This window comes from Brugia malayi, assembly GCF_000002995.4.
Source record: "Brugia malayi strain FR3 genome assembly, contig: Bm_v4_ChrX_scaffold_001, whole genome shotgun sequence".
In the NCBI taxonomy this organism is placed as follows: Eukaryota; Metazoa; Nematoda; class Chromadorea; order Rhabditida; family Onchocercidae; genus Brugia; species Brugia malayi.
This window is the reverse complement of record NW_025062479.1, coordinates 7,395,007-7,455,954: the sequence shown is the minus strand read 5'-3', so window position 1 is coordinate 7,455,954 and position 60,948 is coordinate 7,395,007. Positions and strand designations below refer to the sequence as shown.

The following is a 60,948-nucleotide window of genomic DNA, read 5'->3' as shown; positions in this document are numbered from 1 at the left end:
CAAACATTCAGCTAAATCTCCGAGCATTCTTAACACTACATTATATCTCTCATTTTACTGATTGCTTCTTTTATCTTACACGTGGTACTTTTTTTGATCTTTTTTTTTTGACCTTAGTACATTATATTTAATCCTGTAATTTTTATAAAAATGTTCACCCTCATAACTGTCAAAAGTCCGTTCTAAGTTATTTATACTTTCTTGGTACTATTTGCTTTTCATCTTTGGTTTTCATTTTGAAAGAAAGTGGGACGGCTTGCTATCATTATATAAGATATAGAATTATGCGAAATAGGAACCATATCAGGTGTGAAGAAGGCGAGATAATTTGCATATTCTATAATTTGTTTTACGATTTTATGACTGAGGAAAAAAATTTGTATTGAAGAAAGATTTTAATTGAGTCCGCAACTTGGCGCTTTTTAATTTTATATTAGAAGACTCATGATGTGCTCTTTCCATTTATTGCTTCAGTTTTTAGATATGTAATTTCAAACTTAATAGTTTTTAAATTGTCAGTCACTGTTGTTAGTTGATCGATGACAATTCTAGCATTTCATTTCAAGGTCGTTTTTGAGCATTATCGAAAATCAAAAACACATAGTAAGTCAAGAGAGCAGTTGTATTTTCACAAACCATATAAACAACATAACATCACTTTGTATTCAATTTAAGTGAGGAAGAAAATAAAGAGCATTAAGAACAATAAGGATATTATTATTATTATTATTATTACTGTTATTATTATCATTATTATTACTATGATAATAATAATTATTATTCAGTTGTTATTATTATTCTCCAATTATTATTATTATTATTATTATTGATAATTAACAAATTAATATAACTATGTTGATCTAATTTTTTGTTCCCTAGTAATGCTTGACTGTCGGCCTTGTGAGTTCTGTTGATTTTACTGTCCATCTTTGATTCTCTTGTTTGATCTAATTGAAGTATTTAATTTATACTAAAGCACTGTATTTATTATTTTATTATTATTATTATTTTATTAGAATAATTTTAGGACCTATAAATATATTTAAATATTATACAAAGACATCAATTTCCTTGTATTTAGCAGTGCATCTTGTTTGCTGTTGTGTTCGTAATATGATACTTTTATAGATTTATTATTTTTTGCTATATACTGCATGGATTGGAAAACTGTTGTACCTCATCAGTTTTAAGTCCTTCTTCAAATATTCAAGTTATTTTTGTACGATAATGCGCATGTTAATTCAGTGAAATTCATTTCATCAGTAACTACACAGCTTTCTTAATAGAGTTCCCAACATCAGACGTTTTATCAAATCCTAATAGCATCTTTTCATAATTGCTAATAATTATGATAATGTGTAAATAAGTTGAGTAACTGACATTCCCAAAAGAAGAACTGGACGTTTCGATCACTAAATGAAAGAACCATACAGCTCGTGTCTGAAAGAAACAGCAGAGATAAGCAGCGACGAAAGCATTAAAAATAGGATAGACTAGTGCTGTGTTTGATTTTTAAGAACAATAATATGATATGGTAATTTTGTTTATAATGTGCATTAGTTCTTTTGATTCTATAGTTTCAGCCCGACTGGTACGTGATATGTTTTATTTTGTATTTCATTATTTTATTTTATATTTCGTTTTATATTTCTATTTTGTACCTCATTTATATTTAATTTTACATTTCGTTTATACAAACTACGGTTTCTTTTAGTTTTTAATTCGATAATTTAATAATTCACTGGTGAAAATTCTTGCAAATTAAATATATTTTGAAGTGAAAAATGTTACCAGTGTTGTTGATATTCTCAAAAAATGGTTCACGAAGCAATTGGTCGGATATTAACTGTGATGAATTTGATGAAATTTATAATATCCAGGTAAATTTGTTTTCATTTATTGGATTTTAATCCAAAATTTATTTGCAATGCTTTCAGAATGTTGGAAATTTAGAATCTGAAACAAGAAATGAACAAGGAAGTATTTAGTACCAAAATAAATGAGACATCAGTGCGTTGTCCTCCGTTATAACTTTATGCATCGATGTGTTCAAATTTATAATGTCACTGAAAAAATCAGACAAATATATGTTGAACCGATATTATTTGCTTAAAAATTTCAAATTTTTGTAAGCTTAGACTTGAAAATCAGAACATAAATAATTCATAGGGCACATCAATAAAACTAATAGTTTCCGTTTTTTTTTTTTTTGTCCTATTTTTTTTTATAATTCTCAAATTTCCAAAACTATGCAGATTTATAACTTAATAGTTCACATAGCAGATATATTTAAATTTATCTGTTCTGATGAAGTTCGCTTGTTATTCATTCATTTATTCATTCTTGACAAATTGCATACAAATTTTAGAATAATTTTTTATGGCAGCATCGAGGTGGCAGCTATGTTTTACTGTTGTACGGCCTGGTATGCATTTTTGGAACACTGGCCAACTTATTCGTTCTGATTGCATTCTTACGAACTTCACACATACGTAACTTACGCAACTATTTTATTGCAAATTTAGCTATGTCAGATTTTTTATTATGCGTTGTCACCGCACCTGTCACACTTTATCTTACGAGAAATTTGTTTTGGCCATTTGGCAGTTTGGCTTGTCAAACGGTTAGTTTCTAACAGATTACTGAAAAGTAATGAGAATGAAACAACTAAACAATATAGTTTGAGAATTGAAATAAGTGGAAAACAAAAAATCGATAAAGTATTTTTGTTTGAGCTTTTGTTCGACACAAAACCCTTTGCCGGTTAAAGAAAGGTGGTTTTTGAGCAATAATAATAGTAGAATTATATCGCATAAAGCGCCTGTAAACAGATGTAATGAAGTGTATAATTAGTTTATGTCCAATTAATTTTTCTACTTGCCAAAGAACAATTTCAGCTCACTGCACTCACTTATTTCCATCACTGGAATTTAAATATGCTAAATTAATTCCTTCACTATTTTAGTTAGCTTCGGTGCAAGCTGTAAATATGTTCGTATCGTGCATGACACTTGTGCTAATTGCTATGGATCGGGTCTTATTGACTTTCTGTCCAATTAAATGGCAAGTGTCAACTCTTATTGACATGACGCGTATTCATTATTAAGAAATATTTGCTTATACATACAATACAATAACACTTAATTGAAGATAAAGCTACAAAATCAAGCTGTTGAGACTTTTGAAATTAGCTTACATATTTACAGGAAGCTTGCTGCAGTAGCTCCAGTTATGTGTTACTGTACTGTTTGGCTGGCATCGATTGTGATTGCAGCGCCGTACTTTTTTGCAGTTAATGCTGAAGATGTCATGCTTGAACCGTGGAATCAACCCTACATTGATGTTACGGTATGTTCAAAGGAAAGGAATGAAATATTTGCTTACGGAAGTATCAATAGTAACTGTCTTACGCCCTTTTTAGTTGTTGAGCATAAGATTTAATTAAGTTTATTCAGTAAACTCGAAAATCTTGAGTTGATTGCTTTGGTGATTGCTAAAATCTGATCCAGACTACTCAGACTACTGCAAGTCTTTTTTTTTTTCTTCAATAATCATAATGAGCAAAAATGATGAAGCTATCTGTGGGAATGCCAACAGGAAATAAAAAAGTGTTGGAAAAGAGAGAATGGGAAAAATAAATGGAACCCTTTATTTTGATTCCTTCTCCAATAATTAAACTACAACTTCGAAGTTCGTGTTTAAAATTGATTATCTTTAGCTTCATATATGTGGTCGTAGGCGACCGCAAACATGTGTCGAAAAAGCCTGGCATCGTTTGCCTTTTTCAAGACGTACGTACACGCTTTCAATGCTAGCCATCCAATACTTGCTTCCACTTGCAGCTTTAGCATTCAGTTATTCACAAATTGGTTCTGCAATCTACAAACGTGTCAAAGCGAGCACAACGATAGGTCAGAAGCGTCGACAAGTTATGATGCAAAGAAATAGGTTAGAATCTTTTCCAGAAAATTGAAGTGTACTTGTTAATTCCGGTTGATTAAATGAATTCTATTTTCATCAAGAAGAGAAAAAAATTTAATTTATTATGGTGATTTAGTTAAAGGAGTTATAAAAATGTTGAAGTACTTTTTGAAATAGAGATTTTCAGAAAAGCGCTGTTGTTGCTGTCATTATTAGTATTGATTTATGCAACAGCATGGTTTCCAATGAATGCTTACAATGTTCTAAATGTTCTCGAAGTAATCGAATTCTCTCAGTACAGGTTATTTTATTGGTCAAGAACTATTAAGCTTATGATCCTTCACCTTAGCTTCATTACAACAACCATCGTGTTCCCTCACAGCATCTCGATTTTATTTTCAGATATTTGTTTTGTCATTTGGTTGGAATGACATCTGCATGCATAAATCCCATCTTGTATGCACTGATAAATGATAGTTTTCGAGCGGCTTTCATTTCTATTCTTCGCCCAGTTATTCGTCCGTGTGCAAGATATACTACTGTCTCAACAAATCATCAAAGCACTTTTACTTTTTCTTTTAACGAACGTGAGCTAGTCAACCATAACAAAGCACAAATATCAATTTAAATTATCTTCCAAATCAGAATACCGTCATACTTTTCTACCAAAATTCCTTTTTTCTCCAGATCTAAATCGTTTAATAATTTTGAATGAGTAACTTTGTTGCTTGAAGTTTGAATGTTGAAAAATTAAATTTTAGCAGGATATTCTACCACCATTCGCCATGCTGAATGAAACGAGTGAGAATATTTTTTAGCTTACCGACTGACTACTGACAATGACCGGAATTCCAATGCATAATTTTAACATCACTTATAACACATCATTCTGCTACTAGTAACTTCGGTAATCACATTTCACGTGTATGTTGGTGAGATGGCCGATCAGTTAGTTGTAGGTATTAGTTTCAGTTTAAGTATCTGATTTCCATGTTCCATAAATTCTTGTATATGACGAACGAAAGAAATTTCTGTAAATAAGTTTTTATCAGTTTGGGATAAACAATCTCAAATAGTAAAATGCATTCATATGTGAAGGAATGGGGTCGGCAAATGCTTGAACAATTTCCGTTCATAAAACTGGATAACTTCAAATAGAGACAAATTATAACAAAGCTTTTTTTTAATGCTTCCAAATAAATTATTTTGAAACAATGTTTTCTGATACTGGAGAAGAGTAGCATTAGTACAACAGCTCCACAAGTGTTGGAAGAAATTTTCAGTATGGAAAAACATGGAAGCTTGAGACACAATGGACAGTGCCCGAGTCAGACATCGCATCCTTGGTTCACAAAAGGAGTGCTCTCCGTTCAAAAATCTCCATGCCTATATACTAATTCCATATCTTTTTTCATCCTCCGAATTTGGTTTCATCATTTATTTACCATCTTGTCCGTTGTCCTATTCACCGGTTACTTTATGCCAATCACTGTCTATTCTAGCAGAAGTTACCTAATAGCCATTGCTTTACAAAGCTTGTCTCACAATTGCTCGAAACCGAGTTCTGGTTCTTTTGTAAATTCATTACTCCATACTGCATAATAAACTGTAAAGTGATTTAAAGATTCAGTTCATTCAAGTGAATTATGCCACAATCAACAAAATCACAGCACTCATCTCTAATCTTCATTAATTGACAAGCTACCTTTTTTTTAAATGTTCGCTTCAGTCAACTTGTAACTGCGTTTTAAAAACTACTGTGCAATCAGATACGTGTACAAAACCTCAACAATATAAAGGACATCTGATGCCGCCACACTCGAAATAGCACGCAAATTATCTATGCGCTTGCCAATTTTAGGATGTAAATAACTCATATGACTCAAAATCCTCAAAACTTGTTGAAATGAAAGTGGTCTCTCGACGGGAAAGCTCTGTTCGGGACGTTTTCAACAATGGTCGACGTGGAGGGCCATTGGAAGACGTAGGTTGAACCACTTTAGGTGTCAGTCACCTTCACTTGAAGGATAACGACTGCTCCTATATACGTGATCTATTAAGTCAGAGAATTCATTGTTGTAACAGTGCTGTAGCCAAATGTGCCTTCTGAAAATGGTATATGAAGCGTTTCCCCAGCTTACTTTTCGAATTGTTTTTACATATGATAGTAACTTCGCAAGTATGTTATTACATCGAAATAACAAGAGATAAATTAAGGCATAAATACAAATAAAATATAAAATTGCAGCTAATCACAGAAGGCCGAACATGAGAGCTTACTTCTTTTTTATCCCAGTGAAGGTCTTGACTCCTAAAGTGTGCAACCGGAATTCGACACTGTGGTACAATCAGAAATATAAATTACGAAGTACATTTGAAAACATAGAATAAATAATCCTATGCCAATGTAATGAAACTACTGATGACCAGACAACAAAATGAACACTATTCACAGCGGTGAATAGAGGAATGGTCGCCAAAGATATGTATGTATGCAATGATCATTAAATGAACACAACAAGAAAAAATCACAGAATCAATGTGGTAATTTATCAACTGAAATGCAGTATCTCCTTTTAAGCAATACAACAACTTTTATAAAAATTATGTTTTACAATAACTTCGTAATCTTCATTAATGTAATTCACGATTCTTATTTTTATTGTTCATTGCATCTTTTAACTGATTACATAAAAGGAGCACGAGTATAAAGCGAGCATGTTTAAAACAAGATCAATGAGCAGAAGAATCATCATTTTAGAACTTCAATAATTATTCATGGTTTTTGAGTGGCTCTACTGATGACATTTCCTTCACATTCGGCGTATAATCACGTGCCATCAAACACGCAAAGACGGTCATCACCATTCTCGGTTTAATATGAACACGGAACTGCAAGACATAAAATTATTTCGGATATACATCAAATTTACTGGTCTCATGATTTATTTTACCTTATAATTTTCTAGTCGCTTATCTAAAATATTTTTACTTGTTCAGTAAATATAGCCCATCTAGCTTCTTTATTGGCTATAGTTCCACTGTTCCAATTTTTTGTTATATGCTTCAGAAAAATTACGCTTGAAATTACCCTCACATCTGGGATGGAATTATTCGTCGAAATTTGTGAAAAAATAATCCCAAATTTTTGGTAGTTATTTTCACTTTCTCTACTATATCCCACACATCTTTTCTTGCATATTGATTCTCTATGGAAAATGTGAGAGAAAAGCTAGGAATTCTTGCATTAACTATTCGGTTCTTACATTAATACAGCACAAAAAGTTCTTGTTGACATATTGTAAGTGCATTTTTATCTCGTCTGTTATCTTACACCTCTAAAGATGTTGTTAATGTTCTATGTTGGTACAGACCAAGCCTATGTAGAAAGACGATACAGACCACTTTAATGAAAACATTAGCATGAAATTACTGCTAGGCTTTCTTTAAAAAAAATTAAAAAAACAAATTTTAAAAAAAAAAAAAAAATTCTTAAATATTTTTTTTTCTTAAAAAAAATTACTGCTAGGCTTTTTCTTAAAAAAAAAAAAAAAATGTAATATTTGTAGTGATAATGTGATATTTTGATTATGAAAGCAAAGTCGTTGGCGTCGGATACGCTTCGTTATGGTGAAATCGCAGTAAGATTATAGAATCTTTATTAATACATTACAAATTTAAGATGAAGAATACTATTATACACAGTAGCAAATAAGAGAAAGTATAATCTCACGTTGTTATAGTTGACTTTTAATCGAAGAAGAGATTAACAGTGAAACCTCTATTTGTCCCAGAAGTTAACAGACCTTCAAGAAGGTGAATATGATTTTGTCCTTCAAAAGAAAACCCAGATTCTCATTTAGTGTTAGATTTGTATATGTTAAGAGCTGGGAGTGGTTTACAACAGATTTACAATGGATTACCATAGACATTACACTAGATGTTTATTTGCATACTGTATAGAGGTTATAATAAAATCAAAGCGGGAGATTAAGATGTGAATTCTTGTTAAATCAAAATAACGAAAGGAAACGCAATACAGCTAAGGAATCTAAAATTCCTTAAATGATTCATAGTAAGTGATTCATAACATTGTTAACAATTATTTACAACTTCAACGATTAAATTTTATATAAATTAATTTTATTATCTTATTTGAAGTTTCGCGATATTGAAATTCGCGACAAAACTCACCATAAAAATCTAAATTTCTTCTCGCTAACACTATTTGATCATTTCGATTACAAGGATGTGGTTGTTTAACTTGCTATTTTTTCCTGCTTTTGCGTTTTTAATCTCATTTTCATCAGGTTGGTTTTCATTTGATTGAAAAATGGATAGATTCATCAGGAAAATTTGAGCGCCTCCTGAAATTCTTAAAAACTTTGGTTTGTAATGAAACACCCTTAAAAAGGTAGTGGTCGATCCAACGTTTTTACAAAAATTTAGGTTGCGAAATTATCGCGTTTTTATATTCAGCACATCCAACAAGGCGTGTAGGAAGGAATCATTCTAGAAATATCATTCAGTATGAACAAGCAAAGTAAGCATTCTCAAGTTTAGGAAAAAAACATTTTTTCTGACCTTCTGATACTTAGTATTTTCTTTTTTACTCAAACAAAGTAATCTAAACCATGGTCATAAGTTACATTTACATAATAGGGTTGGAATGAATAAATTACCATGAATAATTTATGTGAAAAGTAATTACAAAAACATAATTTCAACTGGAACAAGTCAATATATACATGTTTTGTTGAAACTCAAATCCTTCTTGATGAAACTGAAGTAAACTTAATTAATTGCTCCTTGCTAAATCAAAATTAGTGTTGATATCCAAAAAAATCAGAAGCATGATTAATGGATAAAATATCTAAAACGTTGTGTAGATTAAACGAAGAGTACAAACAAGTGTATGAAAATGAAAAGAAGGAAGCAGAAAGTGAGCGCTTCGTTGTCGAAAATTTCATGTTGCAAGAACGAGTATCATTCCTACCCATGACCAGTTCAGCAATGGTATCTATATATAAGCGTACTGAATTCATGGGTTTGTTGATATACTTCTACTTATTATCTGATCATATTGAATTGAACTATGTCTAATGCAAATTTTATTTTAAAATTAGTGAATATATGTCATATATAGGGCGCTCCAAAAAAATTTGTGGACTAAAGATTAAAAGTAATACGTTGTAGTCTTATCGGCTGGTATTGTGCTGTACTGGGTTGTGATGGTATTCATCGGAACGATGTTAATAATGTGCTGCATATGTACAAGGTCCCGAACAAATCGGGATGAAGATGGAGAGCTTCGAAAAAACAGAAGAGAGGATATAGCAGAAGATGCATAGCATTAATCCTTTTATGACTTTCATTTTCTGCATCTTAGTTTCACCTTACGTTTAACATTTATGGCATGAAATGTTTAGTACGTATATATATGTAGCAGTACTTCATTTCATACTTCTATTCAATGTGAGAATTTATGCAATTAAGTACGCTATTTCTTAGTTTCAGTTTTTAATTGATGACCTTTTAAATGTTACTGACATCTGATTACTTTCAAAACGATTTTCTAATGATTTTTTTCTTTTTTTTTTTTTTTTTTTGAAACTCAGAGTTTGATTTCATGGTACCTTTAAAAATATTTGTTTCTTCAGTTATGAAATGCTACCACTTTTGGCACCTGAAATTCTTGCACTACACCTATGATGTTTCAGAAAACTTTATCTCCGGTGCAAACACCTTTTAGTTTCACCACAAAGTATTTATAAAGATAGTAATATGGAAAAGATGGTATTTGTGTTACAATTTCAAAGTAATAAATTTAATATTCACCATGTTCTTTTTCTTGTATATACGTATATCATTGCCGGTTTAAGCAGATCTCATTGTTTTAGAAAAAGTTTTGCACTGGGAATCTTGTTGCTGTGAATGCACAATTCCTGGAATAAGTAACGTATTAAAACACGAAGTAAGTTTTATCATTGGGTCATTCTTCATCAAGGAGCAATCAGTGTCGATAAGATGAATTTCTGTCGTGACTAGAGCATTTTGATATGCTCAATTCATTTCACAGAGTTGTTGCAAAATTAGCTGAAACAGTTACGTTAAGAACCTGCTCTTCAAAATGCTGCCGTTGTCAACAAATATAATGCCATGATATCAAAAACTTACTCTAATGAAATAGTAAACAGATGTAATTTCTTTTTTCTGAAGCGGCCGATTTTAGATCTAATCACCAGTTGAGAAATAAAAATCATGGATAACAAGAAATGAATACCAAAATAAATCAGCGAGTCTCAAAATCATTCAGAAACCTGGCCGAATATGAGAAATGAGAAAATCAAATAGTTACACTTACTAACAAACACTTTTTTTTTGATCCATAGGATAATCTGGAGTAGGTATCGCTATTGCCTGTATCTTCCTGAGAAAAAAAAAAAAAAAAAAAAACTTTTAATGAAATTCTATTCATAACTGCTGATTTTCTAATGTGCCCAGCAATCATTTTGTTTTAGGATCACTGCATAACTTTTAGAAAAGTTGTACGAAGTCGAAAAGTTTAGGTACGTAATTTTACAGGAATTCATCTGAGTGAATCTCAGATTAAACTAATAATTGATTAAAATCCAATGTACTTGTTCTTTTGCGGATGTAGCCCGCTTCGTTCACTGACCGAAAACATTTTTTCTTCAACGAAAATTTTTTTATCAGACAATGCGTTTTGAGCATAATTCTGATAACTCTGCTTTAGATCCAAATCGTAGCTGTTGGAACCGTATGCAGCAGCGGATATTCCGTTTATCTTTCCTACTGGTTTGAGCATACTGTTTTCCTCTCCCATTGGCATTTCGAGCATCTGATAATGAAATCTCTTTGATGCTGGATAGAAGTGTGGTGTTTTGAAGTAGAAAACTTTCTTTATTGATTCTGCGAATATTTATTCATTTCTTGGATAACGTTATATGTCATTCAAAAAATATTCGTGTTCTTACAGATTTTATAAAAAATTTCTCTGGTGGGAACCGAAATGGCATACTTGAGATTCATAAAGCATATCATGGGTGTTTCCGGTTGGTGGATTGGGTAGAAATATGGCATCAAATTTTGGAATTTGATTAATGTTTGGATATTCATGTTTTGAATGTCGTTTCACCCGATGACGCATGTAGTACAAACATATTACGCATATCCCAAGGAGTGCTCCAACTGTTATGGCCACTGCTAGTACAATTATTGCTGCAAGCATTCTAATAGGAATTCCCAATATCCAAAACAATCAAATTTTTAAAAACACACTTTCCTTAAAAGCTAGCGATAAGCGACATTATTAAACTCAAAACCACTGCAAAATGAAACGGTATGAGAAATTCATAGTAAAACACCAACCAGCAGAAACCGTTTTGAAATTTGTTAAAAACAACGCATTTTCGCTAAACACATTTTTTAAGTTAATACGGATTTCACCAATAATAAGTCGTTGTTTTAGTTTTTCAGCAACCATTCTTATCGTTGAATTATCGAAAAGTTTGCTGAAATACATATCAAACTTCTTTCTTCATTTCTCGATGACTTGTCAGGATTACGCTCTCACCTGTACTCATCAAATTCGCAACTCCTTTTTGTTGTTGGATTTATAGCATACCAGCGCATGTCGACGTGTTTCTGCTTCTTTATATTAGTTCGGCCTTCTATACTTTCCAAGAGAAGTAGTTTACAAGGACCAGTGAATTCTCGCAATATTTTTGCAATCTCCTAAAAGCAGTCTGGTATATCCTTGTCGTTTTTGTTCTATCAAGCATACATTTTGAAGGAATTCAGTTAGTATATTAACAGTACCTAGGAATAAACCAACAATGAAGCAAAATAACTTACCCTTTTAGCAATTATGAGATGATGTGGTTCGGTATTGAGAACTGATAGAATGAATCGGTTTGAATTACTGATTATATTCACGAATATCTCCGCTTTGGAACACAGTTTCTTTACAGTATAAGAAGAGTCACAAGCGATCACCTCAAAGTATATTCACTACTCTAAATGGTCATTTGGAAAAATTTACCAAAAGGTATTGTCGTTCTTTTTTTTCTTCTAATAACTCGTTATTGTCTATAGAAATGATTTTTTTATTTGAATTCAAGGCGGATGATTATAAAGCGGAAGCAATCTGGAAACATCAGTAATTCGTGTGGCCTAGGAACTGCTGATAAACATTTAGTCTGGTCGTGGTTCATTTTCTGTTAAGAAAAGACCAGAGCCTTGAAAATGAATTGCATAGTGACTGAAAAACTACAGAATGAAGAAAACTCGAAGTTACTCTGCGATAGTTCGACATTTCAAGAAGATTAAAAAAATGAAAAAGCTCAATAGGTGGGTATTTATTTCTGAATAATCAAAAAAATCATCACTTTAATCTTTTGTCTAGATTGTGATTGAAAGTCGGTTATAGAATCTACTATAAGTTGAATGAGTAACTGGAAGGAGAGAAAGCACTACTTATTAATATGCACTAAAAAAAATGCTATAATATCAGACTTTAATATTTACTGAATCGCAGTGAGATACGTCGAAAATTGCAATAGCTCTAACCTGCACTAGTCAACAGAACGGAGTCTGTTCTTTTCTTTTTTTTTTGACAATAAACTCCTAATTATACGTTAGATAATTTGAATAAAAACAACTAACTCGGAAATTAAAATAATTTTTCTGACTATCTTTCATCATTTGTGATGCACTCATTTTTGTCTGGATTTTTCCGCTCAAATCAACCATAAAGTATTTCGAGTCCATTGAAAACGAATCCAACGAATATACAATAACACTGTTGTTTTTTAAACCGACATTCTTAGTCTGAATTAAAAATTTAAGTAAAAATCCACGTACTTTGATAATTAAGTAGCAGTCAGCGTCAGTTAATCATTTATCACTAACAGTTGGAATGCATAAGTTAGAAATTTGGTAACTGTCTGAAGGAAAAGATCTGATGCTGCCCGTCATACCAGAAAGATTACCTGCACGGTGGTGAGAAATGCAAATGAAGAGGCATCAGTGGACAAAGCTGCAAAATATCCATTGTATTCATCGTTATTATAAATGAATTTCGGACCATTATCGTATGTATCAAGAACAGTTACATGGACAATTGCATGGTCTACTTGTTGTTCTGTTTTTACGCTTACGTTTAATTGATAGGAGTCCACTGTTTCTCGGTCCAGTAACGCATGCATTCGAAGGTCGCAGTTACCTTCGGAGTTAGTCGAAATGCTAAAGATTCCTAAATTTGCTAACTTTATAATTTAAAACGGGTGAAAATTCTCGTATGACTAGTTTTAAATCTTTTCCAAAAAAGGCATCTTACCTCCGTAATCACCAGAAATGATTGAACAAGTTGTGAAACGCTCATTTGCTGACTTGTTCAGTACTGGTAAAACAAGTAACAGATGTGGCGAACGAATCGATTCCGATATAGAAGTGCTGAAATAAGTTTCAGAAACATGAACTTATCTTTAAACTTGGAGGAAGTTAGGATTCTTCCCACATAATGGCAGCTTTCTTACTATTTAATTACACATCATATTAAACTCACAAGTAATTCCGTTGCGAGAACTGCAATTTATTGTTAGAAAACATTGCATCAGACGTTGATGGCATTCTTGTTAAAATGGTAGTGATAGTTTCTACAGGTTCAACATCAATTGAAACAAGCGTTTCGTTAGACCGTTTCGGCGTACCGTCATCTGCTGCTTCTATATTTAACTGAAATGGTAGGTTCTGCAAATCATATTTATTAACACAGTTATGGGAATAGGTATATATGGTTTACAATTTTGTAAACTATGTATGACAAATTACCGAAATTTTTTTATTTGCAAGTAGACGAAGGTTTTTCTCGACAGTTAGTAAACCGCTTTTGGGATCTACATTGACGTATGATTCATTAGTGTCCCTTTCTTTGATCCGATAACGAATCTCGTTATTCGGTGCCTAAAACAATGTAATTATATAGGCATGCATTACGTTTCACTTTAAAATTTCCGATTAACTCTTTTTTTTTTAAAGTTTTGGCATACATTATTTAAAAATTTAGTTTTTTCAGAATACATCGACGCTCACAACCAGCTACTGAAATTAAGGTAATGATTTGAACAAAAGGCCCTCAGATTTTTTTACAAGAAAATTGATACAGAAATAAACCTATAATAATTTAGCAAATCACGACAGAAATGATTCATTTAAAAAACTTACGGTTCTATCTTGATCGTATGCCACAATCTGGCCAATAGCTGTGCCGAGTTTGGCATCTGCATTCACTTTAAATTGGTAGCTATCAAGCTCAAAGTTTGGTATCCAGTCATTGACATCTACAACATTCACATGAACCAAGGCCGTATATGGGAAATTTTGCTCGGTGAACAAAACAGTCGCCTGAAATATGCTTTTCTAGAATTAAACAAAATATTTCCCAGATTAACCAAATTCAAATACAATATTAAAGGTCTGTTTACAGGAAGGAAAAGCGAACCTCGGCAGTACCAACTTGAATTTCATAAGACATTTCTTTTTCCACATCTAACGGGCGCAGCAAAAGGAGCGATCCGGTGAAACTGTTTACACTGCAATGACTTCTTTGCTGAACAATGGTGACGGTGACTTATCAAGACTTCAGGTTAAATGAGGAATATTCAAGTTAAGCATTGAAGTTGTTGTCCAAGTTTTGATTTGAAATTTAAATATTTGTATTATGATGAAACGAACGCTTTTTATATGTAAAATTTCATCCTTAAATTTGACATATATAAATTGTTTGTAAATACTCAGACTGTAACAACTCGATTTTCATAGGACGCTTATTAGCAGTATCACATGATGTGTGACATATATAATGCTTCCAGACTTATTACTTATGTAATATAGAAGAAATTAAGAATCGTCGTCATATTTACACAGAAAGAATCATGAATGACTAAGCGCTTACTTAAAAAGAGATGAATCTCCTGCAAGCATGATATATGTGATGCTTCCAGGTTTACCATCCATATAATAAGCATGAAGCTTGACGAGTTCAATGTCTGCTTGATTTTCTTCTACAATAACTTCAATCTCAGACAGCTCGAACACAGGCGCAAGTCGCAGTGTTGGATTTTCTGCTGCTGTTTGCATGGTTGCTGCAACAACTGTTTGTGGTTATGTGTCGCGAATTTTAATACCACGAAATTCTAAAATATTAAATGAGAGTACAGAATAAGGGTAAGAAGTATGTTCTATGAACTCTTCTCAAAATAATTTTTATACCTTAAACTCTTTCTTTCCAATTTTATGTTTAGGCTGTAAACCTTTCATATATTGTTTACACGGTATCAGTTCTTCATTTAGTTGACCTCATTGTTGTCTTTATTTAACTGACGTCTTTTGCGCTTGTCAACTAGTAATTCGATTTGCTTGTAAACGAGGTCAACAGCTCATTGTTAGATCGATTACTCTTTCGGCAGGTGAACTTCTTATTGTAAATCATGTATTTTGTTTATGTATATTGCCTGCTATGTAAAGAGGCTACTCATATTTACAGCAGAGTGTGTGTTAAACGAGCAGAGTTCAACCAGGACGCAATTCGACTAAAAAAAGGATTTTCGCTACTTGGACTTCAATTCTTCTCCATCAAATTTATTGTACTACTTCCTCTGCTGGTAAATATTATATTCCTATGTTACGTCACACATTAATATCTACATCCAACGAATCTCCCAGAGATCAGTAAACCTATCCCAAAACAATAGTTTTTAAATCTTCAATTACAATGTGTTAATTACTAAATCTATAATTTCCTTTATTTCTCTTCCGTTGCTTATGGTTAGATTTGTATAACTTTTGATTTGGAAATAGTTTAAATCTGGAATTGCTTTTTTCAAACTATTCTAACCGCACTATACAAATTTTTCTGTAGTACCTGGTATAAAGGAATCGAATGTGAATTGTACATTTTGCACAGAACCAGTACTATTCAGCATCAAATTCGTACGTTCCAAACTATTCGATTCTTTTGATAACTGAATCTGGAAAGGTTCTCATTACATTTTGATCCATTTCAAAAGTTTGTAACTAAACATTTCTATTTATATTTGTACGTGTAATTTCTTTTTATTTTTTTAACTAAACTAAGAAGATCTTGTACATCTCACTTTTGCCCAATAAGATAGCATAAAAAATTTTTATTGATAATCAAGATCGCAATTTCCTAGGCTAAGATCGAAAAATGAGATCACAAAGTCTTAGTCATAATCTAATTTAATCTCCTCTAAGATTCTTTAGAATTCTTATAATTGCTACTTTTGTAGTATATGTATATGATTAGTTGGATATTGGATTGCAAATAATAAAACTAACGGAATTTGATAGCACACTTTGTGCGGTATTTTCAATATTGATGATTAGATTGACTCGAGTTTCAAGAGGTGGATCACCGTGATCAGTGGCAATAACAGTCATTCGATGCTCACCAAAATGTCCACTTAACATATCACCATTTACCATAACAGCACCGCTGTCATTTATTGAAAACAATCTGAAATATAATATTATTTTTTATCACTGATTGGATATTAATCATGTTTTCACCTGGTAATACCAACAACAGGGGCCAATAATCTTGTCAAAAATGGCGTATTAGTGGAAACATAATAGAACTGAATCTGAGTTGTGTAAATACCGTAAATTTCTATAAAACCTGGAAGGTTTGACAGGTTCTAACTATAGATGCTGTTATCTAAACACATACTTATTCATAGGAGATGCTATTCTGAGTCCCACATGTCCGTTATCACCGTCATCTGGATCTTCTACGTTCACTTGCCCCAAATACGTATTTGGGGCAAAATTGACTACACCACTTTTATTAACACGCAACCTCACTGGCTGCGGATCAGTGAATATTGGTGCATTATCGTTGATATCCTGAACAGAATTTCATCAAATTCACATGAAACTGAACTTGAACACTATTCAAATTATTTTGAATTAATATAAAAAATGAGAATTAAACTAAAAATAAAAAAGCCACAATTCACTTATCTTCACTGTTTTTTTAGTTTTAAAGAATATATGGTTTCCACCAATGTGCACGAATTTCTAATGAACATACCGCTATAACAACCTGGACAATCGTCCAATGCAAGTGTTGATTTAGCTTTAAAGAGCGTGTTTCGATTTCTAAAGTGTAAAGTGACGTTTCTTCTCTATCAAACGACTTCACCGTAATTAAAGCCCCACTACAATAAAATAAGTTCAAGTTTCATTTCTTTATAGAGAAATAATAGGTCTATATTGATTTACAGAAATGACATGAAATGCAAGTTCATAAGGTATTTCACTTTTCAGTTGAAACACCTTTTTTTTTATAATTATACAAAACTACATTTCGTTTCTGACAGCAAATTTGTTATCTTCGTTACCACCGGTGATCGTGTGATATACTTGTTCCTTCGTTGAATCATCCTGTAAAATTTCAAATATACTGTTTCAAAAGTTTCAGAAAAAAAATGCCTTGCAACAAAGGAAATCTTCTGGAATAATTTTTCTTAGAAACTTACCCCAAGTGTAATGATAATGGAGTAAGGTGGAATTGCTTCGCTTATTTCAATAACGTAAGTTTGGATCATTTCAGGTGAATCAATACTTTCTACAAAAACTGTGTAAAGTAAATAAATTTGCACCATTTCTCAGATTATCAGAGCGAATTGATGGTGTACTTGAAACAACAGAACATTTAAAATGTAATATATCATTTCGTTCGTCACTGATAATCTGTTTTAAATATCAACTAGTTATCTTCGTGCGAATTTCCAAATTTCCCGTTTTTGTGAATCATTCACCATCGATACTTATTGCTTCATATTAACAATATTTTCAACTATGGAAAGTTTCTCTACCCGAAAGATAAACTACTATAAAGAGCGCGATTCGTCCACAACGGACCAAGAAAAATCTAACGACTACATTTATTTTCTTTAGTTCGACCTCAGAATAAGACGAAGCTTTTGATGTGACATTCTGTGATTGTTTGAAACACATATAGAAACAATTCTTATGTAATTATGTTTGGCAATTACCAGATGTAGATGTAATCGATGACTTGGCCACTAAAAAATTAGATAGACCGGCTATCTGGTTCCGTCCGAATGATTCCTTTTTCTGGTCAAGCATTGTTACTTTTGGAAAATTATCAGGTACAGAATAAACAATTATTAATGCTTGATTTGAGAGGCCGCCACCATCAGTTGCTCTCAGTATAACCTGAAAATTATAGACTTAGTTTTTCAATTAATCAGGTGAAGCTTTAGAAGATGAACTATGAAAGATGTGAGTCGTCTGCATTCCTACCGTCATGAACATATTTTTACTGCATTGTTCAAGTAACAGTTAAAGTCATAATTTCGAAGTCATTCCAAGACCAAACTAAACGGGGCTTCAATGATCTACCATCGATGAACTACTGGTTTAAATTCAAATTATGAAAAAGCTGTTTATAAATTTATTAAACTTATGATGTTATCTGTGCTAACTTCATATCGTTCACCAGCTTTCAAGTTTCCAACAGCATTTAATTGATGCGCTTTACTGTCATACCAAAAATTATTGTACGCTCCATCACTTATTGACACCAAATGGTAACTTATTTGTGCATTTTTGCCAGTATCATTGTCCGTTGCATGAATCTAAATTCAACAAGAATATTTTAACTTCTTGTTTCTTATTTTTAAAAGTTAGAATGATTAGAAAGAAATCCGTATAAACCTTTATGACAGGGCGATCAATAGTACCATTAGCACTGACATTGGCAGTATAAATAGAGGAACTGAAGCGGGGTGGATTATCGTTGATATCCATAACGTGTATTATTACTGATATTGGTTCACTACTACGAGTTGGGGTCGTGTTTACTTCTCGAGCTTCTATCTTTAAATGTTTCGTTATTTTAGTAGCCCTTCAGAAGTAATTTTTCATTAGCTTTGCTCTTCTTCGTGAATAAAAGATTATTAAAGAAAACTTGCTCACATGAAGCTGATATGTTGATGGATTCGGAGGATCAGCATCAATATATGGTACATTTAAGTAGACATAACCTCTCTGGTCAACAGCAAATATGGACGAGCCTAGTCCTGTTAATATATATTCATAACTGACTGGAGACATTCCAGGTTTCTACAAAATAATAAAGTATGAAATGTCGTAAAATATTTTTTCATTTAAGAAAAAAACAAAACAAAACGAAAAGTATCAATTATGAGCAAAAAACCAAGGTATAAGAACTCTAATTAAAAGAATCTACATAAATAGTTGTTGAAATAATTCTACCAGGTCATCATCATAAATGTCTATTTGAAGTGAATCTGAAAATGCAGAAGGAGAAACTCGAACCGCGGTACCCATTTGTGCTGACTCCGGTATATAACCTTCATGCGATGAAGCCTGCAATTTTTGCAAAACTGGTTAAAGAATTGTAAGTGAAGTGAAATCGTACGTAGATTTTCAACAGTAATGAAGTTGATTGCATTGTGATAGCTGGAAGAAGTAAAATAGTTAAAGTTTTTAGATCTTTAAAATGTTTTTCGTTTCGGTCTTATGGTAGTAACAAACAACCAGGATTTTGGCAAAAAAAACGTTACCTTTAATGTTGGCGAATGTAAAGAAGAGATTTTGATATTGTTTTGAATCGTTTGTAGCGCAAATGTTGTTATCATCATCTGTGAAACGGTGTCGAAAAGTAGTGAACAAATTTGTAAGAGAAGGAAAACATTGAAACCGTACACCATTTTTCATTAATGCAAATTTTGCGACTCTTCTAGGATATAAAAAACATAAATCTTCGGAGCACAGAATCAGAAAATAATCTTAAGATGCCGGAAAGTTCATGGATACGAGACAGTTAAAGAAAAAATCATGATTAAGTTTCCGATATTAATAAAATCGTTCAACAGTAAATAGAAAATAGTAATAAGTAGCAAACGAATATTTGATCAGAAATTCCCATCTTTTTTCAGCTTAGATCATTGTAATTTGTCAAGAATGATAACAAAAGAACAATACTGAAGTCAACAACTGATATTTCAGTAATCTGAATCAGAGAAGAATAAGAATGCTTTATATGATTTTAATGGATCTCTAATTAAGGATTCGCACAATAGCGTAATAAATGTGAATTCTTTCTAGTATTCACGCCTATTTTTGTATGCTTAAGTTGAGAAATCACTGCGAGATATTTCTACGATTTAGAGGCAATCATTTTTGCGCTAAGCTGAACGAAAGATGCTGAGTTTTCTTAAAGGAAATCTATCAAAATTTTTCAAAAGCTTATAATATAGAGAAGCAAACCACATCCAACATACGTGCTGAATAAGACGGACAGTAGCATTCGTCAAAACTACAGAAGGTATTTTCGTTCTCTCACGAAAAGTAGCGAAAGATGTAAACTACAAAAATTGGTAAATATTGCCGATTGCAGGGAAAGATTGATATTTCCGGAACAGTAATTTTCCTTAACAAATGAGTTAATATTTGTATAAGGGAAAGATTCTTCTTTAAAAGAGAGAAAGATAAATAACAGTAATTGAAGTGGTAAGAACTATTGGTCACTTCTTTCATGGGATACATACAGACATAGCTGAACTCATCACCTCATCAAACAGGGAAAGTAAGCAGGACATAATCAATAAATCTTACCAGCCATACATATTTACAAAGCTAGATATATTTTTATACTGATCTGGGTAGCACATAAAAATTCTTTGGAAGATCTACAATATATTCTTGAATCCCCTTGTTACTATGAATTGCGGTATTTACATTACAGGGAAAGATTACATTAATATTTTTTCCACTAATATTCTAAAATTTTTCCCTGAATGAATTGATCGATGAGGACCATTCAGCAAACTCAATATTTCACCTAAGGAAAATTTTGTCAGAAAAGCTGAAAGTTCCAGTTTAAATAGGTCAATTTTTCTGATTTTTCGTTTGGATTATTGCCATATAATAAATAATAATATTACAAGATAATTAGGAATCACACATATAAATGCTCAAATATGTATGAAAAAGTCGGGATCACGGTAAAATAGGTGAAAAAAGAGATGAAAGTGAACTAGGATGCAAAGAATTTCAATTAGTTATTTTTTATTTGTTGTTAAGCAAAAAGCGCCGATTTCAATAGATTGCAAAACATCGAATTGTAGCAAAAAATTGAAGTGAAATTTAAAAAATATAGTCTTCATTTGCGATCAAGAAAAAAAAGAATTGTAAATCAATGAAGCGGCTCAAATTTCCTGCTACCAGAAATTCTTACATAACTTTTTGTTCATTCATTTTTTTATGAAGTCAGCAGTAACTAAGATTTCATATGAATTTTATGATTTATTTTAATTTACTTGGCCCATGTAACCTGCATTTTCAGTTCTCATTTTTCAATTCAACTTATCATTAAATTCCAAGTCTCAGTTTTATTTTCATTAAAAAAAAATCTAAATCTTAAGAACCAAAACTTTCAAAAATTATTAGAATTTCACATAAAGGTCGACTTCCACTCGTTTCAAGCTGTAAAACTGACAATGTTTATTGCAGTTGAAATTTCTTCAAACTAGAAAGCAAGAAGCAAGATAATCTGATTTAGCATTTTAGCCTCCCTCCTTCTTTTCGATTTATAGGAATATCACTGTAACTTTTTCAGAAGATAGAAATCAAGTTTTTTCACCTAAACATAACTTGGAAATAATTACAAGTCGTTAATCATCAAAAAAAATCTAAAATAATTTTGAAGCAATGTTTGACGAATTTTATAGTAAATTTGTTGGCGCTTACTGTCTTCTTTAAATGATGTAAAAGTGAGTATTTAGTTCGCTATCACGAAAAGAACGAGTACTTTGGAAAAAAAGAATTATTAGAGATCCTGTATGTTACAGACATAATTGGTTAAGGGTCTTTTTGATAACGTTTTATATTTTTGGGTCATAATAAATTGATGCCGACTGCGATGTCATAATATCCTGAAACTGAGGATTCAATAATAGTATTTTCGGTATATTGCATGATCGATGTTTGCAAATGCATAATTTACTAGCAACCACCTAGTTTCTTAACACATAGTTTCGCAATGTTTTCCTTTTTCTATCGCTTACCTTATACCTGTCAACATCTTAAGGAAGTGTAAATCACCACAGTCGAAAGAAAATATTTGAAACAACTTCGCATTTAGAGTAACACGCTCTCTTTATATTTCTTAGTCGAGTTCTTTGAGAAATCGAATGTTCAGAAAGTTCCTATTGATCTATTAATAACATTTTTATGTTGCTTTTTATATTATAAACATGCAAAAGCTTTTAACTTTTGCAAATGAGAAGATAAGGACAAGAATGATATTACACAGAAATGATTAAACATCAACCAAGTGAAGTGAAATACGTCAAGAAAAAGGAAGTTGAAATGTAAATTGCGAAAGCAAAACTGGGGATAGGTTAGATGGGACGAAAAGTACACAAATGTTGAGAACTAAAGGATCTCTGTGGTAAGTAGTGATGGAGTAGAGGTGCTCAGGTATGTTTAAAGTTTGATCCACACTCCTACAACGCACCACTGGACACCGCATCAAAACAAATAAAGCATATCTCCATTTCAGGACTCGACAGCATTACTGATCAACTCTTCTAGTTTACCATCGTTACTCCACATATTGATCACTGCATCCTGTCTCTAAAATTCGGTTACATGGCTTTCACATTAACTATAAAGCTCTTTTTAAAACATTCTCGGCTGTCTTCAAAACTTTTATTGCCTTTAAAAGTTAGCAAGATAGTTTTGACCTTAATTTTGAAATTCGGTTGATTAGAAGATATAACTCAATATACCTTCCCTTTTATTACCAGTTCTGAATTTTGGGAGCGCCAGAGAATATTAACAATAACGACTAGCCACACATGCAGGAGATCCATTGAATGTTAGTCAGTCTCAATTTTATTATGCATAAACTCTTACATGCTAGACTATTTATAGATATCCCAATTACAAGTATATATCTCGTATTAGTTACAAAGTCAGAGGATGAAATTACCAAAATCAAAGTCAGACAAAAGAATGATTTAAACAGACCTACTTTTATACAGCTATTTCCTTTAATGGATTGATAGTACAAAGTTTTTACAAACTTCTTCGATGTGAAGCTGTATCCCACCGATTTGTTATCGTTAATACACTTCAAATGTTACTCGGAATGATTGGAGTTGAAGTATTCCTGAAATTGAATAATATTTTTCTTTGGACGAAAATTTAACAAAAAACAAAATGAATTTTATCCAACTACTGTTGCGATATTGCGATATTGCATTCAGATGGCAGTGGACCAATATTAGCAGTCGAATCACTTCTCTACTCTTAGATATCAGGCAAACTTCTGCACACTTTTCCATTAATAGCACATAGTAGAAATAAATGTTGATGGAACCGGTCAGAACTTTCACTGACGATATTAACATATATTGATATCCTCACAAAATTTCCAACAGTTTCTGGACGAACGCATCTCGATGTTGTTTCCTTAGTTTCGTCTTTATCCACTGTGTCTGAAACAGGCAGATGGAAAATGCTGCTCATCTTGATCCATTCATGTTGAAGAATACATTATAAGAGAACAAAAATTCTCGAAGAAATGAAGCAGATTATGAGGAATTAAACAGACGCAACGAAAAAGTGACCAATTTTTTCCATGTACAAAATACGGACATTTATACGTATTGGAAGGTTGAAAAATCTGAGCTTTTAAATAGTCCACTAGAAAAATTTTATTGATTAACGGCTTTTTCGAAAGTTAGTTATCTTTTATTAATCTCACAATTTTAAATGAATGCGAACTAATTACAGTAAAATGTGAGCTGAAAAGAAAACCAAACATTACGTTGGGGAGATGCCATTAATACCAAATTTTAGCTCCGCTAGCATCTCTTCCAATTTCTTCATACTTGCTTAATCTATTAAATCATTTTTTTAAATATTTCCAGTACTACCCTATTCCAAAATTTCCACAATCCAAACACGTAATCTCATTCATCTATTTTCCACACAACAGATAGAAATACTGAATAGCAAGCGACTAACCATCAACTAAGCGCTTATTCACATTTTCCTTATTATATGTCTGGAGACATTCCTTAGTGTATGTTTCGATATATATACTGTTATTCTGTAACTTTCTGAACTCCTCCAACAATTCATTTTTTTTTTTAAATTGATTATGCGTATAATTTCTTTAGGTCTCGGTTTTTTTTTCTCTCTCTCTCCCTCTTCCTGCTAGAAATAACACAATCATTGAGGAAGAATCCCTTCTGACTTTTTTTTCTTTGTACCATTTATTTACAGTCCCATCCGCTTTGTTTCTTATTTGGGAGCAAAAGACAGCTGCTCGATGCCTTTGACACCAGGATATTGGTTGTTAGTCTATATTACGATTTAAATTAAACAGTTGGACAGGCTCCTAAATTGATATCAAAAATTTTAAACATAATTGATCTTGATGTTCAACAAGAAACCTGGATCTTCTATGGGATGTGTGCGCTTAAAGCTGGTGCTTATTAATATTAATCATTTATAAAAGGTAGTGATAGTAAAATCAACATTATGATGTTAGTTTAATTGTTCTGGAACATTATTGCTTTGCTCGGATTAACTGATGATGAAATCTTTAAAATGACACTTAAAACAACACTGCAATATCATAATCATATATTCACTCTCAGATTATCACATACGAATGACGCTGATCTCAATTTAATGCCATAAATGATTGGCAGAAAAAACACTGACGGGTTACTTAGTTTTTGATAAAAATTAAACAGTTATTAATTCTTTTATTGGTTTTGAAAAATTTCTATATCAGAATATTTGGATTTTAGTAATTATAGAAGAATTTTCAGGCAGCAAAGTTCTAAACAGTCATTCAAGGAAGTTATTCATTTTCTTTTCTCATTGAACTTATCTTAATCCTGACTAGACTTTGAAACAATTTTTACGCTACGTGTATTACACAGTAATGTAGGTTTTTTTCGAATGTATATTTTTTAATTTAATATAATTTTTCACATGAATGATATTTATAGAGCTGCAATTCTTAATCCAATTGGAGTAATTCTACTAAAGAAAGGCATTCCGATCAAGTAATTATTACTAAAGAAATATTTGTTATGGCAAGAAAAACATTTGAATTGCGTTCCAGTATTTCATGATTTGTTTGAATTTTTTTCGTTCGGTTCAGTTCACCTTTGTATAAACTTTGGCCGTGACAGGTTAGCATACGAAGCTAAGATTCTTGATTTTGTTTATATCCAGATAAATTTAGATTTTGTGGCTTTGAATATCAAAATTAGATTTCCGAATTAGTTAGCAAAGAAAATTTAAAAGCTTTTAAACGATGGATCCAATTAAGTCCGCACAATTCTTTCTGTCCTTTGTTTCTTTTCCATAATAAAGTATTTCCATCTCCAGAAGTCTTTCCAACATAGAATAATTTCCGGAATTTGTGTCTCATCAAGTATTTCCTTCTCGAAAAATGAGAAACATATAATTACATAAATGTTTTCCACGTTTCCTTCTCGAAAAATGAGAAACATATAATTACATAAATGTTCACCTTCTGTAAATCAAGTTGAATTTCACCCTCATTTTACTCGCAAAGAGTTAAGAGATTATTGCAAAAGTGAGGGGATATTTTTCCAGGTTAGTTTAGCATTAAATTTCTAGATTTTTTAAAATCAGTCTTCTTTTGAAAAAGTAAGCCAAATGGCAAAAACTTTTTTCTAAGTCGTTTTGCATGTTTTTGGGAATCAATTTTCTAATTTTAGGCTTATTCTTCACTTGCTAGGAATCATCCTGATCTCATGTCTGATTCTACAATTGCTGAAACAGCAAAAATACATAACTCAACACCTCAGGTTGATGCTTCAAATGTTCGTAACAAATTCGTTGAAAATTTTTTTTTAGCAAAGTGTTAAGTTATTGAGTAGTTTTTCACATTAGAAATGTTCCAGCTCGTTTTGTTAGCTTGGGCACTGAGCTTTGGTATTGGTATTATACCAAAGTCAGCAAATCCGGAACGAGTGATTGACAACTTCAAGGTATAATTTTTTTTTTTTTTTTGATTTGAGGGAATTGTAGTTCGACGATTGCTTTGTTGTTAGCTTTATACACCAGGTTCATAATTTTGCTGACTGGTAATTATGTCAAAGGAATCTATAGGATGAAGAGATACATTGATCTCCAGTTCGTGCGTGTACAGCCCCATATTTCTCTTAAGCACAACCACTTCTCTCGTATTTATTCCAACTTGGCAAATAAAGTCGAGGTTATGGCTCAAGTCTGTTTTACCTGTACTCTGATTATGGATAAATGAAGTGCTATGTCATCCTTAATAGCGCTCTATAATGCTTTATACATCGAGATATCCGGACCGACTATTTCTATAAGTGCAGTTTGAACTTATGCAATACTAGCATTTGTTGAAGACGTTTTCAAATAGCACGTAGGAGCTTATCAAACTAAAGTAAAAGCTGCGAAAAGTTCACACTTCTGTTTTGACTGTGAAAACAGATGTCGTAATTAAGTGAGCGATTTCGGGAACTTATTTGAAATAATGTTTAACTTGTAACGCTTAATTTTTAGGTAGTTGGTATGAAGCTGACAAAGGAAGAAATTGAAAGAATCACAGAACTAAATCGGAATAAGAATTATATAAGATGTGATGGCTGGAATGTGGATTGATTTATTCTACATTGACAGTTCACGTCAATATATATTTTTTTTAATGATTTGAATGATGGGAAGTATTACGTATTTCTCCAAGTTGCTTTTCAAAGATGCACTATCAATATTCTCTTCCTATATAATTTTTTTTTTCATCCACCTCTTCTCGTGGCTCCTTGTAATAAAGTAAATGTATCTGATAACGTCACTTTTGTTCAAACAAATCACCGGCACATTTCACTGTTAAAAAACATTGTAAGTAACTAAAAAAAGGTGTCAGTGTTCTATTAGGACTTCACCAAGAAAACATAATGATATCAAATCACATTTAACATTTCATTAAAAGTACTAAAAGGTGTATACTGTTATCGAAAACCTGTAGGGATCTGTTAGGGAAGTTTTATTGTTTGTGATTTGGAGTTAGTACAGTCAAATATGTTGTGAAGGAGTCTGTCGTAACGAATTTTATTCACTAATAACCACGTTACATAAAAAAAAAAATATTGGGTATAAATTTTCATGTGGTAAGCGTTGTCTTATAGCAATACGCATTTTCAAGGAGTTGACATGCAACAGCGGAGGCTAATAAAACAAATAGCTAGTAACCTTGTCAACAACTAAATCTAAATTTGGCCTTCAAATCAGAAAACTTTAGCAATCTAATTAGGATAATTTAATCAGGAGTAATTTTCTACAAATTCTTTGTTAACAAACTGCGACATTTTAAATAATACAAGTAAACTCAACTACAGTTGGATTTCTTACATGAGGTATAAAACTGAAACATTCATCCAAGAATTATTCAAGAAAACAATCCTTGGTCTTATGAATTCAATACAAATTTATTTCGACAACTATAGAGATTATGAAATTCGCATAGAATTTTAAATTCAATTATTTGCTTTTATTTATCCAAAGCCGTTGTGCAATATATTCTTAACTAAAGCAAAACTGAAAAGTAGAAACATCTACTTCCATGAAGACAATGGGAATTTAGGACTAGGCAATCAATAATTCCATTTTTCAGCACTTAATAAAGATTTCTACGGATGTTTAATTTTGGAAAAACGATTGCATGTCTTCCGAAACTAGCATTTTTAAATATAATGGGACTGGTAAAATTTTGGATAAGTAAGCAAACACAGTCGAGACAATGGAGTTTTTTTAGTGCTTCATTAGATATTGAGCGTAGGAACTGTTGACCAATCACCTACACCTATTTGGGACGTTGATCTTAAAAAACAAGTCTTAAGGGAAAAAAGATAACTCAGCATATAGGTTGTTGGTTATTTGTAGATATCACTTTAGAATTCCTGTAGTACTTTAAAATTATAACTGTTTAGAAACTTTCATGTCATCATTTAAAAATTCAAATTAAAGAATCTGTTCATTAATTGCGTAGTTCGTTTGAATTAATTCCTATGCAGTGTTACAAGAACTGATATAATCGCTGTTTTTCTTGTTAAGTATCTTATTAATTTCATTACCAACCACGATCGAGTTGATAATATAGTGGTCAGATTAGCAATATGCAGTTTTTTTGAACGTCTAGTTCATTAAATGACTATATTGGATTTTACAGCAAACTATCATATAAGTAATTAAATTGATGACTTTAATGTTTTAAATATTGTTTTTTTTAAAAAATACAATGTTCTAATAACCTTATTGCACTGACCTTATTGCTAATAACCTTATTGCACTGAATTATACTATTTTTTTTTTTCTTTTTTTTATTGGAAGTTTTTCAATATTCTAACAATGGTGTGGGATTTGAATCTACAACGTTATATTTGAAAAGAAATCAAAAGACACATATTTTAGAAGTGGAAATTGATATGGGGAGAATTGGAATGACCCTTTTCTAGATTTCTTAATTAATGTTTCTCACTGTTGAAAGTACACAACGTTTAAAAATAAACCCACTTGTCTTTTTAATTTTTAAGATTGCTTTTAAAGCACAGCAAATTCTGAAATCACGAGAATCTACAAGATAAAGTTCATACTGCTATTTCGGAATCTGTTGTGTAAACTTTAAGAACATTACTTAAAAGTAACCGCTTTTGATACCTTTATCTTCTATCTAAAAGAAATCCATTTTACTTTACGAGTAGATATTAAATTCTTTCAAACAGATTATTTAGTAGCGGAGAGCAGTACTTTAGCTTTTAACCATAGATTAATGAGAGATAAATTTATTTCCAAAGATGCAGGCCGATAAAAAACGGAAATGTGGGAGTTTGTCGGATAATCCGCCTGTTGTTCAAAAGTTTTAAACAAAATCTTGATTGTTCTCGAAATTATTTACCACTTTTGTTTTTCATACTCTATACATGAAGGATAAAAGCGGAAAGTCATTAACGAGGGATATTTGGATCTAATTCGATATATCCAATAAGCATGGGTTGCCAGTATGCATTATGATACCTATCTGCATGTTTAGTTACAAATGGATGTTATTATCACAGTAAGTCGTTGCGTTATAAAATATTAATTGAGATCAATATGCATTCTTTGTATTTTGCCATTCTCAAGTTGTATTAAATTGTCTCCAATTCGATCTCAAATCAGAGTCCATTAAAAAATTAAATCAAATTAAAAACAGATTTCGTGTATTCTGCCTGAATAAAGTTATTTTTTTTTAAGCTACCATTTGCTATACAAGTTGAAATTATGGACTGAAGAATCAAAAGTGTTTTGTGCTTTTTCAATATATACACTAATTTTCGAGAGCAACTAATTTTTGAACTATTAAAAGAAAGAAATTTTAATGTATTTAGGATGAAAATTTTATTCCAACTTTAATCTGCGTTTTTTTTTTTTCTTTCATTGAATGCATCTCACTTAATTAGTTAACTTACACAAATGAGAGCAAAGCAGAGCATCAACTAATCTAGAGTAAATGATGATTTGTTTCTGATTACTACTATTTATTTTTTCGAAAATCGTACAAAAACCGCTCATGTTCACCAATCTAGTTGAAGACTGAAGACAGAAAAATGTTTTTTATCTTATATTACCGACTATTCGGTTCCAAATAAGGAGGCCATTACTAATATTACTCTTAATTGCATAAACTTTATATGAATGAACAAACATTAATTAATGAACAAAAGGAAGGAGAACAACAAGCGTGTGGGTTTTTCAAATACTTTTTCTTAATTATGAGTGGTATTCTGCTCATTTTTCATAAATGGGTCGTCTATTTGATTATAATAAATATCCAATTAGTGGTTAAATTGTGCTCGTAAAGCTACTGGATTCAGGATGATAGGTTTTAGCAGCATAGACATGCAATTACAACGAAGTACTATTATAGTCATGGTAATTATCGGAATGTTTTATGAGAAATGATGGCAACTTGAAATCATAAATGCTTTTATAAAAGTTTTTTTTTTCCTCTTTCTTAAGATGACAGAATTACACTCTTCAAGCGAAAAATTAACAGCATGTTTCATGCAAGGAGATCACTTTGAACTACCAAATATTTAATTTCAGCATCTTTCTGTGAGTTTTTTAGATGTTCCCAAAACCTTCACACTATCTAAATGAATTAATACTGTTTACGTCCACGACCACATCATGTTAATCCTTTTCTTGGAATCTATATGCTAAATGCAGTATATCTATTCTTAAAGCGATTTATTAGCACTAAGTTCTTAGAAAAATTTATTTCTGGTGCGATTCAGTTAATATGGATGTTATTTACGTGTCTAGTAAACTTGTGTAAGACCTCGGTATTTACTGCGAAGTGATTGACAGTGCAGCAGTACGAATTAACACTATTTAGATGTGAGTACCACCCTTCTCTTTCTTCTTCACTTCTTTTCATTTATTAACTGAGAAATTATCAATGAAAACCGCTTATATTTGGCAAAGCTTTTGCAACTTTCTTAGTTCAATAAGCAATTAACTTTTTTCGTGGCATTCAAAAATTTGTACAGAGTATTACTTTCTTATAAAATATGTAACATTTCAAGAACATAAATTGAAGCAGGATAACAAATCGTAGCTACGACTATGAAGATCATAACAATAGTATTCTTCGAGATTTGATATTACAGGTTACGTCAAAACAATTTCCTAATTAGGGTTATCTCTGCAAATTCTTAAACATTGAACTTTCTCAACGGTAATCTACAAATTTTAGTCAAGAGTTCTGAGCCGGACCCAGTAGTTCGACGAGATCGCTTTTTCAAAATGAGTTCGAAACTAAATATGTTCGCAGTATGGAGTTAGGGAAAAAGAAGGGGAAGAGGAAGAGGAAGGAGAAGGGGAGGGAAAAGGGAAAGGGGAATGCATTGGACAATCCACCATCAAGAGACTAATATATGAATATCCATTTGTCGCAGTGGCATATGAGGTCATTTGAAGTTGACCTTTACCTGTTCTCTGTAGTGATCTTTTAATAATGGGAGCATACACTTAATAGTTCTCATTTTCAATCTCATCAGCCACTTTGCTTTATATAAAAAACGTATCGATACCCTACTGTACAGGTGTACTACTCTCATCTAGATCTACATCTCCATTCCTAACTTGATCGTGCAAGACTCAAAGGAACTGGACTGTAGAAGTTTCCTTTTTAAATTTGAATATCATGAGATTGAAAAATGAAATTATCTCCAAATATTTTTTAAGAAATATTTCTTTTCCACTAAACAACTAGACAAAAATCTGGTGTAGTTTTTAGTTTTAGTTACGATTGAATATTTAAACTGCAATTGATATTATCAGAAAACAATATGAGTCAGGCAGTCAGCCAAATGTTTATAAATGCAATGGTAATGATAGAAGACGAGGAGAGTTGAAGTGGAATGGAAGATGAGGAGGGAGTGAAACATCGACATGGACATGCCATCTTGACGGATCTCATTGAGTAGTGTTAAGGAATCACCCCCATCTGTGTCACAGATGCAATATGTCGGCGGAGGGACATTCCCGAGGGAGAAAGAAAGCATTGGAGAGAGAGAGAGACGTTGGAGGACGTTTCAGGCAAAGGAAAGGATGACTGTTGTGCTGCCGGGAGGTGCGACAATGAGCACAATTGGAGATGGGGAGAGCCATAACTTGATGGCAGTTTAGTTTGTGTGGTGGTGGTAATGTTGGCGGAATGGACGACAGTTGAGGAAAATGGGAAATAAGTCGTCGTCTTCGTCCTATATGCCTCCGTACTTACTGGGGTCAGGATCAGGATCAAGAAATTTCCTGAACTACGATTCACATTATTATACTGCACCTTTCATTGCACAGTCATACGGAGCACCTATTTTTCATCAATCAGTCAATTCGCTGCAACACTTCAGTGGCACTGATTCCGGATATATGACCAGTCCGGCTGATTCCGAACGATGGCGAACAAATGTTAGTGATATTACTGATAAATTAATTTTGAATATGGTTAACTAACTTTGCTAATTAAATTAGATTCAAAGTCTTGAACTGCCTGCTAAGATGTTATACCAATTTTTTTTTTTTTGCATGATGCTGGAAATATCTTCAGTCTGTTTAAGACTGTAAGTGTTTGACCAATATGCGTTCCTTTTTTCTCGCGAGCAGCAAAGTGGATTAATTATCGATGCATTAGCCTCCTATTCCAAATGTCTGATGCTCTATGAACATTCATTGAACCTTCAGCGAGTTCATATCGAAGTGGTTTTGAAGTCGTCATCAGCATTATTCCTCTTTACAGATGTTATTTTTTTTTTACCACTATGGTTGAAACTCATCAAATTAGACGCATAGTCGGATTTTTGAAGCTTATGACTTTGTGAAATTGATTTGATACGTTCTGGGGGCATAATATAAGAGAGCGTTATTGGAATTGTTACTACAATGAATTGTTTGAATCTTCCTGATTAGAAAAACTGATTTATTAATTTACCATTTGGCATTACTTTCTTGCTATGTTTGAATTAATTGCTTTAAATCCGATGAGTTCCTTTTTACCACCCTTCATGATTAATCAGTCTTTTTCCGCCACATCATTTTTAAATAATTCATTTGTTTTCAACCACGATAACTGTAATTACGTTTTTTGGAAAACAACTTTGTAGAGTGGTGCTGATTTTCTGGATACGGCAATATTAGATATTAATGAACGAGTTAAAGAAATAGGAGCATTACAGTGAACACAAAACAGATAAGTACTGATAAAATGTTGAGAATTCTTTCTTTTTTTTCCGTTTCATTTTCTTGCATTTCTTTTTTCAAGAAACCACCACTGATAATTTTAACATAAATCTTTTTTTAAAGCTCTTGAAGCTTTTTTCTTTAATAAATGTCTTCTTTTCTTGAAATCTCAATGTTTTCTCTTGTAGTATTTATGCTACTGCTCAGTGCAACTGACTATTTTTTGGAAAGATTAGGTATCTCGGATAATTAGGATGATTTTCCTGGTTAAGTCAGCAGTAATCGTCACATCCATTTCACTTTTTCATCTTGCATTCGTAAATGTATTCAAGATTCATTCTAGTTTTTTCAATAGTTTGTTGAAATTGACTGTCGAGTTTCTGCGTAAATATGCACATTGGGTGTTCAATAACTTGTTGAAATTAAAGTGTATTCGCTTTTTCTACTTATTCATTTTTGTTTCATGAATTTACTGGGTTTAATTTCACTTCATTTTTCTAAAAAGGCCTGATATTTATACCCATATGGACAAATTTTTTGAATTATCGGGAGAAAATTTGAGGGAAGAAAAGAAAAAAATGTCCTTAATTTATTAAATGCGTCGCAAGCAACCATGAAGATTCTTGCCATGGTACTCGTAGTATACAAATACATTATACATACACACTACGTAATGTGTGACACATACTCACATAGAAAACTTGTTTCTATTTGAACAGTCTATTCATTACTGGAAATTTTATTTTTTAATTGTTACTGATGAATTACTGGTCGGGAAGGGACATACATTCCATAGCTGTACTGCACTGGTAACATTAAATTTCCGCCATGATTTTTATTTTTTGGGTTTATATGCAATATTTTTGAATTTTCTAGTTTTAGAACACTGTGATTTATAAGATGCGAACACGCGCTGATGTCCATATTTTATTTATTTGCTAATGTTTTGTTGCAAACAGTCCATTTCGTTGTTGTTTTCAGGTTATTTATATTTTACAGAACTGGGAAATCGGGAATTCTCGTTTATCTCTTAATGAAGCGTTTTTTGTGGATGATTCACCTGGAAGACCATCGACGATAGTTCCATTGCCAACAATTATATCCATCCCGCCGCCAACTCTAAAACAATTCAAAAAGTTGCAAAAAAGGCACAAAAAAATGTTGAAAAAAATGGGTTCTGTTTCGGCGAATCTTGTACTACCACATGCACTAACAACACCTCTGTTACAATATTCTCGTGCTTTTTCTGTCGAGAACCTATCAAGGTTTAATTTTTCCTTTCTTTTTTTTTTTTTTTTTGAAATAATTTATCACATTCCCTGAAACAAAATTTTAGTTGCATTTAAAATTTGCAACTTCTGGTAATATTTAATTGTCACACTATCAGTAAGTAATAATTACTATTTAACAGTCATTTAATGGTATAATAATAAAGTTTGATTAATAGATGGTCATTGGTCACTCTTTATTTTTCACTTGCTGAAGTGCCCATTGAATTGATCAGGGCAATGTATGCGGAATGACAAAGATTTATTCCTCTTTGCAGGAACAAATGCATAAAACCACCAACAATTCCAAAACATACGTGCACATCCAGCGGAATAGCTTTGCACAGAATTTTATGAAGAGACTTTCGCTCCCCTTCTTGTTCCTTTTTCCCATTATCGATTTCCATTCAGAAAAAATTTTGCTTGAGCATTAAAATATTTCAGTTATCTTCCAATTGTTTTTGCAAGAAAATCAGAAGGCAAGACACACGAAAAATATGAAATTAAAGCTTATTCACCTCTAAACATTGAAAACTTTTATTCTTTACTTTTAACTAAAGGATGAGAAGTGTTCATATCTGATGGAAAATAATAAATTATGGCTTCGAATATTAATCTTCACTTCCATTTATACTGCAATATACTTCTTATGTTACTGGGAAATTTTTTGCTGTGCATATTCAGAATGCTTAGCGTAAGACCACTGTGATATGTTTGAAGAAGTTAGTGAAATCAAACTGTATGATAAAACGTTATAGTTTGCTTATTTAAAAAATAAGATAAATTTCCATTTTACTGTATTTAGTTGTCGAGTATTGCAGACAACTTCTCGATGGTTATGCAGATGTTCCAGTGGGAAAAAAGGGTATTTGTAAGGAACGCAGGAAAGTGGCGAAATGTCAAACGTACGGCAATAGTGTACCTAATTTACCTCCTGGCATACCGAAATCATCTTTTAATAGGTTAATATTATCTACAGTAGCTCTCAATCCTTCCTTTTGTTCATTTCGAAAAAAAGTTTGATTTTAAAAATTTAGATTTATGAGGACTGATGGGATTAATGAAATGCTCGCGTTGACTGTTATTTAATAAATTTCAGTGGCTGTTCAAATGGTTTGGCTGTATCAGATTCACGAATGACCCATTCTGCTCCATCGACGGATACATCTGATCGTAGTCATCTAACATCAACTACCGGTCATTCTTCATTACACCATCAAACGCTATCGCCAATACGGTTGAAGAATTCATCGAATCGGCATTTGCAGCGAATACAAGTATCCAGGAGTGATGCTAGACTAGGTGAAACACCTAGACGGTTGCAGCAATGGGATTTCGTTGCCAAAGGTGGACCATCAGCTATTGTGCGATATGAGATTGCTGATGTTATTGGTGAAGAAGCAAGCAGTGAAGTTATAAAATGTGAAACTGATCACAAATCATCGGATATAAACAATGTATCCAAAAAGACTGCAGCGACCAACGAATACAATCATTCCAAAGCAATAATTCCCCACGATTACGATGAGCGAAATTATGCATATCGAAGTGGTATCAGAGGTTCCATCAACAGGAATAGTCAGTATAGTGATTGTAACACAAATAACATTGGTGATATCAATCCGCAACGTAACATATCCGTTAAAATAACACTAGAAGCTGAGGAAGTCCCAGAAAAGAATGTTGATTTGTTTTCCAAAAATGTCACTAATTCAACCGATAACGACAAGGTTTATTTCTCTTTGTATTACACTTATATTTCAGTTAATTAGAAATGTATATCCTTACTGTTTATTATTCTCTATTTTGATCTTGTTTTAAAAAATTGTTGTCAGCATGACTATTTTATCTAAATAACCACATCGTTTGTACTGTTTCGTTAAAATTTTGAGTGTGTGAAGGTTAGAACCATATGCGTTTTTAAATCTTCTGCAGGTATTTTCAATTGATGAAACAACTTTAAATTCATTTCAACGATATAATTGTAATGTCACTTCTGGAACTGCACCTCAGAATCAAACTGTGCAGCAGACGCAGTTAGGATATTTTCCACTCAAGAAGTTCGTTGCAGTGTGTTTCATAAATACTTCAAATTTTCTGGACGGGAGAAATATGTTAAACACACTTTTCCATTCAATTATTTTATAGTTTTGAGAGAATATTTTCTTGAGGATTCTATTTGTTGTGCTTATTTCATTAAATGCTTTATGTAGCTTTGAGCTGTAGTAGAGTTCCAATCTTCAGCTTTTTAGAAGTGCGGACTATGGTTCTACGATCAGTTCATTAACCCAGAGTTCGAATATGAAGACCGAAGTTAGCGATATTGACTTCAGCTGGGTGAATGATGTCGAAAATCGCCTTGAACGAGAAATTGCTTTCGTGAGAGAAGGTTTCACTGCATTTCCACCTTATGTATCGCTTTGCATTTCAGTTCGTATATATTCTATCTTATCGTTCATTCCACTGCTGTTTTTAAGTTATTAAACAATGTTATGATTTTGAAGTCATTTACTTTGTCGCCTCAGCTTTTTATTTTATAATAAGTTTCGTAGATTCTCAGCAGCAGATACAGCGAGAGCAGCTACCAGTACAGTATTTCGGCGTGGATTTTGATCAATCCAAGCCTGGTAAAGATAAGGCAGCGGTGGTTCTTTTACCTGCATACACTGTCACCACAAAATCACTTGAAGTATTTGGTGAATGCGAATCTCGCAAAGAACTTAACCAAATACATTCCGATGTTCGTTCCAAAGCAGCAATGTTCGATACAGCTTTTCGAAATGAACAAAAGGTTCTATTATGTTTTTAGAATATTAGCAGTCATCAAACGTTTTAAAACTAATTTCAAGTATATTCTTACAATAATGTCCTTGTTTTTTTAGGCCGCGCATCGTTATCGTTCTCGATCAACTCCCCGTGGTAACGTGTACATACCTCAGCCTGACTACCGAAGTTATAATCCTATTTTAGTAAATATATCACAAGATTCGAGCCGATACGGTATTCATTCAAGTAATGCGCCCGTTTTAAATGGCCCCAAGTACGACCTTTGTCCACAACACTATAATGTGAGCTATTGAGTGATTGGAGTTAATTATTCCTGACTCAATCAAAATTTTTACGCATATTCCCAGATCTTTTAAGTATACTTCTTTTAAACCATTTCTTTGTTCTAAAATAAATGTAAATGAAACAGATTACAAATAATAAGTGATTAGGAAAGAACATAAAGCAAAACTAATCTGCAATGCAATCACATTCATCCAAGAACTCATCAGAATTCCGAAATGGAGGTAGTGAATAATACTTGTTAGCCCATAGAATGAATAGTTTCTCAATGTTTTCCAAAAGTATCTGTAGTAGCTAAAAAGCTTTCATTTCTTGGTCGCTAATTGGTTTCTTCACATTCAGGGAAGCAGTGATATATGATGCTCAATGAAAATGTTACACGAGTAGGAACAAAACGTGGTAACTCTTACTATAGTATTAGTAGTGAAAAAATGACTAAGCAGTAGCTTCAGTCTCGTATTCTGGTTATGACGAAGTGTTGCAGTATAATCGAAAATATGATGCAGCCAACTGCTACATCCAAATCCATCCCGATGTGTTACTAAGAAACCATGGAGAGTATCCGTCGCTTATTAAGCTAAGTTTCAATTTATTTTTTATGAAAACTTTGCATGGCACTTCACTTTAATTAAGTGTTGCAGCGCACTCGTCCGTGTATTCCAGATTTCTGTTTCTTTCATGTTCGTGATAGTGTATACTATTCATTCTAGGGTTATATCTTCGCTGAAGTGAGACATCTATTGCCGGCATCTTTCAGGATTGAAAAGTGCTTTATATATTGAAGTCATGTTTATTTTCTTTATTACTGTTGCCGGAATTGCTTGTTTTTTCTTCCTTCATTCATATGTTCCCTAAAAATATATAACCATCCGCTGAAGCTTTTAAATAATTCTTTATATCTATTCTAGTGATAAGATTTTGAATTTTAAGTTATCAACTTATGGATATCACCAACCGAAGGGCTTAGTATCACTATCTCCAATAAATTAAAAATTGGTATTCAAGAAAAAATTGTACACCTTTCTAAGACTACACACAGCCTGACACGTTTTTCAAAATTATTAAAAGCCTTGAAGGCAGCCAATCATCTAGAACTAGTGGAGAAGTGGAAGTCATCGATGAAAACACAAATGAAATTCAAGCTGTCCTTACCAAAAGACAATACTGCAAAACAGCCTATTTCATATGTATTCAACTAATATTTTGTGAATTTTATCTATCAATCTAGTTTCAGTAACGACTTAAGCATTCTTGTTGAAGACTTATTTAAGGAACTTGAGATTACATCAATTTATATTGGAAACTTCAACTTAATCATTGATCGCACAGATGAGCTTCTGATATAGTAAAAAAGCTAAGTTTTTTAACAGTTCAGATGCAGGTGCAACACCAGCTGTAACAGAATTTGATTGTAATGGAAATCCCTCCCCTAAAATATTCTAACTGGAAAAGAAAAAAAAAACTTGAAGCATGCATAAGTATCCTAGTAATGAAATAAAAGAAATAATTCGAAGCATCTGAGCCTGCCGGTAATAATTAAATGAATTACTATGCAAGTAAAAATTAACTGTTCCAAGACCGTCTAAATATTTGAGACCTACTTAAATTGATTTTCGAGAGATACAACTTCGACAGTTCTAAATTGCCAAAACAGTAGTTTGGTATTCCATTCACTCTGCAAAGTGACTACCAACAAGGTCGTATAAAAAAAAAAAAAAAAATGGGAAGCGCTGTATAAATGATTAGCAAACGTAGGAGTTGGAAAAGTAAGAGTATATTAAATGTATAGATGAAAATGCGAAACATAAAGTCGAACTCGGGGGAAAAGGACAGCGTAACTGGTAGTAGATGGAGAGCCTGAGTATTGCATTCCCATTTAGAATGCTTTACAAATAACTGATGATGGTGTTTCCACTTTGTAGGGAGCAAAGAAATATATGAAACACTTCAAGCGAATCGAGCATGAAAAAAAGCGTTATACTAATACGTATATAATTCATAATAATAAAAAGTCGGAATCATAAAAAAATATGCACTTTTATAATCTCATTTAATTTTGATTGAAATTACAAAATAAGTTTTTGTGTCGAACATTTTTCTCGTCGATCGATTCCGGCATAAAGATAAAGCTCCTGAAATTACAATTTAGAGGGAAGCTTAAAGAGTAAAGCAAAAAAGGGTGGGTGTTAGTTAGCAGCAAAAGTGGGTGTTCAGTACGCTTTGAAAACATAAGTGGTAACATGCGTTAGATTATGAATTTGTGATTATTACAGCAAATAAGAAACGGCACTGCAGTGTTCATCATTGATTTGACACAGATCTAGTTTTGGCGAGTGTTGAACGAGACATTAGTTCGTAATTTCTGAGACGCTGATTATTCTACTGCATAAACTGGCTTGATTTACGAGAGGAGAAAGAACCTGGTTAAAGAGAAAAGGGAAAACTGTAAGTATATGATAAATGCATGTAGAAGAACGTGTAAATTTACAGGAACTTTGTAAGGGGAAAGCTCTTTCATTTTCTTGAAAGAAATGACTACGAAAATTTTGAAACGAAATTGGAGTGTGAAACCATCAAAAACTGATCTAGTTTTTCCGAATAAAAATTTTAATTTGAACTGAGCTTGAAGTCGTATAAAAAAGACAATGCTGCAGAATTGTCACACTTAAAGATATTAATAAAGGAATCACATGCGAAGTTATCAGTACATAATAACCTTGCAATTATAAGTTACTCTTCCACAATGTGTTTGCTACGAATTCCACCCATATTTAACCATCGACAATCTCTGGTGCTGTTTGATGCTTATCTTTGTTGTCCAAAAACTATCATTTTTTTACGATAAGTTTGTTTTGCAAGTAGTCCGCGTACCAAAGCGCAACCGAGGAAACGGCCAATCAAACCTTTAAAGAGATCTTTTTAAATTAAAGTAGTGTGTTAACAACAAATACACTAAAGCCTTAGTTTAGGAGAAAGGTAAGTGAAGAAAAGATCTGGATAAAAGTGAATATAAGAACTAAAAACCCTTCGAAATCATTTTACTAAAAATGATTTGTCCAAAGTTCTTATTTTTGAATAAGACCCGAATGAGATGAAAATGAGATTTAAATCCACAACTGCAAATACCTTCGGAACATAAATTGCAACAATGATGAGAAATTCATTTCCATCATACATGAAAATAATACCTTCTTGGTACAGGCCTGTGTAAATTTCCCTCCATGAATAAAAATAATCGATACCAATAAAATTTTGATAAGTGATTATAGTGAGAGCTGGCATTCTAAAAAAAAAAATGCTCTTTCATTCAATATATATTTACAAAAACGTATGACAAGATAGGAAAAACTAATCTTGTCGATATAAATTTACTTCGAACATTGCAAAACGGCATGAGAAACAATACATTCCATTAGGAACAATAAGAACATACTCGAAGATTTGGGAAGGCAGCCAGTGTATGATAAGTCCAGAACACCCGCGTGGATATCCAATATGATATGATAACATCAATCGTGTAATGAGCGCGCGATATCAGTAGCAATATAACACCAGCAGCTGAGACCATTATTGAAAAGAAATGCAGCGGTTTCCAGCGTTGTGGACTGTCTAAATTAATTGCTAAAATAAGAAAGTAACCTTTTTTTTTTTCACGTAATAACATTTGATCTGACGTAGAGCAAATAAAAATCTGAAAAGAAGGCGATCTTATCAACAGATTTAATTTTTTATGGAAAGTCGAAAACTTTATGAATTTCGATATTTTCGTCTGCCTCTACCCTATTAAAAAAGAAACACTCTAAAACTTACATTCTGTGATAAATAAGCAACTAGTGACAAGAACAACTGTATGACCACTGTAAATGTAATCACCGCAAAGTGTATGCTTTCCGTTGATCATCAACCCAGCACCACTTACAATCCGCATCGCTCTCAGAAATATATTCCTCAACGTATAGTCAGCACCCTAAACCATGGGAAATGGTAGATAAGTAGAAATTGATAATAAAACAAAATCTATAAAATTTTTTTATATCGAAAATGTTAACAGTTCTGAATGGAATAACGATAAAAGGCACTGTTTAATTGCAAAGGAAGGAAATAAGGGTAAATTATTTAAGAAATATTGATTTAAAGTCATAAAGTAAATTCCAAACAAAAGCATAAACGCAACCAGAAAAAAAATCTTACGCTTAAACGTGGTGAACAATAATAATTAGGATCTGCAATAGGTACTTGTGTAACGAGCATCGTTAGACAACGACCAAAATATAACAGTGACCCGATAACCGCGATTCTTCTGCAAGGCAACTACTTTTGGCCGTAAGCATTCTTCGGCTTTTCTTGTTCTACTATTTATGCAGGTTTCCGGAATAATTGACGTTTCAGGTTTTTTTAAAGCATGTGAATGATAAGTGGTTAGGTAACAGAAACTAACAAACCTAAGTATAATCCAGCGGTGTCTGTGTAAGACAGTTAATGCAAGCATACATGTGAATGAGGCAAGCATAAGATATTCGGACACTGTTAGTGCCCAAGGAATATAAGGCGTATGAGCGAATACAGCATCTGGCAAAGGCGGCTCTTGTGGTACTTTTTCATGGATGAAAGATAATACGAGATCATTGCATACGGCTGCTGTTATCAGCAAACCCACTGATATCTTCAATTTCTACTTCCAATTAATTACTGATTTAAATGATTTAATCTTTTCGTGAAAAGTGTTATAATGTCACATCCATACAACCTATGATTTAATTCTATTTAGTCAAATTTTCTATCATCGTTTTTCATCCTTCAGAATTGTCTTGCTAATAAGACCACCATTAATTATAGAAAACATAAATTACCATTAAAAAAAAAGAAAAAACGATTATAGAACTTACAGCAGCTTTACAACGTTCTTTTGGAAATTTATCAAAAGAATTCTTTGATGTCTGAACGATAATACCGGAGTTGAGATCGATTTTAACGGCATTATTAGCTGATGACAGAAGACCGTTTAATAATGGAGCACGTCCCTCATCGTCTGAAATTTTTTAATAAGACTTTCAAAAGCAAATATTTCGATCATCACAACAAACTGCTATTTCCAATGCACTGCCAAGTCAGCAACATTTTTGTGAGTACATTTATTTCAACCCTAGAAATCAGCGTGATAAAATTATATCTAATAGAAAGAAGCACCATAATTATCTTCGGAATAATCTTCTGAATTAGAACTGCTACATATCCTCCGTGCAGCACTTGAAGCAGTAGTGATTTGCCCATCCAACATTACCTTCCGTGTGGTCACGCGTTTGGGTAACCTGCCAGGAAATAATTAAATATCACTTTGATAATTAAGCTGAAACACATAGTTTACTCCATACAAAAGCGGTAAATGTCTGCAAACGAAAGATGACATACAATAGCAGCAACCCTTTATTTTTCATTCTGCTCATTTTTTGAGAGAAAAAAAAAAAAAAGAAAAAATAGTAAAATTACTATTTTTACTCAACTTCTGATACAACTGCACACTGGAGGAAACACTGCCGTACCAGACTTCATTTTCTTTCATCAGCTAATATTTATCATTCCAGAAATATGTCCAACTAAGGGTTCCAGAAAATGCATTAAAATATCGTAAATCATCCTACTCGTTGCTACCTTGAACAATAGTAAAACGTATCTAGATTTTCCAGATGATGCAACAAATTGCAGTCCAAAATTTTATATTTAAATACTGCAAGAAGTAATTGGAAAACTATCCATTAAGATTCATGAATCGATCAGTAAAACACAGTGGAAATACGAACAAATTAAAACACTGATCAGTACGTACAAACGAAAAGAAAAATAAAATAAAGAGAAAGAATGCGAGCGGAAGAAATTAAACCAGTTATTTCGATTTCAAATTCTGTTACATATTATTAAAGCAGAAAAGTAACACTATTACTACAACAGTTAAAGCTGCAATGATATCGGAACAAAAAGTCAAAATATAATAAGATAGCTGAAAAGTCCAATTCGATTTTATTAAACCTGCTTTTTTCTTTTTTTCGCATTTTGCAATATGATTTCTGCAACTTATAGAAAAACATTTTTAAAGTTTAAAACAATTTTAAACTAATCAACAGCAATTCTCTAACAACCAAACTAAATGATTTTTACAGTATAAACAAATTACTGAACCACTTCTCACACACACGAATTATAAGAAGTTTTCAATAATCTGAGATTGTCAATAAATCATATACATAATATATTGAAAAAGTTACTGCTTCTACCAATCTGAATTTCAGAAGAATTCTAACGCTAATTCAATCCTTAATTGTTGAGAAAATTATTGAGATTGAAAGCAACTTTGCAAAGATTAAAATATTTGTAAACACTTGCAAACGACGCTACAAGGCGAGAGCGTCTCTGATTTGTAGTTCCCACACTTGCACCAACTGGAACTAGGGACGGATTGTCGTTACTTTCAATACCTGTGTCAACCAAGATTATCAGTGCCAAAAAAACCTTAGAAAATATTTTAAAACTCTTAAATGTAGAAGTATTCATTTAATCTCTTTGGCATTAAATCTATTCCCCAAAGGAAGTAAAAAAAATAAACTAGTAAAAAAATAATTTCTCTCTCTCTGAAAGGCCTAATACATTTTGAATCCCACTCTATCTGTCATATCCACTTTGTCGGAAATGGTTTTGAAATATTTGGTAGTCAAATATTATTATCCATTCATCAAATTCAGTTGGTGTTGAGCTCAGGATGGAGATGATGTTAAAACCAACAATTCCGTATAAAAAAAGCATATTAGCTAAAGGTTTTGCTTGGTCAAGTACGACTGCTTTCTGAACTTTTTGTTAGCAAAATTCAAAGTGAATTGTAAATAAGCAGTGCCTAATCCAGTTTTAGATGTTTTAGCACAGTATTTTTTTACGTAAGTCTCAGTTCAAGACTTTAGGTCAAAAATTCAAGACTAAATTCAACGTTCACTATCCAATTACTACAACAGTCAAAATTTTTTTCTTTAAAATTCCTACACTTCTTTTTCTCATTAACTTAACATTAGCAGTAGGACCATTGACAAAGTATCGTTATTTTCCATCCCGAAATTCAGGCATTAATTTCAGATGAATGGAATGTTATTGTAAGCTATCTGTACTAGTTTGCAAACATACAACACTAACAACGTCAGAACAATAACCATTTAAGTGTTGTAGTAGTGCGCAACATATATTCCGATTGATTACGTTCTCCAATTCAGTGCTCAGGTCACCACATACTGAACGATCTATAACATAAACTATCACGCGACTGAATGATGATTTACAGCATTACTCCATTCTCTAATGTCCACTACTTTATTAAATCTGATGGTTTTTGTGATTTTCGAATTCAAAAATAATACTGTGGTCGTAATAAGTTTTTAACTACTGTTTGCAGATCACTGTTTCTTTATTTACTCTTTGCAAATCACTGTTTCTTTATTATTCTTTATTTGTAAATCATTTATTATTTACCATTTTCTGCTGATTGAATCACATCAAACGCAGACTTTCACGTCATGAGTAAATTGCAAATAGTAGATGTTTAATGAATATAAACCAAATAGAAATTTATCGAAATATAGCTTTCATGACGTGTAATTAATTACTGATTATACTGCGTAATATCCCAACTACTTGCCCTTCTCTATCTTATTTGTTATTACAGAGTCTACCCTATGATAATTCCCCTATATTGATAATGGTGGGACACCAATGTGTTTCTTCAGGAATCGAAAAGTTTAATTTATTCTTTGAAAGTTCAGACGATTAAAACATCACAATATCCATATATAATTCAACCAAGCGGCTTTTTGCAGTATTTCGAAGATCAATCAACTTAGTTCAATAGAGATGAAGAACATCAACAGTTATTCACTGACACTGGCAATAGGGAAACAAAACTTGAATAAGATGTGGGAAAATTAACAGATACAGTCTACAGATGAAATTAACAGATAAGATGAGAAAGAGGAGCAGACTATCCGGGAACATCACAGAAACTTTTGTTTCTTAAAATTAAGTGACAAAAAAAGCTTCAAACTGTTAGCAAAAATACACCAAATTACCAATAATAATGCCACGTCGAAAGCACGAAAACACGAAACAAGTAGCAAATCACTAGCGACATATTATCACTGTCATTAGCACTGACCATTAGCAAGTCAATATAGCGCTGCAGCAGGTCACTGGCGTTGTTGCGAAAGTGAATAGAGCAACGTTGTAGGTTGATGTGGGAGCTACCAGATGGTTTTCAAATTTTTATGTTCGAGAGCATGCTTGTTTCCTCTTTCTCTCTTCTTCCTTTTTCCATCTTTCTATAGCCTGAACCTCTTCTTCCTATTCCACCCAAATTCAATGAATAAGAGGTATGAACACACCTGCTTCCTCTCTGTATATATTAAACCGATTATATGCTATCTCATGTATTACAGCATTAGCTACAAAACGACTGACGCTGACGAGTGACGACGCTACAATCATGTCAGAGAAATGGCTTTGTTTTTAAGATAGATAATGGAACTTCCCAAAAGAACACATGGAAATGACCACTTCGCTAGCTTTCTGAAATTGAAACAAGAAATTTTACCCTACTTTCATCTATATAATGCATAATTTCATCCCACGCGAAATATATTCGCTCGCCTGCTTACCAGCTGGTGATAATCTACGGAGTCACTACTACACATATCACTTCACAGATTACTTCATATAATGATAACATAGATTATTATTTCACAAATTCACAAATTACTAAGTCATCACAGTTCGTGTAAATGAAAAAAAAAAAACAACTAAAAGCTGGCCTATTCTCCAGAAATGAAACATTATAAAAATATGCAGTTCAAAACAGAAGACATAAGCAGGATGCGCTGAGCTTGCTGGCGAAGCAACGCTCTCATAAAAGTGGTAATATTTAGAGTGCCGTCATTTAAATTGTCAAAGCTTTGGCCATAGAAAAGTAACTAATTCCACAGATAGTTCTGCTAGTGTGTCTATCAGCGGTAAGTTTAGCTTGCTATTCGTATCGAAATGAATTGTAGTGCAATAAGTATAACACAGTGTAACAGATGATGGCGATGGAAACAATGCGGGGATGAGCTAGAAGGTATGATGCGAAGATAAGGATTGATGGTAGCAGAGTATATGTTCACATTTAATTTTACTTCCATAACGAAGCATCCTATCTTCGCCTTTGCTCACCTACTTGCCTATCTGTTATTTCAGTCTTAAATCCTCCCTCTATCCTTTACTGCTTACTCTGAAAACAAAGTAATCTTTGTTAGGCAACGGGAGATAAATTGTTGGACAGTGCGCCTCCACCACTAATGTTTCATCTCTTTGCGAAACAGAACAAGTTTGTTTGTATACAACATATCCAGCAAGCAACTTATAACCAACAATGAGGATAAAGACGAGAGCGAGTTGCACAGCTATGACAGTATGGACGGTATAAATTACTAGATATTGTTGGTATGGGCCAGGATGATTTAATCCTACAAAATCACAAGACGCCGGATGTAACTGCATAGAGGATTTTAATAGAAACGACTGGCAACCAACATCTATAAGTATATCATCTGCAAAGTAAGAAATTAAGTGTAGTTGACCTACAAAAGGAAGTAAGACATTTAGTGTTCGTTCAACAGTGACTACATTGTATCAAAGGAAACCTAAGAAATTAAAAGAAACTAGGACGTTGTTTTAGGAGATTGGTCGATTCACAATCACTGCATGCGAAATACTGGAAGTTTTAAATTAATAAATGTAGAATTTTGTGAATGTACAACGGTTCAGCCAAAATATATGCTTTCTCTGATGCATAAGTTGTTTCCAAGACAATGATGATTTATTGAAGTTCGTTGACAACGCCCAGTATTTTTAGACACAATGTATTTGTACTCTAGGCTCAAAATATTAAACTGTAATTGTTAAGAGTGACGAAACTTAAACAATCCCTCCGGACGAATTCTGGATGAAATAAATGTGAGCACTTTTACCACTGCATATTAGATATAGGATGATGAGAAATAATCCTAAAGAAAAGTTAAAAATGATAATAACTTTAAGAAATTTAACACAATCTTGCTGTTGAAAACGTTGACTCGATGCTTGCTTGTCACGATAATCCATCGATTATAGTGACAATACAGAACAAATGGCCTGAACACAAAAAATAAAACACAGTGAACATTCATTTGGCTTATTGATAATTGCTGCTTGTGGAATGATAATGCTAAGACACTGATCGTGGTGGAATGAATTTGAGTAAAGCTGATTGATTAGTCTAAGACAAAAGATTAAAATAACGACGCCCGGTTTTCGCATTATCTCAGTAAAATAAACGGCATCGCATTAAAAAATGAGCGATCTTTGCGAGCCTTGAAAACGAGAGAGAAATAATGTGTTCCGATTGTTATGCAGTTGTAATATTTTTGCTCCTCAGATGACACTCGGAAAATTTTGTTGAAAGAAGACATCAGAAATGATTAACAAGTTGAATGAGATTCACAGTTAAAACAGCAGAAAATAAATAAATAAATATAACGGAAGAGTATCTTCATAAGAATTAATATCTCAGTACAACTTTAAAGTTTCGAAATATGAAAATGGGGAATTGAAATGAAGAAGATTAATAGATGCAGCCAAAAAGAATCGATGAGTTGTTGGTTGAGGGAACACCAATGAGGCTTGGATATTTTGCATCATAAATATATTAAGGAAGAAATTTTCTAAAAGAGTAACTGGAAGGCCTCTCTCAACGATTATTCCCTGAGGATGCTTGTAAAAGACAATATAGTCACATCAAATGATGTCATCAAGTGTAGAGCAAGAATGTGAATAAATATTTTACTCTGCCCTGTCAAAATTTTAATTTTTTATGATTGATGCTTTGGGGACTAATCAAATTTGACTAAGTGATAACCATCACCGACTTGGCACATAACAGCTGAAAGTTATCTTGCCATTTTTAAACTGGGTAGCAAAGAAATCTCATCATTTCAATGTTTCATGTACATAATGTACTGGGGGAAGGAAAAATAAAATGTTCGATTTAAAAAATCAAACACTTCGACCACCTGAAAAAATTTCCTCACTGAAATATTAATTAATAGCTTTTCTTAATAGCTAATAATTGAAATAGTAAAACGAATAAGTTCTGGATGTTATATCCTATTGTTGCTCATTGCATCACTTGACAATCTACGATAAGGAACTTAAATTTCTTTATTAGACCTCATCAGTACTTTAGGATGCATCACACACACAAAAGGTAGTCAGCTATTTTAAGAAAAGAATTAAAAAGAATTATGGGACGTGGTTTACTGACCCTGGTAATTGATACACTAAGTGGAACATATCAGCTAAAAATTAATTTAAATCTTACACCAAACCAGACCCAACCTACCAAAACACAATAGAAGCGCTCCAGACGTTCAAAACCCCACTCGAAATTTTCCGAAACTTTTTAACCCTCCTTGTTCTATTACATAAATAAAATACATTCAAAAGAATATGTAGCAACAGGAATTCATGACAACAATATTCTTCTCTGTGATTTCTAACTTCATAAATGTTCGAGAACTTTTACAAAATTTATGTAAATCTTTCTCAACTAGAGGTGATATCAGTCTTAAATATTTTCATTCAGTTCATATTCCTCGCAGCATTTACCAACTACAACTTTTGCTAATTTTTAGGAGGGAAGCAAAATATATTTAATGTTGCATTTATAGTCGACTAAATAATTTACAGAGTTTATAAGAAATTTTTAAACGAGTGCATGTTGCATGATATAAAAGCCGGTCACAATCTTTCGTTGCAAACATAAGGCAACTGAGATTGCAAGAAACCTTTCTTCCAGAAAAAGGTAGCACCTTAAGGAAAGTGAATGTTGAAAATTTTATGTCACTGAAATTCCACGACAAAAATCTTAAATGGTTGAGCAGTCATTATTTTGAATCTGCAGTTCATGAAAAGAGAACTATTTACCACCACATCGAATAACAGGAAAAATAATTGAAACTATCCCAAACTCCAGTCCGCGTGGATCGCACTCAGGCGAAAAAATTAGAAAAATAACAATCTTCAAGAAATTTTAATAACCTTCATCAAACATTTTACGCAAGAAAAGCTCTAAAATATTTCAAAAAATATCAGGCGGAATAACAAATAGCTAGGATAAGAAAAATAATAGTAGGAACATTACAGGAATTCAAGAAATTTAGAACAGGTCAAATAGAAAAGCACTATGAATCTTGCAAATCTGCTCCTTTATCTCTCGAACACAATTCATGCTGTCAGTTGTTAAAATAATCTGGTCAAATCGCTTGCTGTAGGTGATTTGTACAAACATATTAACTTGAAATACACAAAAACGCCCAAACGACGAACAAATTATAACCATAAAAAAAAAAGATTACGATTAGAAAGGATATCAGAACACCTAAGGCTTGCACAGTAATAATGCACAGCAACAACCCAGCAGTGATGCATTCGTGAGATTTTTGATAACCGTACCTATTATGTAGATACCGCCTAAACGAAACTCGAATTCTCTAAAAAGTACAATTATGAAAAAAAGAGAGGTATTTCGCATCACGGCCTATGTTGCTTACAAACAGCTGGTGAAATTCCAGTAAGGCCAATTATATCGAACAAACCCGATGTTGGGACTACTAACAGGCAGCCTCAATACGAGACTTATGAACGATCAAATAAAAGCAAAACAACATATTTTGAACTGTGTTTCTGAAAGACCGCAACACGCGCTAAACTAGAACCATGCCAATGTGATAGGCCTACTGCTCTTCACCTGACTTTTGAGTGAATGTCGTGGATAAATCAAGAGCCCAGTGTGTAATATCGAAATTGATAGCACTCATCACTTATTAACATGTAATCAGTCCAGATATTTACCCTCACTGATTTGCTAAACGTACGAGTTGTCATATCTATTAGAAGTTCCCAGCAGTAAATAAAAAAAAAAAAAAAAAACATAGCTCAGGTAACAGATACTGCTAGTAATGTTCAGATAATTTGAAAACAATTTATAAAAAAGTAAAAAGCTACGTGGAAATGGCTTAAACGGTGTGCGATTTGAATGAGATCTGCAAAAAGAAACCTCTTCTAATGCTCAACAATTTTAAGTCCACCGAGTTTTTTCTGGAATTCTGCTTAAAGGACTTTCATATTCATTATTTTTCCTCTTTTCTCGAAGAGAAAGAGGAGCTTGAGGTATGGTAGTTGTACCAGCTGCGGCAGAATTATTTGACGGTGATTTGGTTCCTTCTCTCCTTGCACGATTCATCGCTCTTTCATCACGATCTTGACTGCTGTCACTCCTGTATCCACCAATTACATACCTTCAAATGACAGTTTAATAAATAATTAAATGTCAATAGTTTTGTGATGAAACTAATTAGTAATGAATGTACTCTGCAAATTAAGAAATGAATAAAAAACATGAAGTTATCTTAATCAAATACGGCTAACTCAGAAAATATACTCTAAGGAAACTTTATTCTTCGTATAAATACGAACCTTTTTGAAAATGCTAACCTTTTCACTTGACGTGGATCAACAGCAGCACGAATTTGTGGCATCCAGTTACCTCCCGAACTACGACGACTTTCATAACTGCCAATCCGCTCTGCATTGTGTTCTTCCATAAAACTATTTTCGTAACCAGCTAAGTGCAAACGATGATCTTGGTCACGATTTTGAATTGTTACCTGCACTGCCGCCCCATACACATTATCAATTCCAGCTCTTGATGTGGATGTTGACGTTGACGGTATCTGTCCAATTTGAATTAAGCTATTGGGCTAAAACATAAGGAAGAATAGATCTGAGCACTAAAGAAACAAATAAAATTAAATGCTCTTTAAAATACAAAATATTTCACTAGAAACAACAAGAATGTAGCTAAATCTTTAAATTTAGCTTGCTGAAAATGAAAAAAAAAAAAAAAAAATTTAAGCAATACTCACCGGAGCAAGACGCGGGTCCAACGTAGGAGTTGTGGTTGAAACCAAGCGAGAATCAGCAACAGTCGTTACACGTGGATCACTTACTGTTATTCTCTTACGCGGATCTCGATTTACGGTTGAAATCCTTGGACCAGCTAACCTTGATGCACTGCAATTACTATTCACTACAAAAGTGGTAAACTACGTAGCAAAATTCAGCGCGTTATAGCTTAAATAAATGCCGACCTGCATACTGCCACTTCTCTGCTATCAGCTAGATGTTGTTTCCTTGGTCATATAAAATTATAAAAATATTAAATTACATTATTAAACTCAATTAACCTTGATTCTTCTTTTGGAAGAACAGAAAGAGCAATGGACTGGGTAGCAGATATACTTGCTGTAGCATTCGATTGCTGCACAAATATTTGAGCCGGTTGTGGTAACGATGGTGGCGCGGCATTCATTAAGGAATTCGTAAAAGCATCAAACTGTGACGCTAGTGCTTTCTTGATCCGCGGATCGTTACGAAGACCAGCATCAGTTAACGACATCTAAAATTAGACCGAGATATGATAACAATTTTTCTTTTAATTGAAATGAAAAAAAAAGCAATGTTATCATAGCCTATACGATTACAAAACATTTATGCCAGGTTCTTTATACCTGCAATATTTGAGAATCAATATTCGTTTGCGGGCTTGGTATGTCATCGACAGGATGTAGCTTCCATGCACGTATATTTGTTTCCGGAATAGTTAGAGCATTTTCATCAGCGACTGCATCTGGATTAAACATGGGCGGACTTGCTGGAGATTCTGCAAAACTACCAAAATTACTTATTCAGTGGAAACTGAAAGTAAAGTTGAAGAATACAAATATTGATTATTCTTCCAAGAAACAGAAAAAATCGGTATTGAGTGCAAACCATCCATAGCATTGTCCTTCTTTACTTTAGCTGTTATTTGTTCCAGCATTTTGTTGATGTTAAACGAATTATCTTCTTCATCCTCCATTGAATTGCGTTTTTCAACACTTGCCTAAACAAATATTTTGATAACATTTTAGTAGTAAAATGTTTAAATCAATTTTCTGTGAACTGCGACTGCTTTGAACAGCAACGATTGAAAAACAAACCGAATATTGCTGCAGAACAGTCGTTGCACTTTGAACAGGTTGAGGCGGCGCTAATCCAGCAACAGCACCACTTAGTGAAGTTGGATTCACAACCGCTGTAGCAGGGATTGAATGGTGCGGAAAAAAAGCAGGATAAGGAGTTGGATTAGCAGTCAAAGGTGGTGGTATGACGAGCTGAGGTTGAGCGATAGTAACCGGAGTTCCAGATGAAAGAGTTGGAACAACGACAGCAGGTGGAGGTATGACAGTTCCAGTTATTCCTCCATCTGCAGTTACTGTGACAATTGCCGGTACCGTTGGTTGAGCACCAGGTGAAGAACTTGGTCCACCAGGAAGCAAAACTCGTCGTTTCAGAGGTCCTTGCGGAATAGCTATACGCGAGGCTAATTCATCGTCTTTCATCATCTGAAATATAATAATTTAATTTCATAAAGAAACAACCCTCAGTCAAGAAAACAAACCTTAGTGCACTTTAGGAAAGCACCAACCTGGTCGAATATTGGTTGTGTGAAATTGTTCAGAGGCAAATGTGAAAATTGACATGGATCTTTCGAGCATTCTCCTTTATGAAAAGCTTTACATGGGTACTCGCCATGTAGTAAAGGACACTGAAGACCTTTTTTACAAAAACCTTGCTGATAGAATTTGCACAGTTCAGCTTTGCGACCAGAATCTGCAGCATCGTGAGAATATGAACAGCTGTCGCCCTAGAATTTCGCAAATTGTGCCTTTATAATTTGCCGAACCTTAAATTTCCACGGTTCTTTTAATCACAAAAAACACAATGATCAGAAACTTCAGTAACTAGTCAAGGCAGTTAGGTTATTTTCAATTACTTCCCAGAAACTAATTTATTTCTGAAAGTGCATAGGTAATTAAACAAATCAAGATTACTTACGTCTCTGCAATATCCCTCACGGAAGAATTTACAAATTTGACGTTCACCCCAGCGTCCTCGGAAGCCTCTTCCGCGATAGCAACCTCGCACTGGTGGTGAATGTCTTGGTCGCTTAGGGCCACCGTATGTTGGACTTATAGAACGTCGACGCCTACAATGAAACATCATATCTTTAACTAAACTGTAACTACATTCGAGGCTGCGATCAATTTTGTTTGATTATTTGTAATATCCCTAAATTATTTATTTTCTTATACTAACCGTCTCTCCATTTTGGGTGATCCACCTCTGTAATCGCTATCACCAAATTCATTCACATCACCAGGCCCTCTGTGTCCATCTTCATCTCGTATCCACCGGTAATCCTTGAAATATTACCTCAGAAGGTCAGAAATCATGTACATCAAAAACTACACTAATTTGGTAATGCTATGAAAACCTGAAGAAAACGATGCTCAGAACATGACCAGAATGATATAACTGATAAGGAAGTTGATTATCCCTGATTGACCCTCATCAAAAAACTATACAGATTGTGAATTTTGACTCAGCAGCATAACCAATTAAAAAATGTTTAATTGAAATAATATATAATTATACCTTATCAGCTGAATCCCCTCCTCGATTCCTATAATCCTTATCCCCTGTTCCATCACTTGGTGAGCTACTGCCGTACCCATAATATTCTTCATTCGCATCAACCGTTGGAGAGGCGATTGTTGTGATCCCAGGTTTCGCACGCTGTTTTACGCCAGTCATCCAGGAACTCAACATGCTGCCTTCAGCACCTCTTGCATTCTAAATTTTGCATCTTTCAGATTGTAAACAGTAGTACCAATCCCATTTCCAAAAGTACTACATTTCAAAGTCTGAGCTTAAAACATCTTCATGACATTTGCTGGCAGAAGAAGTATCCTGAGACTCAAATTCATACAATTATATATATAGGGATAGAGATGGCATATGAATTCTAAATATTACTGTCAATAAAAGTTCCTAATATATCAATTTCCGAACTGTAGGTCTGAAAAATGATTTTCAAGCTGACCCCGCCCTCTCAGTACATACCCAAATGGCTCCAAAAGGGCACACGAGCGAGCTAAAGGCTCCTGAGTCATCCATACTAAATCCAAGACGCTCACTGCAGAAGTCAAACCACTTATTCCAAATTGGAAGGGATAGGGACGGTATATGGGTTCTAAACATCAGACACTGTCAAAAAAAGTTCCTAATTAAGTCGAAGCGTGGGACACGCAAAATGAATCTAAGTTTGAATATCTTTACAGGAAGTTATGTTACTGATCAGAAAAATGTCTTCATAAAAACTATGGTAATTGTAATTTTGTGGTCAATTTTTGGAAGCCCGCAAGGACACTGGACCAACTGTAAAATACACTGTAATGTATTTGTTGCGTTTGCATGCATTCTCCACCATCTTCTTGTTTTTCAGATATCTCCAGTCATCAATCATCATCATTTTTCCTTTTTTCACCAGTTATTTTATTATTGTTCGTTCATATGTCTGTTTTTGCATGTTGAATGATTTTTTATGCGTACCGCTACTTCTCTGTCGAAATCACGCGGTTTACGTAAAGGCGGCTGATTCAAAGATATATTCGGAGATACAGCTTGCGCTGCTTCTCGATTTTCCGTTGTTTCACGATCGCGTCCTGAACAAAATTCACATAAATCTCATGTCGAAACTGCTCTGGATGAAAGTATGATTGATCAGACGATAAATTACAAACGAAACAGGCAGAATATTATACCATTCACTAAGACATTCAGATAACTTCTAAAAGATCAGCAAGAACAACCTTCAGCATCTTCGTCGTCACAGATTTCACCCTCTTCTGGTAGCTCACCATCTTCTACTTCCACTTCTGCAATGCTTTTGTTTTCCAGTTCAACGTCTTCCCTTACTGCTCCCGAAAATTCGTATTCTTCTAATGAGCTTGCCATAGCAACATCGACCATCGTTAACGCATCACTTTCTTCTGTTAAATAATGAATCGTCAAATCCAAATAGCAAATATACCATCCAAAAACGCGTAAGGAAACGAGTAGGACATGCAGTGGAAATAGACACTATGGCTTCGTTTAGGATTTCGATTAAATTATTTTAATAGATCCCTCTGTTTCAAATTGAAGATTGTGCTTACTTAACATCACATAAAAATGACCAACTGAAATAATTCCTGAGGTTACCAAAAGATTTACGCTATCTTCAAAATTATGTTGTATAAATGAGTCTCTCGTTTACAATCCACAATAGTGGTTCTTTACGTTAGAATGGCTTGAAATTACCAAAGTACTCACATATAATAATGGTTGACTCATGATTATGGGGTGGAAACTCACAGTAAGAATACACATTGTTATGGAAGAACAATGTCTAAAATCATTTCCCAAAAGTTCCAAGTAAAATTAAGGAACCATTGCACAAAATGAAATCCATTTCCTCAACGAACAAGAGATTGATGAGTGACAACAAAAAAAAGTGCTACGTTCAGTTTGCTGAGCCCCATGCCAGATTATGTCATGTACACTTCACTCTCATTTGTTCAGCAAGCAGTTCAGGAAGGAAACCTTACGTATTCTATCTCAGCTTGATTAAATTAAGCAGACAACTGTTTCTTCTTCCTTTTCAAAAACTGGCATTCACTTTCCCCAATCAAATAACCATAAATTCTGAACAAAGAATAACGTCAAAAGTAAAGAATAGCACATATTTGGCTTCAAAAAGTGTTCAAATAAGAAACGTCATACAAAAACGATTTATCAGGTTCTTGACGATAACAGCACTCTGTCTATTACTTTCTTACAACTGCCCTTAATTCGAGTCTTTCAAAAAGACAACCGGTCTTCCGCGACACTTGTGGGCATGACTCACAGGAAATTTACTTTACTGTCTCAAAAAAAGGATTCGGAGCAATTATTTTTTCCAAAAAATTCACATGACCAGAATCAGCATTTCTACACAATAATCCAGAACAACCGTGATTTCATCAGAACGACGAAAGAAGCGCTTTGAGAAGCGAAGATATAACGGGGTAATTTCGCTGAAATTGCATACTTTTAGTGAAATTTTGGCAGTTTATTCAACGACGTGAAGTGAAGCGGTGTTGGCCATAAAAGAAAATTAAATCATCTGGTGGTGTCTAACATTATTCCCACGGCTGCAAATCCACTATTCATACAGGTGTCAACAATAGTGAGTCGGAAGTAGAATGAAGACCTTAAATTAGCAGAAAAGCAAGAAACTTAGTTGCTGAATCTTTCATTTCAACAGTTAAGGGAACAAGAAAGTGTCACGACGATGAAATCATAACTCCAATTATACCCATAACCGGTCGCATATCCTTTGAAAAACATGTAATCAAATCGACTAAAGCCTCAACCTGTGGAATGTTTCATGCACCAAAGCCGAAGTGCTTCAAGTCTTCTATGAAATTCTGGATATCTCTATTTCTAAATCCCAGTTCGCCATACCTCTGCGTAATCCTAAAGTGCCAACAAAAATGATATCAATTAACTTTAGCAGTATTGTAATATTTCCACTTCCTGTTTTGTTCTAAAATCAATAACATTCGCCATAATTTATTAATCGCTGAACGAACAGAATGTCTTTCCAATCAGTTCATACAAATATTAGAATTCTACTTTTAAATAAATGTAAATGTGATATAAGCTTTGATAATCTATGATGACCTTACGACTCTCAAATGACCAATTCAAAAATGAGCGTAGACTACCTTCGGAAACGGAGTAAGATTTCGGAAACGAAAACTAAATTATAAAAAACATGCTCCTAATTAAATAGCACACCTGAAAGCTGTTCGACCTGTTCTAACAGATTCATTAACATCTTCACAAAAAAAAAAAAATTTGCGATACTTTTTTCGATGCTATGAACTTGCGCAACATTAAAAAGATGCTTATTTTAATTGGAGAATTTATTGCTTCCTCTGAATTATCACTTAAACAGTTCCATTTTACAAGCCTTAAAGTCCTGGCAGCTAAAGTCTCCTTTCCACCTCACAGCAACATCCTCCGAACTTAAGTGTTGCCAGCATCTTTCCTTCCAGAAGGTTTGGCGACGAGGTACTCGTGAAAACTGCACCAACAATTTAGATTAAGATGTGAGCAGAGACGTTAAATTTCACTTCATAAGCTACCTTCGGTATCTAGGAACCACTCATTCCGTGTTCACGGACTTCGTTGGCTTTTTTTCGGAAGAAATTGTGATTAAAAATGTGTTTTGAATTCTTTTGAAAACTTTCCGATCTGCACCACTGCGACACGTACTATGCAAGATGACTTTATGGTTAGGCTACATTCCAGTCACTACTCGAATTATGGGCATAAGCAGTGGGAAGAAAGAGGACACTACTAAGACCTCGACGGATGATGCTAATGGTGTTTTAAAACCCCAGAAAGGAGAGTCGAGCGAGTGAATACGACGTAGCACGACAAAAAAGTGAACTGATAGTGCCCTTGCCAGCTATCACCCCACAAAATTGCAGGAGTTGACGGATATATCAGTAGTATATCAGTGGTGTGCTTCTCAACATGTGATGTTCAAGGATGTATTCAACAGCAGCCCTGTCTGCACTGACCATGTCGTCGTATCTTTACATTCATCGTTGGCAAATGTTTTAATGAAGATCAGAAACAATTACCAATGGGATATCAAATGCCTGAGAACTGCAACATTGCCATCTGCCACTCTTAACACAATTCCATCCTCTACATCTAGTAAATGCACAAACCGTACAGTGTTTCTGGTCAACAAGCTTACATGCAACACTTGATAGGTCTTGACAGAAGCCGCGCCCACAAGTTCAAGTTCCGCCCTCCTCCCCACAATATGCATCCTGCACCTGCATAGTTGACGTGATGCCTATGTATATAAGTAATAGTAGGATGAGTGCGCAGCTTATTGTAAATTACTTTACAATTTTACTTCTCTAGAGAGATTTAAGCATCTCTTCCAACCTGTCAAAGCTACAAAAATGTACAGAGCACAACTTTCGAATGAAAAGCAATAAAATCAACTTGCAGATGACACTCATTTTTCAAATATAAATAACTCCAATCCAAGTTTCCTGAACAGCTATGAAGTTTTGATACTTGTAAAAGCAATCTTCTTTTCTGCATAGCAAACATAAACACTGCGGTTGTAAACACAGATGGCTAGTAAGGGAAAAGAGATTAGGTTTTTGCGTGACCAGCTCGTACCACTTGCCGAGGAAAGACTCTTATTAGTATCACACGTACAAATCAACGCATAACTTTTGTATCACCTTCAACCTCCAGCGTACACACATCCAGGCTGCGGTCTTTATAGCGTCGCATCGTCAGCACGGCAATGGCACACCGGCACCAACATAACACTCTGCCACTCTTCCCTTCCTCCCTATCCGCCTTATACAATCTATTAGGACTACCTTACTCTTTGCACCCTCCTGATCTCCGTCTCCTCTCTCCCGCCACTTATTGCTAGAGTACCTCGGCTCTCACCTATAAATGCTATCTCCATCTTCCACAATTTTGCAGGATTGATCGATTTCCTTCCGCCCTACATCCCCACACCACATATCGTCCATCATTTCTCCCGTTGTCTGGCAAACCAACCCACTCTGCTCTAGTGCTGATATTATCTTCATTCCCGAATCATTTCAACATCCGTATTATTAGCCAATTCGGTTAACATTCTCACATGTGTGTCTATGTGTAGATGTATGTGTGTGTGTCTGTGTGTGTGTACATGTGTGCGTGTGTACTTGAAATGACAATGGACACATTGTGACGAGATGTATAGGGAATTTTGTCCGCCGCTGGATGGATGGTGGCAAACAGTACGAACGGCAAGACGTACTGGTCACGCCGGCGGGGAATGACCATTTGAACACATTCCATGTTCACCTTCCAATCCTGTCCCTTCCCTCTCCTTTCCCCACCTTCCACGACTACTGGTAAGTAGCGGTTGCCAGTTCTTGAATATGTTAACAGTGATTCTTCTATTTGTTGTGAAAATTCCGGGAGGGATTTGTGTTACTTATGGAACCCGTTACTACAGAACAAAATCAAGCCAAAACTTAATTGCAAATCCAGTTTTATGACCTTACAGATCCAAGGTTTCGTTGCTATACGCTTCCCATAAAAAAGGTGCCTGCCCCCAGATCCATGTAATGACATTGCTTCCATTTGCTATTCCTATCATTAAACTGTTGGCGATCTTGTTCATGGAGGTCAAAACCAAATCCGATATCCCTTCAGACTTTTGGAACTTGTCTCCGTGTCTTATTCAAATTATTACTTTCTCTTTAAAAACTTAAAGATAGGGAAGATGTAGTTCGCTCTCTATAATTTTCCGTCTTCACTTTCTTTTCATTCCTGCTTGTCTTTGTTTTACTTTTCCTAATTGTCACTTTTCAGGTAATGTTTTGAAAAGATAAATTCCCAATAATTTTGTGAAATAAATTAGCAGCAATAACCAAAACTACCCTTCACTAGAGGAAAAACACGCCTCTCGGTAGACGAGACTATTCTTATTTTCAAAACTACCATGAAAGACTGATGTCGGTCTCTTCTGCATAAAATTGATTTTATAAATTGTTGGAAATTCATTCAAGCAATGTCAGTTTTTATGAAAATTTGTTGAAAGGGACTGTCGTTGAAGTTAATGACGCAGGTACTTTCAGTCGCTGATGCTTCCAGTACAATTTACGATAGAAGAGTGGTGAACTAGTAAGTAAAAAAGTTATTCTAATAGACCGCTTCTGCGATGAGACTTGCACACATGCATACGCGACTCGCACAAAGAGACCACAAATACACAACACACTTGCAGTGGGAAAACCGCGGTGTACGAGTGGCAAACTTTCTATACGCCCACTCTGTCTTGCCTATCGTCGTACCAACACATACACAGTTGCTGTTGCAGCACATGCGCGTGACGCATTTCAACTGCACTCGCAGCATTACGAAGAAGTCCTCACCCTTTAAATCCTGCATTCTCTTCCGCCCACCTGCCCATCTTTTTTCGTACACATCGCTTTTTTATTGTTAGCAGCGAGCCATGGGAAGCATAATCCAGCTCAATCATGAACCGAAATTTGCTTGTGGATCCCAGAAATAATACATATTCAGGGTATCACAGTGATTGATGTCTCATCTATTACTTCCTCATACACAGGTATAACCAGTCATTCCAATTACTAGGGACTAGTGTGTCCTTTGCTATCAAATAAAGTCGAAGTTTCGTAGTTCGTGAACAGTCAACTTGAAGGAGAAAGACAACAATATACCTCAGTAACTGATAGGACCACCCGTAAAAATTAGCAGGAAGGACTTTGCTTCTTTCATGTAACTCTGGTGATCCCCACTGAAAATCCAGATGTACAAAGACGACGAAGCAACCAGACAAAGGGAAAAAGAAGATCGTATTAGTGGTGCAAAGGTGGCACCAAAAACAAATCTCACACAAAGCAAATGTAATAGGTGAACAGCCAACTTGTACCTAATATATGGCCTTTACGTAGTTCTATTCCATATATATATATATGGCATTTAGCTTGGGAAGATACATAGGGAATTTTATAGGTTTTCATTCACAGACCCACATGAGTAACAATTAAGCGATGCCAAGTCCAGTAATCAGCCGCATGTGTATTATGTACAAAAAAAGCAGTATTTCCGTTTTGCGAACATATACATAGATGGTGAATAGTATATATTTACC

General features: G+C 33.7%; 8 protein-coding genes across 12 annotated transcripts; 4 read left to right on the top strand and 4 right to left on the bottom strand.

Moving 5' to 3' along the window:
* Positions 1-1,784: 1,784 nt before the first annotated feature.
* Positions 1,785-4,549, top strand: Bma-npr-12 (Uncharacterized protein; the record flags this gene model as incomplete). Its single annotated transcript, XM_043073990.1, has 7 exons — positions 1,785-1,880; positions 2,369-2,623; positions 2,966-3,069; positions 3,207-3,348; positions 3,719-3,948; positions 4,109-4,222; positions 4,324-4,549. The coding sequence occupies 7 exons, from the start codon at positions 1,785-1,787 to the stop codon at positions 4,547-4,549; spliced, it is 1,167 nt and encodes a 388-aa protein (XP_042929924.1).
* A 4,232-nt stretch (positions 4,550-8,781) lies between these two features.
* Positions 8,782-9,272, top strand: Bm9658 (Uncharacterized protein; the record flags this gene model as incomplete). The annotated part of the gene is made up of 2 exons (XM_001898988.1): positions 8,782-8,968; positions 9,118-9,272. 2 exons carry the CDS (start codon positions 8,782-8,784, stop codon positions 9,270-9,272), a joined length of 342 nt encoding a protein of 113 aa, XP_001899023.1.
* A 545-nt stretch (positions 9,273-9,817) lies between these two features.
* Positions 9,818-19,661, bottom strand: Bma-cdh-5 (Uncharacterized protein; the record flags this gene model as incomplete). 2 transcript variants are annotated; one of them, XM_001898989.2, is made up of 27 exons in its annotated part: position 9,866; positions 10,286-10,351; positions 10,563-10,783; positions 10,964-11,163; positions 11,314-11,456; positions 11,519-11,679; positions 11,800-11,940; positions 12,610-12,774; positions 12,936-13,198; positions 13,283-13,398; positions 13,511-13,680; positions 13,777-13,908; positions 14,170-14,349; positions 14,447-14,537; positions 14,900-15,089; positions 15,869-15,974; positions 16,306-16,483; positions 16,697-16,872; positions 17,060-17,186; positions 17,333-17,412; positions 17,508-17,596; positions 18,027-18,210; positions 18,480-18,632; positions 18,712-18,873; positions 18,973-19,119; positions 19,273-19,386; positions 19,584-19,661. In XM_001898989.2, coding segments are annotated over 27 exons (3,834 nt in total). The 2 variants fall into 2 exon arrangements, with proteins under 2 accessions (XP_042929923.1, XP_001899024.2); XM_043073989.1 differs by lacking the exon at positions 10,286-10,351 and having other exon boundaries at positions 9,818-9,866.
* Positions 19,662-25,832: 6,171 nt separating this feature from the next.
* Bm9657 (Uncharacterized protein) lies at positions 25,833-26,712 on the top strand (the record flags this gene model as incomplete). The annotated part of the gene is made up of 3 exons (XM_001898990.2): positions 25,833-25,886; positions 25,983-26,069; positions 26,614-26,712. The coding sequence occupies 3 exons, from the start codon at positions 25,833-25,835 to the stop codon at positions 26,710-26,712; spliced, it is 240 nt and encodes a 79-aa protein (XP_001899025.2).
* A 5,115-nt stretch (positions 26,713-31,827) lies between these two features.
* Positions 31,828-37,523, top strand: Bm2016 (Uncharacterized protein; the record flags this gene model as incomplete). 2 transcript variants are annotated; one of them, XM_043073987.1, is made up of 9 exons in its annotated part: positions 31,828-32,058; positions 33,826-34,091; positions 34,916-35,056; positions 35,194-35,824; positions 36,030-36,154; positions 36,347-36,483; positions 36,647-36,885; positions 36,977-37,162; positions 37,506-37,523. In XM_043073987.1, the coding sequence occupies 9 exons, from the start codon at positions 31,828-31,830 to the stop codon at positions 37,521-37,523; spliced, it is 1,974 nt and encodes a 657-aa protein (XP_042929921.1). The 2 variants fall into 2 exon arrangements, with proteins under 2 accessions (XP_042929921.1, XP_042929922.1); XM_043073988.1 differs by lacking the exon at positions 31,828-32,058 and having other exon boundaries at positions 33,985-34,091.
* Positions 37,524-39,999: 2,476 nt separating this feature from the next.
* Positions 40,000-42,441, bottom strand: Bma-sms-1 (Uncharacterized protein; the record flags this gene model as incomplete). Its single annotated transcript, XM_043073986.1, has 8 exons — positions 40,000-40,066; positions 40,352-40,446; positions 40,597-40,772; positions 40,974-41,130; positions 41,355-41,463; positions 41,606-41,826; positions 42,050-42,192; positions 42,351-42,441. The coding sequence occupies 8 exons, from the start codon at positions 42,439-42,441 to the stop codon at positions 40,000-40,002; spliced, it is 1,059 nt and encodes a 352-aa protein (XP_042929920.1).
* Positions 42,442-50,340: 7,899 nt separating this feature from the next.
* Bm6022 (Uncharacterized protein) lies at positions 50,341-55,178 on the bottom strand (the record flags this gene model as incomplete). Of its 3 annotated transcripts, XM_043073983.1 has the most annotated exons (13): positions 50,341-50,560; positions 50,757-51,022; positions 51,188-51,335; positions 51,509-51,720; positions 51,833-51,984; positions 52,095-52,206; positions 52,304-52,708; positions 52,792-53,010; positions 53,202-53,352; positions 53,463-53,566; positions 53,802-53,999; positions 54,759-54,871; positions 55,019-55,178. In XM_043073983.1, the coding sequence occupies 13 exons, from the start codon at positions 55,176-55,178 to the stop codon at positions 50,341-50,343; spliced, it is 2,460 nt and encodes an 819-aa protein (XP_042929917.1). The 3 variants fall into 3 exon arrangements, with proteins under 3 accessions (XP_042929917.1, XP_042929918.1, XP_042929919.1); XM_043073984.1 differs by lacking the exons at positions 54,759-54,871; positions 55,019-55,178 and having other exon boundaries at positions 53,802-53,975; XM_043073985.1 differs by lacking the exons at positions 53,802-53,999; positions 54,759-54,871; positions 55,019-55,178 and having other exon boundaries at positions 53,463-53,473.
* Positions 55,179-58,484: 3,306 nt separating this feature from the next.
* Positions 58,485-59,008, bottom strand: Bm9656 (Uncharacterized protein; the record flags this gene model as incomplete). Its single annotated transcript, XM_043073982.1, has 3 exons — positions 58,485-58,638; positions 58,725-58,854; positions 58,924-59,008. The coding sequence occupies 3 exons, from the start codon at positions 59,006-59,008 to the stop codon at positions 58,485-58,487; spliced, it is 369 nt and encodes a 122-aa protein (XP_042929916.1).
* Between the last annotated feature and the right edge of the window lie 1,940 nt (positions 59,009-60,948).